The sequence below is a fragment of the Amborella trichopoda genome, chromosome 11 (assembly GCF_054954075.1).
Source record: "Amborella trichopoda isolate Santa Cruz 75 chromosome 11, AtrichopodaSantaCruz75HAP2 v2.0, whole genome shotgun sequence".
In the NCBI taxonomy this organism is placed as follows: Eukaryota; Viridiplantae; Streptophyta; class Magnoliopsida; order Amborellales; family Amborellaceae; genus Amborella; species Amborella trichopoda.
In genome coordinates, this window is record NC_142346.1 from 13,115,111 (window position 1) to 13,178,925 (window position 63,815).

Sequence of the window (63,815 nt, forward strand, 5' to 3'; positions counted from 1 at the left end):
AGTAAATATAGTCAAGTTTGAATTAACCCAATTAAAAAATAGAATTCAAATTCTTGAACTCTCCAATAACAGTTCAAAAATAGAAACTGACACAGATGTCATAGAATTTAATAACTTACTTAAATCATATCATCCTAATGATTATATAAATGTATACGAATCCACTAGAAATTCAGTAAATGTCTTAAATAGAGTAATTACGCAAAAATGGTTTATCCTAAAAACTCTTGTTATCAAATGATGAATACGAATTCCAATCTCTAGCTTTAGTTGATTCAGGTGCTGATCTTAATTTCTTTAATGAAGGTCTAGTCCCTACAAAATATTTTGATAAAACTACTCAAATTCTTAATACAGCGGATGGAAGTAGACTATTTATTAAATATAAATTATCTAATGCAAAAATTTGTAATGAGGGACATTGCTTTCCCACACCATTCATTATGGTCAAAGGACTCAGTCAAGCTGTAATCCTTGGCGTACCCTTCCTTACTTTGTTATATCCGATTACTATTTCTCACACAGGTATGGAAACAAATACTCATGGTACTCCTATTAGATTTGAATTTCTTGATAAACCAAAAATCAAAAAAATTAATACTGTCAAGCAAAATATTAAACAAAAGGAAAATTTTGTAGGATCATTACAACTTGAAATCAAACATAGAACTATCAGTGAAAAGCTTCAAAATAATGAGATAATACAAAAAATACAACAACTCAAAACTTTTATTGAAAAAGAAATATGTAATGATTTACTAAATGCATTTTGGCATAGAAAACAACATATAGATGGTTTACCATATGAACCAAATTTTTGTGAAACAAAAATACCAACAAAAGCTCGACCTATTCAGATGAATACAGAATTATTACAAACTTGTCATCATGAAATAAAAGATTTACTTAATAAAAAACTACTACGCCCTAGTTCATCTCCCTGGAGCTGCTCAGCTTTTTATGTCAATAAAAATGCTGAACAAGAACGAGGAGTCCCTAGATTAGTCATTAATTATAAACCTCTCAATAAAGTATTACAATGGATTAGATATCCCATTCCAAATAAAAAAGATCTATTAGATAGATTAGTCCTTGCAGTAATCTTCTCCAAATTCGATTTAAAATCTGGTTTTTGGCAAATACAAATAAAAGAAGAAGATAAATATAAAACAACATTTAACGTTCCGTTTGGACAGTATGAATGGATTGTTATGCCTTTCGGTCTTAAAAATGCTCCATTTGAATTTCAAAAAATATTGAATGATATTTTTAATCCTTTCTATAAATTCATGATAGTTTATATTGATGATGTCTTAATATTTTCTGACTCTATTGAACAACATTTTAAACATCTCCATACTTTTATTCATACAGTCAAGAATGCTGGCTTAGTCGTTTCTACAAAAAAGTTAAATCTTTTCCAAACCAAAATTAGATTCTTAGGCCATAATATACATCAGGGGACAATTATCCCAATTGATCGTTCCATTCTATTTGCTGACAAATTTCTCGATAAAACTTAGATAAAACGGAATTACAAAGATTTTTAGGATGTCTCAATTATATAAGTGACTTTTACCAAAATCTAGCTCTTGATGCTAAACCTTTATATGACCGATTAAAGAAGAATCCTCCCCCTTGGACTGATCCAACAGCTTCTAAAATCATTGAATGCGATGCTTCTGAATTAGGACTAGGTGGTATATTAAAACAATCTATTAATTCTAAAGAACAATTAATAAGATTTACTTCCAAAGCCTGGAATCTTACACAAAAAAATTATTCTATCGTCAAAAAAGAATTACTTGCCATTATTCACTGTGTTTGTAAATTTCAAACTGATATTTTAAATCAACACTTTCTTATCCGCACCGATTGTAAAGCCGCCAAGGACATTCTGCAAAAAGATGTTCAAAACCTTGTATCCAAACAAATATTTGCCAGATGGCAGGCTATTTTATTTGCTTTTGATTTCTCTATTGAGCATCTTCACGGTTCTACTAATTCTTTACCTGACTTTTTAACCCGTGAATTTTTGCAGGGGGGACCGTATATACCCAACACACCCTAAAGATGATACAATCTCATCCTACGGCTTTTCCTCCTACGGTTTGCAACTCTTTTTTGATAATAAGCATAGCAATATGAATAATCCTCAGTCTTCAAATACCAAAAAAGGAAAACAACCTATGGAAATAGTACCTAGCAATATGTTTGGGCCTCTTATGCCCATCCATTCTTCTTTAAACCTGACACCAATGTCACCTCTCAGATCTTCAAATGTACCTGAATACTTGTTACAAACTCCTCCTCAAAGTCCAATACAAACTCCAAGTCCGGCGTTTTCCCCTGCAACATATCCAAATAAACAACCATTTACCTCTACCAAATCAGTCTATGTAGACACGGCCTTCTTATCAGACATACCTATTTCTGATACTCATGCACAACTTGACCCAAATAAAATAGGTCCCCTTTACCTTATCAACCATCTCAATCCTTCATATGGAGTCAAAACTCGTGAATGGTATGAAGCCATTCTCATGGAAACCGGTTCCGTCTCAATAGTCCATTTCTACCAAGGTACAACTAAAGTATATGCCTACTCCAAATTTCAAATCAAAACACTACTTTCTTACGATGATTGGGGATGTAATCCCCTCCAAGGGAAAAAATTATTAAATCCTGACGTCCAATATAAATATTATAAATATGCTTAATATCTCGATGCATGGCACCAAGTATTCTTCTACCAGAATCCCAATAATACTCATTCCTGGTATTTGCAATTCAAACTTCCCATCCTTGAAAGATTCCCGAATTGGTTCCGCCATTGGTTTTTACTAGGGGGATCACAAACCCAAATCCTACCTGATAAATTCCAAGCTCTCCAGACTAAATTTGCACAATATAAAACTTGTATTGACCTAGAAGATTTCCATCTTTATTTTATGGCAATCTATCAGATACCCTGGATTCTCAAATGGGATTACTCTATTTCTGAAAATAATACAAATAATTAAGAGTATATTCCCAAACTCGGCAAAACCCTTAAAGTCAAATGGTGGGATATCTTCAGTACTAATCCTGCCTCTTTATCCCTGAAACGGATACCTCCTCAAACTAATGTATTAAACCCTCCAGCATATAATACAGTCAGTTTACCCACTTTCTCTGCCTATCTAAAGAAAATGAAGCAATCACATCCTAACGCTACAATAGAAGAATTAGAGCAAAACCTTTTCAAAATATTTGCCCCTGATACTACTGCACCAGCTACATCAGAAGAGACAGTACAATCTGGCAATCCTCTGCTAGACGATTTTAGCCAGAGACCCGATGAGTAGCCCAGGCTGATACTATCCTATCCAATGACAAGACGTTTCCCTGCAAAGATTCTTTTTGTTCCTTATCTTGTATATAGGACAAATAAGCTACAGCAAATATATTCCTTCTTCATCCCTCGGACAAGACCTCACCAACCGACCTCGACAAAAATATTCCTTTTATAAAAATGACAAGACATTTGCAACAGTAAAGATTCTCTTGAATGATGTGACTAATTTCGGGTCAAATCACCCGACTGACGTGTCGTCCTCCCCTTCGCTATTTGTTCACACGTACCGCTCACACAGACCACCGAAGATTCGCCAAGTCATCATCCGTCGCCATCACCGACATCCAAAGCCCTCCTGCACCTGACACGTACCTTCCGTTAGCGAAAACCTTATCTTCGCATCCCTTCTTCGACACGCAAATGAATATCAACCACAAGAGTTTCCTTCGTCACCAAGCAATGAATGTCAGCCACAAAAGTTTCCTTCATCACCAAGCAACCAAGGCTAGCCACATACTCTCCCCTGATGATTCTCTATAAATATGGACTCTCAGCTAGAAGAAAAGGGCATCTGGGAATTAGATCGGAGCCTGCATCAAGGAAGCATCAAGCCTTATAGTTCTTCATATTTCTCTCTCTGCTCAATAATATATCTCTCTCTCTCTTCTTCTCACCTTCTTCTCCCATTCTGTAGACAGTAGGTTAGGCTTGTACAAATCATCAACAACTGTACACCATTAAAGTCGGTAACTTTCATATACATGTGTGATTGTAATCTATCTTCTTTACCTTCTTATTATCCCTCTGAGTGGAGGAGATTTGCCAGTCTTTGTATTTGTAGACAGTAAGTTATGCAATTTAAGTTTGTTTTTACTTTCAAAATCTGTGATTATACTCATACTTCCTAGATCATATTTGATATATATTGGTTTCCTATTTTAATTCTTCTGTTTGTTTTTCTCTATTATGTTACTCTACTGCAATAATTAATAGTTTATAACTCTGTAATTTTTTTATGTTTAAGATAAATAGTGGTAACAACTTAGGGTAGATCTTGCGACAAAAATGGTATCGGAGCCAACCCTGTATTAGAGATCTAAAAGTGCTTACCAGTTGTTGTATCTGAGGAAACTTAATAAATTAATCCATTAGAGAAAGTTGGTCCGAGTAAAGAGGTTAGAGACGCTCAGACACCCAGTCAGTGACCGTTTAGGCCAGGAGAGCCGCTGAGGTCTAGAAGACGTAAGAGGTAGTCAAGGAAGACTGTCCAGGTAACACTCTTCCGCAACCTAACAATGGAAAAATTTATTAAGAATCTAACAGATAAAACAACTAGTACAACTAATAGAACTCTAAGGATAAAAAACAAAGCGGAAATTATTATCAATGATATTGAAAACCAAATACAAAATTGGAACATACCCAAAGTTCCAATATCTGATGTTTACAAGAAAGGCACATTTGATCTCAAAATCGGATATGCTATCAAGACAGTAGAAGAAACTCTTTCTGTCACAAGTAATCAAGAAGACTTTCAATCATTATCTCAAAAAATAATACAGGTCCATAAAAACAAAAATTATAAATATTTACATATAGGACTAATTCAAATAGCTGTTAAGCCTCTAACTCGTTTAGGGCTAAATAATTCTATTCTAGTCTGTTTACGCGATACTAGGCATAATAGATTTTATGATTCACTTTTAGGAATGGTTGAATCTAGTCTATGTAATGGTCCGATATATTTCAATTGTTTTCCAAATTATTCTGTATCCCTTACAGATCCTAATATACTAAAAGTTTTATCTTTAAATCTCAGAACTCAGGGATTTGATATGATGATAGGTTCTCAAAACATAGCTATTGTTTATCGGATTTATTATAAAGTAATGAATACGTTATGTCCAAATGTACTTCAAATAGATACAAAACGACAAACCATATTGGTCCAAACCAATATGGAAAAATCAAATACAATCATACCAATAAAGTATTACAATGGATTAGATATCCCATTCCAAATAAAAAAGATCTATTAGATAGATTAGTCCATGTAGTAATCTTCTCCAAATTCGATTTAAAATCTGGTTTTTGGCAAATACAAATAAAAGAAGAAGATAAATATAAAACAGCATTTAACGTTCCGTTTGGACAGTATGAATGGTATGTTACGCCTTTCGGTCTTAAAAATGCTCCATCTGAATTTCAAAAAATAATGAATGATATTTTTAATCCTTTCTATAAATTCATGATAGTTTAATAGATTGGAATATTGATGGAATTTCTGACCATCGAATACTAGATACTATGAAACATATGACTATGTATGCTTCTGCATGTAAGATGGTTGGTAGTCAGAACATGATAACATGACCCTTCAAGAAGAAATATTCCAAATCAATGAAAATATGGAACCACCAATTGCCAACACCATAACAAATATGCAAAAAGCATTTTCTGAAATCTATATTTCTCCAGATACTATAAATCGAATCAATTATAGTAAAAATTGGCAACCAATAAATGCCAGATCCTATTATAAGAGACCAACTCCAGTTGATATACAATTAGAAGAAGATCTTACAAGTCATATATATATATATATATATATATATATATATATATATATATATATATATATAGGGTTTGTCTAAAGTTACAACCCCTAAAAATAAAAAGGTTCAAATTAGAAGGGGTTATGATGGGTGCATTTATCAAAACAATCATTACTTTTTTATTAAAATTTTATTTAAATTAGTGTCATGGAATTTTCACAAAAGTACAAATTTTGGAATTTTCACAAAAGTACAATAGCATTTTAAAAATTAGTGTCCTGGAACTTTATTTGTAGAGTGCCCTTGTAGTTTAGTTAAACTTTCAATTTTACCCCTTATGAAGATGACAAAAGTATCATTTGTCTTGTAGTAATATTTACAAATTTACCTTATAAAAGTAACTCTTTTTAAACAATAGACTACAAAATTAATAATTCCATCCTTCACAACTCTCTCTATCTTGAACCTTTGTAATTTGAAAGGTTGTGAAGTTTAAAATATCCCCATATTATATAGATATATATATATATATATAGGATGCGGTTTCTATAAGGTTGCAACCTTAAACAATCCAATTACGGCGCACCTTAAAATTTTATCATAACTATTAATTTTGTTGTAAAAAACTCTTAGTATTATCTTAAAATCTATTTCCATACCTAATTAGAAAATTTAAATTTCCAAAAATGATTAAAATCAAGTAGATCTATAAATATATGAAAATTTCGAAAATGAACAGTCTAGAGAATGTGTTACAAGATGCACTATTTTGGGACTCAAAAACTTTTTTCTTTTTCTTTTCATATTCATACATCTTAATGTTGAGATGATCGATTAGAGCGTTTCTTAACATTAAAACAACATTTCCAAAAGATTTTTGAGGTGCTTGTGTGATTCTACATTTTAAGGTTGCAACCTTATATAAAATTTTCCTATATATATATATATATATATATATATATATATATATATATATATATATATATATATATATATATATATATATATATATATATATATATATATAGAGAGAGAGAGAGAGAGAGAGAGAGAGAGGAAAATTCTTTCCAACGTCTATAGGTGAAAACGAACAGTGATTTCGCCTACCTCATCACTGTCCAAAGTTTATCACACGGTCACGATTATCCGGTAGTATTTTATTTTTTCATTTTTGTTTTACAAATTGAAATGATCTAAAATTTGAAACGTGTGTATATCTTAGTGAGACGCACCTAATAAAAACATAAAAAAAATAATTTGCAAAAACAAATTGATCAAAATACCCTTGAAACTTTTCGGTGGTATTTTGATCAATTTATTTCATGTAAAATATTTTTTTGGTATTTTTATATATTCATCTATTTTTTATAAACACATTCATCTATATTTTATAAACACAAGCTCCAAATTTCAGATCATTCCTATTTGGTAAACAAAACATCACCAGACAATCGTGACCATGCGAAAACCTTTGGACGGTGATGAAGATAAACGAAATCATTGTTCATTTTGTAGTATCTTCCTCCACACACACATATATATATATATATATATATATATATATATATATATATATATATTTATGAATCCTGTACAACTTCAATTGATTTTCTAAGCCATTAAAAAACTTATCATTATCGGTTCCAATACTTTATACCATGGAATTTCTTATGATGGTGATGTTAGATATCAAAGAGAGAGAGAGAGAGAGGGGGAGGGGGGGGGAATAGACGGCCACCTCAGCCAACATGAATAAGAGGACGCAACGATTATCTAATTTAAAACTAAGCCGTTTTCATTTAACTGTTCTTAGAAATCCTACTTAATTAATGACCGTACTTTTAATTCATTTAACTGTTCTTTGAACTTCTTCTTAATTAATGATTGTACTTGAGGATTTAATCTGCCAAAACAAGGGTGGTAATCTATAATCGGCCTCATCCTATGGGCAAGGCCAGTTGTAGGGCCTAATTCGCCGACCACCAAAAAAAAAAAAAAATAGAAATTATAAAACAAAAGTTCAAAATAGAAGAATAATTAGGTATATGTTTTTAGATGATTTTGACGGATTTTAAGATGATTTAGGAACTTTTCTTATCACGTGGTCTGATGGTTTTCTTTTTTATTGATTTTCCAAAATATTAATTATATAAATCAAAATTTTTAATAATCCATCTTTTATATATTTTGAAAAAAAATTATAAAAAAATATTTTTTACTTTTGGAATTAAAAATTAATCCCATATGTTCCATATTTTCACTCACGCTCCACTTTTTAAGAACATGAACGATATTTCAATTTTACCTCTTTTTATAAGCTCAAATTTGGGATATCCATATTTCTTACTATAACAATCATATAAAAATATTTAAAAATAATTTAAAATAAATAAAAATACCAAAACACCCTAGAATACTTGGGGGCATTTTGTTTAATAGATATTTTTATTTTTTTTGTAATATTTTTTAAAGTGTATCATGGTGAGAACTATAGACGTACCAAATTTGATCTTAATCTAATTTATAAAGAAAAAAAAAAGATAAAATTGAAATACAATTTATGTCTTCAAAAAGAAGGATATGAGTGTAAAATAGGAATTATATAAAAGTATTTTTAAATGGGTGCGGTTTGTATAAGCTTGAGGCTCTAAACAATCAAAATAAAGCACACCTTCAAATAGTATCAAGAAATGTGATTTCAATACTGGAAATCTTTGTGATAGTCATAAAATATATTTTCATCTCTAATTATAAAATTTAAAGCTTCAAAAATAATGTAGATCGAGTATATCTATGGAAAACTTGAAAATCTTGAAAATTGACAGTCCAAAAATGCATTAATGTACTACTTCCAAAACTTGGAATCCGTTTTTTTCTCATGTCATGCATCTTGATGCCGAGATGATCAATTTGAGGATATTTGGGCATCAAAACAACCTTTTCTAATGAAATTTTTGAGGCATACTCTAATTTGATTGTTTAGAGCCTCGCACTTAGATAGCCCTTTTTCTTTTTAAATTCAAAAAATAAAACATGATTCTCTGTAAATTTCCCTGATTTTTTCATCTTCTATAGTACTTTAATGATTTCTATTAATTATTTTAAATTTCATTGATTATTAACTTTTAACAATTTTTTGCCTATTTTCATTGGGATTTTTCTATATGAATTGCTAAATTAGCAAATTTACCCTTTGGTACATAATTTAGTAATTTTATTGTGACATCCTACCTCTCCATTTTATTATTTTTCCAATTTTCCCCTCTAGTTTGATGTTTCAAATATCTAAGTAGTTTTTTAAAAAATTTTGACATTTGTGGGTTGATCTGATGTTGAATATATCAAACCACCTGCCATCGCTAGGTTTAAACGGACTTTATTCCGGAAATAGCTTACAATAAACCATTTGAGCCATATAGTCCATACTAGCCAGATACACCAGTGCCCCTAGTGATCCTAAGCTATAGTTCAAGCCGTAGTCCTAACCAAATATTCCATAAATCCTGAAATCCCTGTCTTAGGAAACAATCATAAAAAATTGACAGGTTGTATAGCAAAATAGAATGAAAATATCATGGAAAATGTTAAATAGTAGGCTTTTTCTCAAGAATGGCAAGGAAATATCATTAGAATCAAAATCCCATATGTCATACTGGATCTTATTAGTCGTAAGTGCCGCAGAGTGCGGCATGGTAAAGAGAAATTCAGCGTCGTAGGGTTCATCTCTTACATGTGTTGGATGAATATTTGTTCACATTAACTCCCTTCTCATTTTGGGTGCAGTTTTTCCAATAAAAAGACCTTTTCTCCGGTCTTTTTAATGGTCGGAGATTTTGAGGTTAGACATTTTAGCGCCGTTTAGATACGTGGAAATATATTGTCGGGGAAATATATTACTGGTGTAATACATTACTGTGTAATACATTACCTTAAATGGATTGTCATTGTTTTGGTAGTATTAAGATGCATCCTGATAAATACATTGTTACTGTTTGGCTATGTCTAGAAGAAATATGGGAAATGCATTATCAACATTTTTTTTTTTCTTTTTTGGCTTTATTCCCTAAGAAATATGGGAAACGTATTACCAACATTTTCTTCTTTTCTTTTTTGGCTTTATATCAAAACATGGTTGAGCATACAACCCCTATTAGTATGTAGTTTAAACTTTATCCCTATTAGCATGTAGCTTAAACTTTATAATTGCTTCAGGCACAAGAATTACCCACACCTTTTCTATCCCTTTGCGTCTTGACTTAGAATCACATGTTTTCAAGATGTTAACATTTTGGAATAACATACTTTTATTATGATAAGCCATTATATTTTTATTTTATTTTTCTTGTGCTAAAGCATTTCAATCATCTCTCTCTAGAAAACTTCCATGGAAAATTTAAAAGGAAATTTTTTTCTTGGAAAAATTTGGCTAGTAACCTAGAAGGCTTTATGACTAAATGAGATGTATTAGAGGAGAAATTATGTTGAGGCATTGCAGGAAATTGAAGAGGTAAATTAATTTTAAAAAGTTCTGGAAGGAAAAAAACAATTCAAGCACACTAATTTGACGATTCTCTGTAAGTGAACTCAAGTATTTCGAATTTATCAGCAAACAATAGCAGCAAAAAAGAAAAAATAAAGCTAAAAAAATAAACAAACTGATCTTAGTAGAGAATTCAAATCCGTTTATTTTTTTGAACAATAGCTGATTTATTAGGAGGTGAATCACAAGATTTTTGGGTAGAGATGGGCGCCTAGTTGAAGAACTTTTGTTTTTCCTAGTTTATTATTCTTATGGTTTAGTAGGAGTTGAATCACTGTATTTTTTAGGTAGAGAGAGATTTCCCCCAATTACTCATCAAGCGCATAATAGATTTTTCACACTTCACTGCGCATAATAGATTTTTCACACTTCACCGCGCACAATAGATTTTTCACACTTCACCGCGCGTAATAGATTTCTTTATTTTTGAGAAATCTCGGGTAATCTTTTTCAATTTCCTTACCATTAAAGTGTATGTCATTTTGCTATATAATCTATTTTCAAGATTTTTGAGGAAATCTCAGGTAATCTTTTTCCATTTCCTTACCATTAATGTGTACCAAACAATAGAAATGTCATATTTTCGTGTAATCTATTTACATGAAATAGATTTCCAGGTTCCCAAACGGCCCCTTAAAGTTTAGAAAAACCGAATCCCTCATAAACCCTAGTGTCATTCGGAGCCTCAGTGAAACCCTAATCTCATTCAACCCATGATCATCCATAGTCATAAAGACGGGTGACCTTTAAATCATTTCATTTTTTATGGCCTAAACCATCGTTCATTACAAGTATTCCTTCAAAGAGTAAAGTGAATTCAATCACTCATTTGCACTGATCGAGGCTCCTACTCCGGGTGTCGGGTTGGCAAGCGTGACATGGTTAGAAATTTTCTTTCATTTAAATTCATTGCATATTTTATTATTTCTTTGTTTATTTAGTTTAGTACGAATTAATTCATTTATTTCTCTTTGATTTCAATCTGATTCAGCCGACAACCCATAGAAAGTTTGATCCCTTTGTGAGAATGAATCGTCCTTTAGTAGGAATCCACCATGACCCCATAAACGCATAAGTTAACTATGTTTAGATTGATCAAGTTTGATCTAGTACCAAATCAACCCAAATTCAGTTGTAAATAGTTTGGTGCTTACCATGTGGTATGTCGAGTTGCTAAACACAACAAAGATGTCTCTAGAAAGTCCATGAAGTAACACCAAAAGGCCTTGAAGAGGGTAGGAAGTGGACTAAGAAGCATCACAAAGCACTCGAGATGCTCCCAGGGTCTAGAGATTAACTGCATCGCATAGTGCGGCATAAAGAGTCCTTTCTGCGTCTCCCTCTAGGGACCCCAGAAATACTTTTGTTTTGCTCCATGCTTCCTACTATTTGAGATTAATTCTTGCTTATTGCCTAGGGTAGCCGCTGGTCAGGAGGTGTACATTGCTAGAACCACCCTCGATAGCCATGGTATCAGGCATGAAGTCATCCTCCAACAACTAAGTTGTAATACCCAGTCTAGGTGTAGGAGTTGTGTAGAAAACGAGGTCCATGCCTTATCAAACAACCATTCAAACCTCCCTAACCATGATAACCAAGAGATCTAGGGATAAGTAGAACATGAACAACAAAAGTATAGGTTTAGGTCTAGAACCCCCAACCATATCCCTAGTCACCATTGTAGCACAGGAGGAAACCTCCTTCCCTAGTGTAATGCATAAGGAGAACAGGTCCAGGTGCAACCCATCCCCAAGACAACCTTATAGTATCGGCCCTCTTACATGCCTTAGCTAGTTAGGGATACAACCTATAGCCCACAGAATAGGGTCAGACCCATGTCCAGCCCAGATATCTAAGTCAACCTACATGTCGTGCTAATCCTGTAGTGAGTCAGCTGGCACTATCATGCAACAAGGTCGTTCACCTGGTTACATGCATCAGCCCGTAGAGGCATATGCCAACTTCAGCCCGTAACTCAGGCCCACCAATTACAAGTCAGGCCCACCAATCACAAGTCTGAACTCACCATATGGTGCCTCAGGTGGACGCTCACTTGCCAACCCCTTTTAATTAGTCAGCTGATGGCCTCATTGTGACTCATACAACTAAGATAGCAAGTGGAGGGCCACCTAAAGACCTCCCATTACACATAGCTACGGTGAGTTAGAAAGAGTATGTTGAAGAGAATTAATGTGACCTTAAAGATCTTTCACCAAGGTTAATCCTATGTGATTTCTGCAACAAAAGGAGACCCACAAACTGTAAGAAACTATTACGCTCGGATTTGCACTGATCTCTAGATGAGATAAACTCAAATCTCGTACAGAATGAGTTAAATCTATAAAATAGTAGAGAGAGTGGGATCTCTCAAATCATAGCTTCAAAAACATCATTGATCTATACAGATTTGGTCACCTTTTGAAACTATTGACAATGCTAGCTTCAGAATCTATATATAAGGTCTTTCAAAATTCTATTAAATCTAAGAATAAAGGGAATTACAGATAAATAAATCAAATAATAAAGAAAATAACTATTTTTAAATTAACAAATAAATTAATTACCTTAAGGACCTGAAACCCAGAGTTTTGGGCTCGGATCACACCGTTATCCTCATGCCACTCTCTCCTCTTTTGGAGGCCTTTGCTTGCTGGAATTTCCTTTATCAGATACTTATTTGCTTAGATCCAGGCTTCCTAAGGCTTTTAGAAGGGCAAATGATCATTAAGCAAGGTTTACCTAATTTTTCTCAAGGTTTCGAGATGGTTTTCCCTAGTTTTCTGAGGGTTTTGAGGTCTCCTAATTTCAAGTACGAATTTTGGGATTTTCTAATTTATTTCTGAAATTTTCTTGATTTTTCTTATTTATCTAGGATTTATCTAAGGGTTTTTCCTATTTTATGAAATTTATCCACTAATTTCTAGTGATTTTATCTATTTTAATCCGATTTTCTTATGTTTACCATATGTATTTTGTGGGATTTTTGGAGGGGGTATTCATAGGTTGAACTAGCGTTATGGTTGAAAATAGAGCAATTCGATTCGAGGGTCCATATTTAGTTAAAAAGTCTTAGAATTTAGTATTTTTCTAGAATATTTGGATAAACCAATTTTAATCATATTTATCTTCAGTTCTTGGGCAAGGAAACCACTCCCCTCGGCCAATCGGGTCACGTACAGCATGGCAATCGTGCATCCCGACATGCGGAACCCCGCATGTTCATGCACCACATAGGCCGCTTCGTGTGGCCCAACATGCCATTTGTCGCGTGACCCTATGCGCTGTGTCGCATGCCTTTTGTTAAGTTTTCTCCAGCCCCTTTCAAGGCTCCTAACTTTTGATATGTAAGTTTGATTTGAGTGATTCTTTGACAGATGGAATTCTTTTGGGGTCTGCTGCTGCTTGGGATAGGATTTGGATAATTTTGAGACAATTAAACTAGGTCTAAGTTTTCTATGGCTCACTAGGGATTGTGTGGTCCTTAGGGCTCAGAATTAGGGTTTTTAAGAATTTCCTTAGCCAGAATTTCGATGGGGATTTCTACATTTTCCCCTCTTTGGCATTTACCTAGGACACCGGGTGAATAGAAAAGAAGTAGACACCTGAGACTTGATGGAAAGAAAAGAAGGGATCAGTCTTTTGAATGATCAGTACCCTTTGGGAAGACAGTACACCGAGGGATACTTTTTATATGTAAGATATCAAACTAGCACTACACTAACTTTAAGGCAGTGGCATTAAGGGGTATCCGACAATCAAGATCCGAAGTGATAGTCAACACGAATCGTGCTATCTTTGAGCCGATGACTTCTCCTTACTGAGGTCACCACAATGCTACCCGGGGCACCAATTTAGTCATCTTCGGCTTTAGACCTTTTCTTGGGTTATGACTTTTAATTGAGTAGGAACTTTGAATAAAGAAAAATGACTGATAAATTCTAGCTAGTTGAACTTTTGTTCACATTTGATTCTCAATTCCTAGGGTCCAAAGGTTCAAGCTTGAGGTTTTGGGAACCTATGGGGTTATTTTATCCTAAAGGTTTGTAGCATGGCATTCAGGATCTAGTGGCGATAGAAACATCATGTCTGAGCCCATTTTGAAACTCGTTCATTTTTTAGAAAATAGTTTTAGAACAAAAAGAATAATTTTGAAATAGATGTAGGGTTTCGAGTACTATTTAATAAAGAAATTAACATTTTGAAAACTTCAGATGAACATATAGGGGCAATTTTGAAGATAAGAAATGAACTTTGAAAAAAAATTGTTTTTGATCGGCCTTTTAGACTCATACAATCATGGATCCTCCTAGGAGTTTTACGTCATGCACAGATGGATGGATCTTGTATCTACCCCAAGTATTTTTCATTGCACAGGCTTGATGTTGAACTGAGATATTGGGTACTTGGTCTCTTTTCCGTCATATAGTTTAGACGCCTTTCTATCTCGAATCTTTTACATACCATGAGTATGAAGTTTGATTGAGATAAATTTCTTGATTGTTTCATGTCGTACGAGTTGGATGTCTTTCGATCGAATATGATTCTGGATTTCTTGGAGAGCAATTTTAGCTCATGTAACCCTGAGGTTGTGGATTCTATGCCCCTAATCATCTTGTGCATCAATCGAAACTGATTTTACTTGCTCCATGCATTAGGTTATTTTTCCCTTGAATTTTGGAATTTTTCTGTGTTTCTATAGATAGGGCATTCCTTTTTATTCATTTTTAACTCATTATTCTTCTTGATTCTCTCATGTAGAGCTCTTTCCTCTTCCTTCTTACAATTTCTAACAACTTTTTTGGGTTTTGACTTTCAATTTGTAGCAGAGTTCTTGTCCCATGGATCTAAGGAGAAGTCTTCCATTGACTTCAACCGAGAAAGAGGAGGAGGAATCTTCATCTTCCTTTTGAGAGGTATGTCACTTTTATTGCTCCCTTCTTGGTTATATTTCTCATAGCATCCAGAGAAGGGTGCAAGTTAGAAAGGTCTGAGGACATCCTGTCCTTTCGATGTTGTTTCAGTCTTGGTACGATTCAGAGTGCAAGGAGATTCTTGAGGATCCACTCTCTTCAGGCTACCTTTCACATGGCTCAAACTCATATCAACTTTTCAATGATTGAGGCCTTGACTGAGAGATTTGATTATAATAAGATCCATTTTTCTACATGATAGGGGAGGCTATGTTAAGTTTAGAGGAAACTACTAGAATTTCTGGCTTGTCTCTGGCTGTTATACCCTACCAAGAGGTCACTAGCACTAATAACCATTCGATCATCGGTGGAAATTCTTAGGAGCTGTTTTTGCTCCTTTCAGGGATTTGATTGATAAGGAAATTTTGGTTGCTTGTAGAGATAAGTCTTCTCATGAAGAGCAGCATCATATTTTTGTAATCTGCTGAGTGGGTATTATTCTCCCTCTTACTAACACTAAGATGTATCGAAGCTCTCTAGTTCCTTTGGTTTCGGCTCTATGGAAAAATTTTGATACTTCTATCATTCACTCTGTATTGGTGGGCATATAGCGGGCTCTCTACAGTCTGGTGGTGTATGGCCACTAATATCTAAAAGAGAACATGATAATTCTATAGGTAACAGTTCCCTTGTTCGTTGTCTTACTTTATTTGATTCCCATAGTTTGCATCTTTTTATTTTTATTCTTCTTTGTTTTCTTGAAAGAATCTGTAATAATTGTTTATTATTAGAAATTATTTTCATGACTCTTTTCCTCGCTTTTGCTTTTTCATATTGGCAGACTTGGGATTTTTAGCACATTGTAGTGCTCTGTCCTCTAATTGGAAATCCTATTACTGTCTTAATGCCATAGCCCTCGCTTACATGAATTCAGATGGAGATAGTTGAAGCCTCATCTTACAGAGAAATATTGGATAATATTTTGGAATTCAAATAGGTGTTTTGTGGTTTAGAAGATGTCATTTTGACTTTGCCTCACCTAGGCCATTCTCACAAAGTTCTCGGGGGCTAGTTCTTCGTGGAATGTTATTTTTCTCAAAGGGTGTTGAGGCAATTTAGGTTCAATCACCCTCCTCTTGCTAATGTTGTTAATTGAATAATCATATATCCTCTAGTTCCACGTTCTTTTTGTCTTTTAAGTTCAGATACACTAACTTAGAAGGCAAAAACTACTTCAAGGAAATGGTTTGGCAAAGAAGAATGACTCAACCTGTTCTCATAGCTATTTATTATAATGGGAGAAGGCTAGCCCCTTAGATCTCACAAATACTCCTGATCTTCTAGCACCTAAGGACGTTGTTCCCCAACCATCTACCAAGAAACCTAGGCCAAAAAATTGGAGGGAACCTGCATCTAAGAAGATGCACAAGTTGTACTCTCACAACATCAAGTATGGATGTAGGCCAATGGAGTAGAAGAACAAACATATGAAGGTAATATGGGGGGAGATGGCATGGAGGAAGATATTTACCTTCCTGAGCAGAACTAGAATCTTTAGCTTTTCAATTTTGTCTTTTAGCTCTTATTTTTCTAATTTCACTTGAATTGGATTGGGCTTTTTAGTCTATCCCATGGAGTACCATACCCAACCTCCTGTGGATCCTAATTTTTTAACTAGATGTATGAGAAGTACCATGCTATGATATTTTGATGGAAAATCATTAAAAATTATTTATCATGATTTTAGATTATTTTTAGGAAGTTTATTTCAAGGAACTATGCTTTATTAAACTTGTTGTATGTTAATTTCAATTGAGGACAATCGCTTGTGCGGCGTGTGGCACACAAGTGGCCAATGTGTGCTTGTTGGGTTATTACATATAATATTGAAATGTGTTGTGCTTTGTGGGATTTGCAAGACTTTGAGGGAATCTTGCTGATAAGGAGTGAGGGAGTGAGGTGAACAAACATCGTCCTTTTCAATATGCAGGACCTTACGTATTTACAATACCTTGAGCTGGTTCGGGGCTTACTTGATCAGGGGAGCAATGGGAGTATCATTTTCCTCTTTGAAAGAGACTGAACTGTGCAAGACCTTTTGGTTGACTTTTTGTTCTATTTCAACTTGACGTGTTGTCTCAGCCTCTAGGAAGGGAACTGGGATATGTAACACATTCATGCCACCATGAGCATAAGTGACTGTGGGTGTTAATGGGCTTGAATCAGTGGTTTCTATTTTCACTTGCTCAATCTGAGCCATCACTGGAAGAGATTTTTGTAAGGATGGAGTGGAAGATGAAGCTTCTCCTTTATGTTTATGTTATGCTGCTTCTTTTGGGGATGTGGGGAGATTTCCATCAACAAGTGTCAAAGGGATCACTTTTCCATATCTCTTTTTCTTCTTGAAGCATGTGATTAAGTGACCCTGTTATATCTTCCACATCTTCATGAGAGGTCGGAGCAGTCTCTCTCAAGTTTGGATTTGTATTGGCTTCCATAGGCAGCATCAACTCTTGAGAGCGCGTTGAGTCCATGAAATGGTACTTTGCATCGGCATAATGTGACCCAGCAATGGGAAACATTCTTATCAGCATAGACTCTGTGTTGCCTTCCATCTCGGCTATATTTGAAGCATTGATGGAGTGTGGATGGAACCACCCCATCTAGCGAGGGATGACGTAGAAGAATATTGTAAGAAGCATATGTATCAATAATATGGAACAACGTGGCATTCAAATCCCCAATCTTGAGCTTCAGACGGATGAAACTAGCCTGTTTTTCTCCTGACTGATTGAATCCTTGAACTATCAAACTTGTAGGCTCAATTTCTCAACACTTAACCCGATGCGAGTAAGAATCCTTCTAGGCATAAGATTAACTGTTGGTCCCCCATCCAACATGATCCGATTGATTTGACAGGCGTGTAGCTCGCCAGTCACAAAGAGAGGTCAGTTATGAAACTTCTCTCCCAACTGAAGGTCACCATCAGATAATGTGATAGCCATGCAATGGTTAAGAATTGCAGGGTCTATCTCAACTCGTTCAACTTCAGTCTCATATACTTCAGGGCAAGAGAGCTTGCACCAGAGCCATACGAAAGTCCTTAGATAACATGATACGAAAGTCCTTAGATAACATGAGGGCGTCAAAGACACTTAACAGAGCTGGACGTCTCCTCAAGTGCCCGACCACATCATATTTAACTTTGTCGGCCTCCGGAAGGGTGACTCGTTGGTTTACCACAGGTTTTAAAGGGGCAAGTGGTGATGGAGCAATTTTTGAAGAGGAAGGGTTTGCTACAACCGCCAAGGAAGGGTTGGTTGTAGTCGTGGCATTATGAATAGAAGGCTGGCTAGATTGCACAGCCAAAGTAGGTGTAGGTAAGATAGGACGAGGTGAAGATTGTGATAGCTCGAAAATTTTAATGTAGGAAGGAACTGGTGGTAGTCCAATGTATTTCAAGAGAGGAGGTGGTTTCTGAATAGAGGTGGATGGGTCTGGATAGGGAACCAGTGGTGGCCCAGGATATTTTAGGAGCTTAGATGGAGTTTTTGATTGGTTTTAATCTCCTTCCTGACCAGCATGTGAAATGCCTCATAATTCGAAGAACTCTCTTCCCTTGATTCCCCCAAGTCAGGTTATGCAGGCTACTGGGGGTTTTCTCAAGCTTCAATTTTAGAAACCGATTGAATGTCTCTTCTGGAGTGGGACAAGGCATACCCTGTTTTGGCAGCAAAGGCGATAACTTCCCTAACATTTAAGAATTCGGCTCTTTGAGCGACCATTTTTCTTATCTGATTACTACATCGTTTACTGGTATTGCAATTTTTGAGCTCTTCATTAAGAGCCTCGAAATCTGAGCACTCTATGATGAATTCAGAGAGAGACTTTGAGAGGGAAGAAGGGTTTGAAGAATCAGGGATAAGAAGGGACAGAGCTTTTAGGGTTATCACTTAAATTGGACCGAATCAGGTTGCTTTGGGGTCATCACCTTAATTGGACTCAATGAGGCCTTTAACAACTTCACTCTCATTGGACGTAATCGAGGACCTTTTAATGTCATAACCCTTGTTGGATGATTGCAGGAGATCTTTAAGGCCTTTACCCTGATGGACCATTGAGGGGTGATTTGAGAGTCTTTACCTTTATCAGACTGTTGTGGCGCACTTTTAGTGTCCTCACCCATTTTGGACGAATTTTGAAGTGCTCTTATAGCCATGTATTGACCACCCTCAGCAAAAAGAACTTACCTTGGGACAAAATAGTACAAAGTAGGAAGAGGGGGAATAGGGGGAAGAAATACCACTTCACTTAGTAATTGGGAAAGTTTCATCTTGCAGTGTTGAACTTTCAAAGGTTGAACTTTTTCTTTTTATGACAGGTCCGGCCTTTCGATATTGTGGCATGGGTACCACATTAGCTTGTCGAATAGCCTCCCTCTTGAGGCTTTTCATCTTACCACAGCCATAATGTTCCCTCCATGATTCGTGTGCTTTAACAGAGGCTTGGAGAACAGGGGTTCGAGGTGTCCAAAATGGGAACTTGAATTTGTTAGAGCTTCTCATGTTGTGGAGCTTTGGCTTCTTGAACTTTCTTCGGCGGTGAAGGTTGTGTGTTATCTATAACCACCTTACCACTTTGTATAAATCCTTCCAAAATAGCTCAAATTCCCCAGCAGTGACATAAATCATGTCCCTTTAGTTGGTGATATTGTCACCACAAGTTCTTATTTCCTTCTTCTGAATGTTTCATGTTCTTAGGTACACAAGGTGCGATCATTTCTTGTTGCACCAACATATTAAAGAGAGTAGGGAACATGTTGAGAGACAGTTCATTTACGTGAACACCACATGACTGTTCATGTACGGCGACCATGTGTGAAGCCTCCGTAACTTCTTCCCCTTTTGATACTTGCTTGATTGGCCTCTCTCTTCTTCATTGATGCTGTGAGAAGCAAAGGGTGGTTTAGTATCATTATGGGAAATTGCTGGTTTAGGTGGTTCATGAGTTGTAACAGGTACATCCTCAATAATTCGTCCTTCAGCTTTGGAATCTTGTATGAATGTTTTGGAGCTCTTGCACTGACATATCTCATGACCCCATACTTGGTGAAATGGACACCAAAGATTTCCAGTGCCTCGAACCAGGTTCTTGGGTTGCCTTTGAGTAAGCGGAACAATTAACCCTTGGATGACCAGCATTGCGAAGAGGTCAAGAAGAAGATCAGATGGTACCTACTCAGGTTGTAAGGTTTTGTACTTGCTCTTCTTGGACTGTGATTACATGCGAAGCCTCTATAGTCTCAAAAGCTTTCTTGAGAGTATCCAATTTGATTTTCCCTTTTTGAATTAAGGCTTTGATGTGTTCTTAAGCCAGACACAATCCTACATGGGGTGGGCTAACATCCAATAAAAGGCACAGGGTGGCTTGTTCTGGCCTTTTTATTCTAGGAAGCATCACTATGTCTTGTTCGATTAGCATCTTCAAGAGAGTTGGTACTCACGCTTTATTGAAACCGTATTGCGGGTATAGTATTCACTCAAACTATTCAGTCTGGTACAGATTTTGTGGCGAGGTTACCCTATTGGAATTCTGAGGTCGAAGTTGTTATTGTTGGGTTCCCCTTGACTCCTGAGTGGTATCATTCCCCGAGAGGTATCTAATGTTTGGAGAGGAGTAACATTAGTTGGGATTTTAGAGTGAAGAGGTGTCCCAATGATCACTACACTGACCAAGTTTCTTTGTTGGCCAATACGAGGGTTTGACCTATTGTTGGTGAGGTTGCAATTTTGACCTCCCCCCGAGGCCTGAGTTTGACTTCCACCATGATGTTCTAGCAAACGCTCAATTTTTACTGCCTTTGTGATCATATCTGAGAAGGTGGTAAGATTAGAAGCCTCAACATGTAAGGAGATTTCCTTTTTCATATTCCTTATGCATGTTTGTACCGCATCAATCTCAGACATATGATTACTTTGGTACATCACAAGATCCCTCCATCTTTGAATATACTCAATCACTGACTCATTCATTCCCTGGATCATTGTGAGAAGTTCTATATCTTGAACATCCCGTTCTACCTCATAAAATCATTTATAGAACAAATTATCCCTTTCTTCCCAAGAGTAGACAGAGTTTGGAGGCAAACGTGCGTACCATTTAAAGGCAAGCCCAATTAAGGTTTCTACAAACTATCGAAGCAGCAGTATGGGATCTAAAGCTGATTCTTGGCATGCTAACATTAAATGTGCCACATATTGCTGAGGCGAGCCGGTGCCATCGAAGACAGGCAATCTTCCCTTATGTATTTGATGGAGAAGGGAATTTGATCAATGAAAAGTGGATAATGCTTCTTATAGTGAATGCTTTCTTATGGCTTGAAAATTTGTAAGCCTTGGATACTTTTATTGATCATATTTTGAATGTCTTCTTGAGTAACTGCTGATGACATAGCTTGAGAAGCTATATTGGGTTGGTCATCAAAAAGGACAAGGGGGTTTAGAGGTCTTGGAGTTTGGGCTATAAGAGGAGGTGGGGGTCTTCTTTCCTCTTCTTCGCATTGGAGTTCGAGGGGAGAATTTGCCTCTTGGTGTGAAGATACTTCGACAGGTCGAGCATTTTTTAGTCCTTTGAGCCTATCCAATATGTTGCTCAAAATGTCATTGAAGTGAGCCATTGGATTTTCAGGTTCTTCACCCTCTTGGCTTACTATCATTACGTCAACTCATTCGTCAGAACTGGGTGGTTCGGAAGTAGGGGTGATCCTGGTTCTTTTCACACCATGATCTGGCAATCCAAGTATCTAGGGCTTAGCTTGCCCAAATTGAACTTGGGAATGCCTTGAAGAACGGGTGAGTACTGGCTCTTGACGACCTTGGAGCCACATTGCTGGTAGGCATGGCACGTGAAGGCCTTAGGGTCGTTGCTCAATTCGGATGGGCTCGTGACGGCCTTGGGGCCATATTTCTCCTGGTTGCTCGTGACAGCCTTGGGGCCGCAGGTCGGATGAACTAGGTTCGTCTTCTTGCATCTCTATGATGCAGTAGTGAACAATGCCATTCTGCAAGGGATAGAATGCATTTTGCTTTAGTAGGTCTTCTTAGGTTGAAGACTCTATTCTCCTTTTTCAAAGTGGCACTTTCATCCCTTTCTTTTGTTTGATTCGTAAGTTCCAATAAATGTTCTCCCAGAATTGGAACCGGCTTTGACATCTTGATTGACTAGCTCATCACATAGAGATGGGGGCAAAGTTGATCAACTCGGACAATATATTATATCATGGGAGAAGGGAGCTCGGAGTTGATTTTAAAAGTTTGGGTTTGCTTGGGGAAGATATACTGCTTTATCGTCTTGGGGGACATCATGTTGCCCTGTGTCCATCCTTGATGGCTAGCTCGTGCATGCAAAGAAAAAGGAGTAGATATGATGATACTCGAATGAAAATTCTTCGAGTTCCATGTGGTCATGGACTTCGAGGTGAATAAGGGAACCTTCAATTTCCCTTTTCCATTGTACCCGGCAGCAACATTGGACCTGCATGTGTGTGCATAGTCCACAGAAGTGTTTGGGGTGGTTCGTGATCCAACCCTTAGTGAAGTGAAAGCTTGGTATTTAAAATACTCACATAATTTGGGTGGCCTTAGAGCCATTAGCATGCAGGTGCACATCTTTATGGGACCTTAGATTGATTTGAAGGTCTTGTGCTCGTTTTGGTGCAGCCTTTGGATAGCCCCAAGCTATGTGATTAACATGTGATGCATTAATAGTTTGAGGACCACTTGTTGTGGATTCGGGTCCCAAGAGACCTGAAGTAGGTGAGGTGATTGAGGTAAGCTATTGCTTGCCCCGTTTTATCACAGCAATCGTTGAACCATCTGCCATGATGTGGGCGTGTGAGAAGTGACTTTGGAGCCACTCGAGCAAGCATGAAGTGTGTGTGGCGACATACTAGTATTAATAGTGCCCATGTAGAGTCCCATGTAGAGTGAGAGTGGGGTAGTCTTACAGTTACCCACAAAAAGGGTGGTATTAGAAGAACTCACCAAGTAAAGAGAAGGAGTGGTATCATAACCACTTCTAGGCATAGGACTGACAGAGTGTCCGCCAATAACAGAGTGCATATGAAAGGAGGAGGTTTTAAGACCACCAATGCAATTGACATCAATGGGGTTGCCTTTGATGTTGGTAGAGAGGGGACAAGGGGTTTGGGTACCCTCTCACAAAGTTCCCCTAACCTGAGCTAGGGTAGTAGGGTCAGTCAAACCACTCAAGGAACACATAGGAGAAGCGGAATGGACCGTCTTGCTTCTCATGGGTGAAGTCGCAAATATGGGGATGATGAAATCCCCAATTTGGACGAAAGAGGAGTGATTGAAGTCCATTGCAATTTTAGATAAAGAAAGAAATGAAATGTTTGATCGACAACGGACTGTACAAACTATAGGGTGGCATATCCCCAGTGGAGTTGCCAGTTGGTTGGGGTCTGGTTTCGCAGGATGGGGAAACCCTCTCTCGAACAATCGCAAGGGCCTACACACTACTCTAGCATGCGTGTGTACTCTTTAACGCGGATAGGAACCAACAATGAGAGAGAATTTAATATATAAAGAAGCGTTTAGATGCCTACTTTACCGTTTAGGGTTCAGGGATATGCAGTGGTGGTCGCCCTCTAAAAACAATTACGAAGCACTCCGGCTGTCTAGCAGTGCAGTTTGGATGCGGACCCTCCTCGAGCACAACATGTCATCTTAATTCTTTATCTCAAAATTGCTATGGGAATTTAAATAAAAATACTCCTCTTTCATGGTATGGATTGAGTGGGGTCGTTGAAAAATAGAGGATGAAGATAGAAAGGTGACGAAAGCTCTTTACCATTCGAGTGTTACGAGACTTAGCGATCAGAGTAGTCAAAGAGTCAGAACTCTATGGAATGCTAACTCAGGATGACCACACCTGAGTGAGAGAGGGCAAAAAGATCTATATCTATCGCAATTCAACTCGACTGTACGGAGTGGAGGTTAGAGCAGCAAACTACGAGTTAACATTCTTAAAGCAGCCCCAAAATGACACGAAGTCAACACAAATGAATAGAATTAGGAAAGCGAGAGCTTAGGGTTATGGGTATGTGCAACTAAAGGTGAAGTTGATGATGCATGAGAATGTGGTGTGCATAGAGTGTGTGTATGCTTGGATGGTTTGGGTGACAAGACAAGGGGCAAGTGGGAGAAGGAGTCGTGTCCGCACAAGGATGCGGCTTCGGGTTCAAACACAAGCAAAAGAGGGGGTAGGAAGACAATAGAGCAAGAAAGGGGGTATTCTGCTCATAAGCGCAGCTCTGTGTGATAAAGGAGTGAGTAAGAGGGAGGTGAATAGAGCAAGATGTGAGGGGTGAGGTTGGTACGCTCTCAGGTACAACCCCGGGCTTGACAGCATGAGGAGGAAGAAGATGGAAGAGAAGAAAACAAGAAGCCGGGTCCACCTCTAGGGGCAGGTCCAAACTTAGCTATAAACAAGAAGGGGGAAATGGAGAAGAGGGCAAAAAGCATTGGGCACGCCCTCAGGCACAGCTCCGGGCCTTGGGTTTAGACAAAAGGGGATGAGAAGGAAGAAGAAGAACGAAGAATGAAGTGGGGGAAGGAGCCAGGTCCGCACTCAAGTGCGACTCTGAGCTTAGAAAAATAAGGAGGGAAGAAGAGATATAAAGGATGAGAGAGGGGAAGCCGAGCCCGGTGCTAGGCGCGACCGAGGGTTATGCTTGATGAGAGGAGAGAGGGAGATGCAAAGGGCAAAGAAGAGAAGGAAAGATGGGGCCACTGCTAGGTGCGGCCCTGGGTTTAGGTGTGGGAAAGAAAGGAGAAGAGAGAGAAAGAGGGAAGAGAGAGAAGGGGAAGGAGATGAGAGATAATGGGCTTGGGAGTTTTGTAGCCTAGGTGCCCATGAATCCTCTTGCATGCATATGAGAGAGAGAGGACCTAGGTTTGGGGTCAAGACGAGGGCATGTGGTGTATGGTCTAGGGATGTGGACTAGAAAGTACGATTTAGGCTATGGTGTATGGTCTAGAATATGGACTAGAGTGTAGGGTGTATGGTCTACGATGTGACGACCCAAACTTTTCCTGACCAGTTAGAAGACATGGCGGGATAGGGAGGCTGAGGTTGGAGCCAGCGCTGGGTGGATTTGTGTGGAGAAGCCAGTGCTGATTGGAGAAGAGACTAGTGCCAGGTGAGTTGGAGAAGAGGCCAGCATCAGCTGGACGAGCTAGCACCGGGTGAATTTGTGTGAAGAAGCTAGCGTCGGGTGGATTTGTGTGGAGATGCCAGCGCAGGTTGGAGAAAAGACCAGCCCCATGTGAGTTGGAAAAGAGGCCAGCGTCGGTTGGAAGAGTTAGCACCAGGTGAATTTGTGTGGAGAAGCCAGCGTCGGTTGGAGAAGAGACCAGTGTCGGGTGAGTTGGAGAAGAGGTCAGCACCGATAGGAAGAGCCAACGCAGGGTGAATTTGTGTGAAGAAGCCAGCACCGATTGGAAGAGCCAGCATAGGGCAAAGAGCCAACGGCTGGTGAGGAGGCCAGAGCCGGGTGAATTTGTGTGCAGCGCCGGCTGGGTCTCTGACATGCATGAGTTGTGTTGCCACTAGTTATATGCATGCTGATTGAGCGCCACATGTCCAGATTTTACAATCTTTTGGTGACACTTGACCGGCCACCGCAACTCAAGAGTACTTAAGCCCCCTTCCTCACCTGTACCACTCATTCTTACTTCATCTCTCTCTCTCTCTCTCTAAGACACAAGGTAGGCAGCCACTACTGGGCAGGTGAGAGCTGTGAGGAGAGGAGTGGAGAAGACACCATTGCTGTTTAGGTAAGTGGATCCATCACCATTATGTGATGTAAGAAAATCTTTATGCCTTTTTATTTAGAAATTGGGGCTCTTGTTTTATGATAATAGTGAATGTCAAAAATGAATTCATGACTCTTAGATTATGTAAGAAATGCATGCTATGCATGATTATGTGTGTGTTCACAATATGAGAGAATGGTTTTTATTAAGTGCCTCACCATGAAATGAAGATCATGAAATGTATGCTATATGTGAATGGATACCTACTGTGTGAATGATGGTATCATGATGTTAATGCTATATGTGAATGGATAACTACTGTGTGAATGATGGTATCATGATGCTTATGCTATATGTGAATGGATACTTACTGTGTGAATGATGGTATCATGATGCTTATGCTATATGTGAAAGGGTACCTACTGTGTGAAGGATGGTACCGGCAGCTGCGATGCTATTATGTTATGTGAAAGGGCAACTACTGTATGAATGATGGTGCTGATAGTTGTGATTTTTCCCTAACTCCCCATGATGGGACGGGACTCAGGATGTGAGTAGCTGGGAGGGTCGTGCCCCCCAGATATATGTGGGCACTACACATTGGGTCACCTAATGGTAGTGTAATGCCCTCTCGCCAAAGGGGTGCAAGGAGAGGGTAGTGTCTTGCAAGGCCTCTGCCTATCGAAAACCCAAAGCACACTGAGGATGTGTGCGTGTGTGAGAGCCTTACGAAGTGGGTCTTCCACTTGTCATGGTCCACCCTCCTGAGTGAGGGTAGAAGTCCTAAGTTCAGGATTGGCTTTGCCTGACCGATGTGGTTTCTACTTCAAGAGTAGATAGATCTGTTTTCTTAACTTATTTACGCTTTATGTATGAGATTTTAACTGTAATAGTGATCTGCTGTCTTTGTTACTCTACTTTAAGAAAAGTGATTGTGACTTATGCATTATATATTGAACTACCTTTCTCACATTTCTGTTAGAGTGTTGAGAAGCATGTTGAGGGACTTTATTTGATACATGTGTATATGTAAGTATATGAGTGTTGCGTATTTGTTATTAATATCATGCTAGTTGGAATGCAATGGTGTAGATTTGCTTACTGGGCTGTTAGCTCATTTCATCGTAATCTTATAACTGTAGAGTGAAGAGTGGTGGCATATGCGCTAAAGGTGGGTGGCAGTTTTAGGGCTTGAAGCCGAAATTAAGAAGTTGAGAAGCCGTCTTCCAAAGACTTTCATTGTATGTTTTGGTGGCTTTAGTAAGATGATGTATACTCCTCATTTTGTGTATTTTTTTGGCGAGTAGTGCCTTGAAGAAATTGTAAAGAATTTTAATATTGGATGAATGTGATGGCTATACTTTTGGAATTGTTACTTTTTTTGTTGAATGGTTTTATTCTAGTTTTCTTTCATGGTTTCCTCTTGATTTCGTGTTTTCATGCGTTGAGCCACTCCCACCTGAGTGACGTTCGCGATCTCCGGTCGCGATCCCGTGCTCTATCGCCCGTCGGTAGGGGTCAGGGGGTAGGGTCATGATCGTTATGGTATCAGAGTAGCCAAGATAGGATTCTTAGCCTAGGGGGTCTTACGAGTGTCTGTAGGGTAGTTTTGATAGGCTAGTAACTGGGTGTTTCTATTTTAGGTTAGAGATGCCAAGGACTCGTACGACCAACACGAGTTGAAGTAACGGGAACACCGAGGACTTCAATGAACTCGCCAAAACTTTGGAGGCCTTGACACAAGTGTTGAGAGAAGCTAGGCTGGCCCCTTCTACCCTCACCCCTGATATGAATGGTAATAATCTGATAGAAAGGTTCAGGAGGACGGCACCTCCAAGCTTTGTAGGGCAAGGGGGAGTAGAAAAATCTGAGAGATGGAGAAGGCTGAAAGAAAAGATCTTTGAGGTTCTAAATTACACCGACGAGCAAAAAGTCAGGCTGGGTACCTTTATGCTGGAAGTTGAAGCTGAGCACTGGTGGAGCTCAGTAAAACAGTCGCAGGAAGGATCAGGAAATTTGAGAGGGGCCTTCGGCCTGATATAAGACGAAGGATTATTGCAGCAAACCTTAAGACCTTTGCCCCGCTACTGGACCTGGCCCTAAAAATGGAAAGAGATGATGATGAATTTCAGGCAAGAAGAGATGGAAAGTTGGGTGTCACCCAGTCAGGGAGTTTTAAGAAGAAGACATGACCCCTTCCAAGGAGAGAGTGGAAGGGGAGGAACAATCAAGGTGGTGTCAAGATCCCGGGGGTTGTCCCAAATGATGTAAGGGGCAACAGACGCCCAGTTTGCCCTCACTGTGGATCGGGGAACCATAAGGCAGTGGAATGCTTCAGAAAGACCAAGGCCTACTTCCGGTACGGTAAACTGAGCCATTTAATTAAAGACTACCCCGTCAAAGGATCAGATGACAGACCAAGAGTTCAAGGGCTGGTGTTCGCCTTGAGCAAGCAAGAAGCCAAGGCGTCAACCTTTGTGATTCGAGGTACGCTTTCTGTGTGTAGAATTGAAGCAAGAGTTTTAATTGATCCTGGTTCCTCCCATTCATTTATTGCACCAGACTATGCATGTCTTTTTAATGTTAAACTTGTATGACTTGTTTCAACTTTGATAGTATGTATGCATATGGAGAATCAATAGAACTAATATGATGTATAAATAGTGAGGGATTGTGACTAAAGGGCATTTATTGCCTATAGATTTGATACTTTTGGATATTCAGGTTTTTGATATTATTTTGGGTATGGAATGGTTATTTACCCACCATGCTACAGTAAACTATTTTGATAAGACTGTAACTTTTAGGTGCCTGGGTCAACCTGAACTACATTTTAAGGGCATTAAGGATGTTTCTCCTTTACATTGAATCTCAGCTCTTCGGGCCTCTCATGTGTTAGCCAAAAGATGTGTGGGATATTTGGCATATGTAATAGAAAACTGGGGCGTTCAATCTAAATTAGAAGAGATACCGGTGGTGAGAGAATATCCAGAGGTTTTCCCTGAAGAGTTAACTTCTCTGTCCCCAGTTAGAGAGATTGAATTTGAAATAGAGGTGCCCCTAGTTCTACACCTATTTCTAAGGCACCTTATAGGATGGCCCCAGCTGAGTTAAAAGAACTGAAGGAACAATTACAGGAATTGTTGGATAAGGAATTCATCCGACCTAGCATATCATCGTTGGGCGCACCAATTCTATTTGTCAAAAAGAAAGACGGGTCCTTGAGGCTATGCATTGATTATAGACAGTTGAATAAGGTTACAGTAAAGAATAAATACTCGTTGCCCAAAATTGATGATCTATTTGATCAACTGCAAGGGGCCCAAGTATTTTCAAAGATTGACCTTCGGTCTGGGTACCACCAACTGTGTGTTAAGGAAGGAGATATCTCCAAGACCGTATTCAGGACTCGTTATGGCCACTACAAGTTCTTAGTCATGCCATTTGGATTAACGAACGCCCCAGCTGTCTTTATGAATTTGATGAATAGAGTTTTCAGACCCTATCTGGATGATTTTGTGGTGGTCTTTATTGATGATATTTTGGTGTATTCCAAGAATCAGACAGATCATAAGAAACATTTAAGAATGGTCCTCCAGATTCTAAGGGCGGAAAAGTGTTCTGCTAAGCTCAATAAGAGTGAGTTTTGGCTTCCAAGCGTGACTTTCCTTGGGCATATTGTTTCCAAAGACAGGGTAGCAGTTGATCCTTGCAAGATTAAGGTTGTTCTTAAATGAGAGAGACCAATGATTGTATCTGAAGTCCGCAGTTTCCTAGGACTGGCGGAGTCCGCAGTTTCCTAGGACTGGCTGGGTATTACAAGCATTTTGTAAAGGGATTATTGAAGATAGCACTTCCCCTAACCCTCCTAACCCAAAAGGAAGTCAAGTTTGTGTGGTCTGATAACTGCGAAAGAAAGTTTCAAGAATTGAAGAAAAGATTAACTACAGCCCCGATATTGACCTTGCTTGAGGGGAATGAAGATTACGTAGTTTATATTGATGCCTCACATAAAGAGCTTGGGTGTGTATTAATGCAAAGGGGAAAGGTTATAGCATACGTTAGGCAATTAAAGCCTTATGAACAAAACTATCCCACCCATGATTTGGAACTGGCAACGATGGTTTTTGCCCTAAAAATCTGGAGACATTATTTGTATGGAACTAAATTTAAAGTGTTCACCGATCATAAGAGCCTCAAGTACTTATTTTCTCATAAATAATTGAATATGAGACAAAGAAGATGGATGGGCTTGCTCAATGATTATGATTGTACCATCAACTACCATCCAGGTAAGACCAATGTTGTGGCAGATGCTTTAAGTAGGAAGCATGTGGTGTCAATGGCTTACATGATGGTCCGAGAGATGAAGGTACTAGAAGATGCAGTAGAGTGGCATCCAACTCTGCCCCTTGATGCTAGGGAAGGAATAATTTCATGTATGAGAATAGAGCCATAGCTTTTTCAACAAATCCGGGTAGTGTAAAAGGAGGATCCTCAATTCATGAAAATTTTCGAGGAAATAAGGTCGGATGGTAAGGAGGACTTTGTCTTGTGCAGCGATGAATGTTGAGATTCAAGGGACGGATCTGTGTTCCTAATAATGAGAAGGTAAAAATGGCTATTTTAGAAGAGGCACATCACACCCATTATTTAGTGCATCCAGGAAGTACAAAGATGTATCAGGATCTAAAAAGAGACTTTTGGTGGAGTAACATGAAGAGAGAGGTAGCATAATTTGTTTTCGAGTGCTTAACCTGTTAACAAGTGAAAGTTGAACATCATAAACCTGCGTGACAGCTACAGCCCTTAACCCATGCCAGAATCGAAGTGGGAGCACCTAACTATGGACTTCGTGTCCAGCTTGTCAAGGTCAAGTTTGCGGCATGAAAGTATTTGGGTCATTGTAGACTAGCTCACTAAAGCTACTCATTTCTTGTCGATCCGTATTACTTATACCATGGATAAGTTGGCCCAACTATACATCAAGGAGATTGTAAGACTACACAGTGTGCCTGTTAGTATTGTGTCCGACAGAGACTCCAAATTTACTTCAAGGTTTTGAAACAACTTGCACTCAGCTATGGGGACCAAACTTACTTTCAGTATAGCTTTCCATCCCCAAACTGATGGACAATCTAAAAGGACCATACAGACCCTGGAAGATATGTTGAGGGCCTGTGTTTCAAATTCCATCCCCAGTGTGATGAACAATTCGAAAGGACTATACAGACACTAAAGAAAACTCTATCAGGGGCATGATAGAGTTTGCTTATAACAACAGTTTTCAGGCTAGTATCCAAATGGCGCCTTTTGAGGCATTGTATGGGAAGAAGTGTAGATCACCCATATGTTGGGATGAGGTCGGTGAGAGAATAATGTTAGGACCAGAGATTGTTCAAATAACTTCAGAAAAGATCGCTTTGATTCAGGAATGACTTAGAACTGTTCAAATTCGGCAAAAGAGTTATGCCAACAATCGGAGAAGGGAATTTGAATTTGTGGTGGGTGATCAATTTTTCTAAAAGTATCACCAACTAAGGGAATAATGAGATTTGACAAGAAGGGAAAATTGAGTCCATGGTTTATTGGACCCTTTGAGATTTTAGAAAGGATTGGAGTCGTGGCATATCGATTGGCCCTACTAATGTTCATAACGTGTTTCATGTGTTATTAATAAGAAAGTATCAACCCGATCCATCCCACGTTCTAAAGTATGAGTCGATCCCGATCAGGGGGGATTTAACTTTTGTATAACAGCATGTTGAGATACTGGATAGAAGAGTCCAGATATTACATCATAAAGAGATTCCTCTGGTCTGAGTTTTATGGCAGTATCACTCAAAGGAAGAATCCATGTAGGAGTGAGAAGATGAAATCCAGGCCTTGTACCCCCATTTAGTCAACTAACGATTTTGAGAAAAAAATCTTTTGTTAGGGGGGGATGGTGTGACGACCCAAACTTTTCCCGGCCAGTTGGAAGGCATGGTGGGATAGGGAGGCTAAGGTTGGAGCCAGCGTCGGGTGGATTTGTGTGGAGAAGCCAGCGCCGATTGGAGAAGAGACCAGCGCTGAGTGAGTTGGAGAAGAGGCCAACACCAGTTGGACGAGCCAGCGCCGAGTAAATTTGTGTGAAGAAGCCAGTGCCGAGTAAATTTGTGTGAAAAAGCCAGTGCCGGTAGGAATAGCCAGTGCCAGGTGAATTTGTGTGAAGATGCCAGTGCCGGTTGGAAGAGCCAGCACCAAATGGATTTTTGTGGAGAAGTCAGTGCCAGTTGGAGAAGAGACCAGCACCGGGTGAGTTGGAGAAGAGGCCAACGCCGATTGGAAGAGCCAGTACCGGGTGGATTTGTGTGGAGAAGCCAGCGCTGATTGAAGAAGAGACTAGCGTCAGTTGAAGAAGAGACCAGCACTGGGTGAGTTGAAGAAGAGGCCAACGCCTGTTGGAAGAGCCAGCGCCGGGTGAATTTGTTTGAAGAAGCCAGCGCCGATTGGAAGAGTCAGCGTAGGGTGAAGAGCTAGTGCCTGGTGAGGAGGCCAGCGCCAGGTGAAGTGCCAGTGCCTGGTGAGGATGCAGCGCTGGGTGGATTTGTGTGCATCGTCGGCTGGGTCTCTGACATGCATGAGTTGTGTGTGCCATTTGTTATATGCATGTTGATTGAGTGTCACATGTCCAAATTTTACAGTCTTTTAGTGACACTTGGCCAGCCAGCTCAACCCAAGAGTACTTAAAACCCCTTCCTCACTCGTACCACTCATTTTTACTTCATCTCTCTCTCTCTCTAAGACACAAGGTGTGCAGCTACTGTTGGGCAGGTGAGAGCTGTGAGGAGAGAAGTAGAGAAGACACCATTGTTAGTTAGGTAAGTGGATCCATCACCATTGCATGATAGTCATAAGGATGCATGGAATTTATGCATGTAAAATGAGAATGAAAGTATATGTGATGTAAGAAAATCCTTACGCCTTTTTATGTAGAAATTGGGGCTCTCATTCTATGATAATAGTGAATGTCAATAATGAATGTATGATTCTTAGATTATGTAAGAAATGCATGCTATGCGTGACTATGTGTGTGCTCACATTGTGAGAGAATGGTTTTTATCAAGTGCCTCACCATGAAATGAAGATCATGAAATGTATGCTATATGTGAATGGATACCTACTGTGTGAATGATGGTATCATGATGCTTATGCTATATGTGAATGGATATCTACTATATGATTGACGGTATCATGATGCTTATGCTATATGTGAATGGATACCTATTGTGTGAATGATGGTATCATGATGCTTATGCTATATGTGAAAGGGTACCTACTGTGTGAATGATGGTACCGGTAGCTGCGATGCTATTATGTTATGTGAAAGGGCACCTACTGTGTGACTGATGGTGCTGACAGCTACGATATTTTCCTGACTCCCCATAATAGAATGGGACTCAGGATGTGAGTAGTTGGGAAGGTTGCACCCCCCAGATCTATGTGGGCACTACACATTGGGTCACCTAATGGTAGTGTAACGCCCTCTTACCAAAAGGGCGAAAGGAGATGGTAGTGTCTTACAAGACCTTTGCATATCGAAAACCCCAAAGCCCGTTGGGGATGTGTGCGTGTGTGAGGGCCTTTCGAAGTGCATCTTCCACTGGTCATGGTCCACCCTCCTGAGTGAGGGTAGAAGTCCCAAGTTCAGGATTTGCTTAGCCTGACCAATGTGGCTTCTACTTCAGAAGTAGATAGATCTATTTACTGGACTTATTTACCCTTTTTGTATGAGCTTTTAACTGTAATTGTGATCTGTTGTCTTTACTACTCTACTTTAAGAAAAGTGATTGTGACTTATGCATTATATATTGAACTACCTTTCTCACATTTCTGTTAGTGTGTTGAGAAGCATGTTGAGGGACTTTATTTGATACATGTGTATATGAACGTATATGTGTGTTGCGTATTTGTTATTACTATCATGCTGGTTGGAATGCAATGGTGTAGATCTGTTTACTATGCTTTTAGCTCATTCCATCTTAATCTTATAACTGTAGAGTGAAGGGTGGTGGCATCTGTGCTACAAGTGGGTGGCAGTTTGCGGGCTTGAAGCCAAAATTAAGAAGTTGAAAAGCCGTCTTCCAAAGACTTTCATAGTATGTTTTGGTGGTTTCATCAAGATGATGTATACTCCTCATTTTGTGTATTTTTTGGGCCAGTAGTGCCTTGAAGGAGTTGTAAAGACTTTTAGTATTGGATGAATGAGATGGCTATACTTTCTGAATTTTTATTTGTTTTGATGAATGGTTTTATTCTTGTTTTCTTTCTTGATTTTCTCTTGATTCCACATTTTCATGCATTGAGGCACTCCCACCTGAGTGACGTTCGTGACCTCCGGTCGCAATCCCTCGCTCTGTCGCCCGTCGGCAAGGGTCAGGGGGTGGGGTCGTGACATAAGGTTATTTTTTATCTCCACCAAAAGTTTCTCTCTCCTCTCAACTTGGTCTATAACTTAGAAGTAATGCAAACCAACAAGCTAATAATTGATCTAAAAATGCTCAAATTTCGTAAAAATGATCAAGCTTTTTCCTCCTCTACAACAAACAACTTAGGTTCACTTATATAGAGCAACCATAAAACATGAGTGGAATGCCCAAAAGTAACTAAAATTGTAAAAAAATACATATTAATGGAATTAAAATAAACTCTCATTTATGGAGTAAATGACCAAAATATCCCTTAGTACTTTTCAACAAATGATAAAACCATCCTCTATGAGGGGCCTCTTGCCATTGCTAGACTTTGGGTGCTTTTTTGAACATTTGTGATGGTAATTCGGGCGATCAACCGTCGTAGAATCGATGCTTGATCTATTACGAGTATTTTGATGCCCCTTAATCGTTATGAAAAGGATTTTTTTATGAAAAACCAAAAATCCGACCAACTCCATAAACTTCGACCACCAATCCGGAACGATAAATAACATTCTGAGTCTTCATTTCGATCTCGAATTGAAGAGGAAATTGTAACTATCATTTTGCAATAAACTTTGTAAAATTTGTTTTCGTTTAAGCATATTCCAAATTTGGGAAGTCGCAAGAAAATAGGATTCTGACGACCAAAAAATCTTGCCTCTTTTAACCTCAAAATTTGTGCTATCCAGCCTCCGATTCACATAAAAATTATATCAAACTGTATCCCTTCGCGATACAGTCGCAACAGATCCATTTTGGTGATGATACTAATTGGAGATCTCAAGTGATGACTTCACGAAGTATGGGATTTCTTCTTGTATAAAATCTTATTTTTAAGCTCACCTTCTCTCTAGAAATTCTCTCGTTTTGGGGAATGTCATGACATGTGCCATATGTCAAAACGACCAGGTTGTCGAGACCTAGCATGTGTCCAAATTTGACCTTGTTTCGACTCAAAACAAGGAAGTTATGAGTATTTGAAAATCATCCCGATTTGGAAAAACATAGTTTTCAAACTGGTTCATTGAGGCTATACCACAATAGAATAAAACCCACCGTTTTACGTTAGGTTGGGCTCAAAATAATCCTGAAAGGTCCGATTGAGCTTAAATTTGGACTCTGGGGGTTTTGTGACATTATGGAGCTAATGGTGGTGGTCTGGTACTAGTTTGAGACCCCGAAATAGGGCTGTAGTTATAAGGTCCTTTTCCAACAAGATAGGAACTGGATTTGAGAACCAAGTTTTGTCCTGATCATAAAAACTTATTAGCATATAACAAAACTTTGTGAGCATCCTTCAGACATTCCAAACTACACTTTTCATGCCTTTTGAAGTCGTTTCAGTACTCCTTCAGAGGTTGCCCAGTTTTAGGTTTATTTTTACAATGTTCCCATGGTCTAGCGACGTCTTGGGTACCGACAGGACTAGGTTGCTATTGGCTCTCTTATTATTTATACTGAAGATACAAGTACATTAAAAATGACGTATAACAATCACCAGAGATAGATGTAGTCTGATGCCCAACCTAAATATCACAATGTATCATGCTAAAAGTATGTAAAGTAAAAATAGAACTAGAATTAAACAACAGTCTTATCTATTTTGCTACAAGACAGACAATACAAATGCAATTATTTGAACAAGAAATAAAAGGAAAAGTGTTTGAAAGAAAATTTAAATGATTCTTAAAAATGTGGTCAAGCCAGTAATGCCACAAATCAAAAGAAGCCAAATGAGAATAAGGTTCCGAATAAGAACAGGGTGACTTTACATCTATGGGATCGGTGTCAAGGAAATAGAGTTTGTGCCGCACTTTACCCACTCCAATCATCCTCCGTTGCTAGGTTCTAGAAAAGACAAAAATTCAAAAAGCAAGTTATGAAGCAATTTAAGGATTTGGTTAGCCGACTGATGGATAAAAAATGTTGTTTAAAGGAAGGAGCAAGCAACACATTGGATAAAGATAAATTATCATTAAGTGTAACATCCTATGTTGGTTGTAGTGATAGTTGACCCATTACATAAAATAACATGCTGTAAAAAAAAACCATCGATAACATTATCAAGTGCAAAAATAGGACAAGACATGTGATGCCTAGCACCAGTATCAATGATTCATTTTGTAGGTGAAGAAGAAACTAAAAAGCTATGTATATTACCTGCTAAGTTGACCATGGAGGAAGTTGAGCCTACTATAATAAGATTGAGAAGACGCTAGTACTGCTTAGCCAAGAGTTGCGGAGTGGCCAAAGAGTTGGCCAATTGCAGAGAGTCTGCATTATTGTTTGAATGGTAGACAATGGCAGCATTTGATCGAGATATTGGGTGACGATTATTACCGTTTGGCTTGTGAGGTGCGTCACCATGGGCCTTCCAGTAGCGTTTATGATGATGGTTACCATGAATGCAATGTTTGCACTTTTATTTCTATGATTATCGTGAGAAGTTCGTATGGTCTCGATTATTCTTGGTGGCTAACAACGTAGAAATATCAGTGGAAGTAGGTTGAAGATGCAGCTCACAATGTTTTTCTGCCCCAAATAGCAGGACATAGGTCTTTTGGACCATAGGTCATGGGTCCATGAGCAAGATGTGTCTGCGAATGGCACCATAGGACTCATGGAGACCCATCAAAAATTCGATAACTTTTTCAAGTCCTTGCCTTTTCATAGCCACAATTGCATGTAAGGACAATATTATAGGACTATAATTTGTCCCAACAAGCCTTTAACTTCGTGAAGTAAGCAACAATAGATAAACAACCTTGTTGAAGGGTAAATGTCAAGGCAAATCTAAAAAATGTGTGGTGCATTTTTTTGAGAGAAAGGATCATGGAGGTCAGCACATACCTCACTAGCAGATTCAACATACATGACATTGTCGCCAATGTCAATATGAATGGAATTTATTATCCAAGAATAAATCATTGGGTTGTAATGCTACCATTGAGAAAAGATAGGATTAAAGACAACAGGTTTAGAGATGGACCTGTCAACAACACCATACTTAATTTTTTCCCTGAGGGCCATGCTCTTCTCACAAAACTAAGTAACATGGTTGTCTGCAATCAAAGGCTAACGTTTGAAGACAATTTGCAGTACAATGGTTCGCCGATAGGGAATTAAAGGGAGAAGCCGGTCATTAAAGCTTAACAAAATAAGAGGAAATTTCAACAGTCTCATAATTGCCCCAGAACAGGTCAAGATCTCCATAAGGACTCCTAAAAGTCTCTTGTAAAGTTTTGTCATGTTTCGACATGTCCAAGGCAGTGTAGACTGAGAAGCAACTTCAACAGAATTCGCCTCTAGCACCCTGAAACGGACCCTAAATTAGAACTATATTTTGGTGTGTCAAATTATTGTGGGACCACCGCCATTGGATCTGGCATAGTTGAAAATCTTTAAAGGTCAAATTTCAGCTTAAACAGACATTCCAGGAAGAAGTTATGGACAAAATACGGAAAAGTGGTAGGTCGCACATTATTCACTCGCAGCCACCCTGCAACTAAACTCCGTTACAGGGGCAGTCATGTACAGTGACTTTTGACACTCATATCTCACCCGTCTCGAGTCAGACTATGCTCAAATTTGGTGAACAGGTTCGTCTGGTCAAGACGAGCGTTTTGAAATGTGGGACGCCCCGCGATGACACCCGAGCGTGGAGAAAAGCTAGAGAGAGTTGTTGATCCGTGGAGAAAGTTGCTGCAAAATTAGTGGTGACATGCCTCTCTCAATCACGACATTCGTAAACTCGATCGGTGTGAAACTAGTTGCACTGGGTGTGTAAGGCCCATGGCTATCACCGGTCCGAACCTCACGCATGATGAACTGTCAGATTTTGCACATGAAGCCGACGAGGTCACTGCAAATTTTGGTGCTGGAATTCCAAATTCCGGCCAAAACTTCAATGTTACAAAATTCTCGTCCAGACACGAAATCGAACAGCATTTGTTGTCACGCGATCATAACAGCATGCTTAGTGTGATCTAGTGAAGAAATCACGCAAAAACCTCAAGGAAAAAGTATACTATTGATCTGATGTTTGCGAGCTTCATTCAAAATTCAAGTCACATGATCGTGGCCTAAAAACACTATAAATGGCTCGAAGTTGGTATCAAATCGATCGCCATGCCTAGCCCTACAAGAAAACAACCATCTTTCGATCAAATGGGCATCAGAACAACCCCAGATCATCCATGAAAGATCACACAAGTTCTAGGGCAACAGTAGGGAGTGTTTTGGAATTCTACGAATTGTTAGGAAGGGGCAAATCAGTCATTCTGCACCCTATTTTCCTATTTTATTTAATTCAATTAAATCTTAATTTTCAGCAATTAGGTTTAATTTTGATCAATCCACCTATGTTTGGGCACAACTCTATATATCACGTACTACCATTGTACGCAGGACCCTTCGCCAAAGAGAACTTTGCTTAATAAAATTTCTCTTTCTTCTTATTGTTGAGTCACGTTTAGATAGAGAGAAGGAGAGAAAAGCCTTTGGATCGGTACCCCTAGGCTCAAGGTAAATATTTCTCTTCCTTCTTTTCTTCTCTTCTTCTCTTTCCTCTTCTTCTTCTTCTTCTTCGTCTGAGCTTCTCTCAGAGGCCATGCACGACAGTGGCAGTGTCGTGAATGCCTCTTTCTTTCTTTCCCCCTCCTGTGGCTTCACAGGTCGTGCATGGCTATGGTAGCACCATGTGCAAGTTACTTGCTCTTCCTCTTCACTCATCTCTGTCTCTCTACAAGAAGCACAGATCGCGATGCCTATTACCGCCCGCAGGGTTCTTCCCTTATTGCGGGCCTATCGCAGATGGCAATGCCTATCGCCACCCACGACGGGTCGTGGCAACACCCATCACCATTTTCAAGCTTCTTTCGTGCGCTCAATGCCTATTGCCGTCCGCGAGCTTTTTTCGTTCGCTCGGTGCCTATTGTCGTGCGCAAACTTCCTTCGAGCACTCGATCTTCGCGTGCTCGGTTCCCATCGTCGTCCACAGGTTTTGCTTGCGTCCCACGCCTATCACTGTAGGCCTAAGAAGGAACTATCATCACACAGTTCACAAGTAGCTATCGTCGTGCATTTCACAATAGGCTATCGCCACCCGCGAAGTGGTGTGCTGCCTTCATGTGTTGCCAACGGTGATGCCTAGCACCGCTTGTAGTTCACTGCTCACCCTCCAGCTATGAGCAGTAGTGTCAAGCGCTGTCCAAAGGCCATGACACTACTACTCCACGGCTGTGAACGGTGATACCTAAATGCCGTCGAGACCTCGTCTCTGCACTATCTCTTGCTTCTACCTCATTCTCTTCTCTTCTCACTTGACTGAGGGTAGACTCGGCCTAACATTGCCATAGCAGTCTGGCTGTAGAGCAGTATTGTTGTCATGCTGGTTCTGAGTACCACGTCTGTCTTGCTACCACACCAGATTAGGATAGTCATATCTGCCTCGATTTCGAGTAGTGCTGCCATCGTGCCGGTCCTAAGTATCGTGCCCGTCTTGCTACCACTCTGAGTCGGTCATTGTAGTGGTCTAGCTATCATGCTAGTCTCGTCCCCTTATCAAGTTTTTTTCTCTTTTCTACCTCTATTCGAACCTTCCACTTCATCACCCTCACTTATGAAGGTGCATTGCCTTAAGACAAGGGTTGGTCCTTCGGCCCACTTGTCTTGCAAGTTAACTATGATAATGTTGTGCAGAAACAAGGAGATTGCAAGACAAGGGAGGAGATTTCGAACCAGCTAAAGTAGTTGGAGGATTTTTGTTGTGATCTAAGAGGGCGCCAGCGCGAGTCAGCACGAGTAAGTCACGGAATCAGGTGAGGTTGATCCCGTTAAAATTCCTCTCTCACTAGTTGGACACCTACCCTTATTCTGTGAACGAGGTTCTCAAGAGAGCGATATCAAGTCCCGAGTTTTTTTAACCCGAGACATGTGTCACCTGATCAACCAGATCCGGGGAGACGAGATCGAGGCACCTAACCACTTGGCGACTTATTACCCCTTCGTCGGTTTGCTCTTGTTTGATCAGTATCACTTTTTACTTTGTGCAATAAGCACTAGAGGTGGACCTTCCATCACCGAGGGTCACCTATACGTCAGACCAGCAAAAGGTCATACATGTCCCCATTGCTCTTCTAGAAGCAGAACTGGCATGCCAACCACCAAGGAAGGTACTCCAAATCTCATCCTACTTGAGCAACGAGATCACCAGTAGCCAAAAGGAGGTCTTACACCTCTCAAAGTCTCTCAGAGAAGTACAGGTAGACAAGCATCAGCCCTCCGGCTCTCAAGAACAAGACCTCATGGCAGATCTGAGAAGTGAGGTTCGCAGCCTCCAAAATCAATTGAAGGTAATGCGCTTCGCTTCAAAGCACTTGAAGGAGTTTGTCCCTAAGACTAAGACCTATGACAAGCTCAAAAGTAATGCACCTCGAATCGAAGCCAGAGCTCCCCCAGATTGGAGCATCTACAGCAAACAGGCTCACCAAATCATGAGACCATGAATTATGAGCCCCTGTCTAATCAAACGCTAAGAGGTGAGGAACCAACTACTCCCCCATTTAAGGTCATCAGAGCCACGACAAGCTGTCAAAAGACTAAGCAAGGAGTGGGCTATCCTTCTTCGTCTCACACTGTGAAAGGGTAAAAGCAATAAAGTAGAAAGAAAAGGAGGAATAAAAGAGTCACGCGCCACACTGGAGCAAAAGAAAGAATTTTATTCATAAAGTAAGAGAATATCACAAGTAATGACATACGAAGAAAGTAAAAGGAAAAGAGGGGCATTTTATTTATATTTCCAAACGTCTGTGTACAATGAATGAAGAAGATCGCTCAGTTCTCAAGACTAAGCCGATAGTAATTCTGTTGTGTTCATTTGATTCCATCCTTCATATCTGCTACCTGAAGAAGGGCAAACTTTCTAACCAAGGGAGGATATTCTCCACATATCAACTGAGGTGGAAATGGGTCTTTTTCTACGTCATGGGTGGTAGTAAGCAAGCCATCCAAATCATTGAGGTTTCGTTCAAAAGACGGAGCAAGGAGTGGGCTATCCTTCTTCGTCTCACACTGTGAAAGGGTAGAAGCAATAAAGCAGAAAGAAAAGGAGGAATAAAAGAGCCATGCACCACACTGGAGCAAAATAAAGAATTTTATTCATAGAGCAAGAGAATATCACAAGTAACGACATACAAAGAAAGTAAGAGGCAAAGAAGGGCATTTTATTTCTATTGCCAAACGTTTGTGTACAACGAAAAAAGACGATCGCTCAGTTCTCAAGACTAAGCCGATAGTAGTTCTGTTGTGTCCATTTGATTCCACCCTTCATACCTGCTACCTGAAGAAGGGAAAATTTTCTAACCAGGGAAGGATATTCTCCACGTACCAACTGAGGTGAAAATAGGTCTTTTTCTACCTCACGGGCGATAGTAACCAAGTCATCCAAATCATTGATGTTCCATTCAAGAATCGCCATGTCATCCTCATTTTCAAAACATGTGATCTCTTTAAATATCGAAGGAATCTATGAAGGAAAAATCTCGAAATCCAGATGAACAAACTAACACATGTGCAAGCTAGTTTTAAGGTTACCCAAGTGTGTCGTCGCAGAATCTGTGACAGTCAAAGACCAAGGGAAGAACTTAAGTAAAGGCCTGATAGAGGGATAGTTCTCAATAGAAGTTGATTCTTCTAAATCCAGAACTATCATAGCCTATAGAGCTATTTCAGTCACCTTCATTTTGAACAAGTCTACATAGGGAACATTGAAGTATAGGAGGTTGTCCATCAACCTCTTCACCAAAAAGGGAAACATGACTAACTCCAAGAAAGAAGCTCGGTCGAAAAGTTGATAAGCGGCTCTAACAAGATCACGTCCATTGTTCGCAGAAACATTACGAAGATTGAGCCTGGTAACTTGTGCAGGGAAAGGCATCATGGCCTGTGATACAATAAAGCCTCCACGAATGAGGATGAACAACTGTCCCGTAAAGGAGGTGACTACAAAAGCCAAACCTATGATGAATTCTCTTTGACCAGAAAGTGCAAGGCTCCCTCTCAAAGTCACTAGAGGAATCGCCCTATTGCAAATTACAAGAGGTTGAGGAGAGGGATGCAGTTCGTTCTCAATAATGAGAGGCTCTTCGTCCTCAACGATAATGAGACCCCTGTTGGAGGAAACATGCATTCTGGGACCTTTAGAGATCTTAGCTGGCCCCCGGGAAGACATCCAGTGAAGGGCTTTATCCAACCATTGTGTATGCACAAGCAAAAAACAAAGGCACTAGCTATTGTCGTATGCAGAAGAAGGTAAGACTATCATTGTCTCACGGCCGAAGATGTGTTATCGCCGTCTCATGACCAAGGGGTTATCGCCGTTTGCCAAAGTAAAGAAGAAACATCTGCACTCCAGTTGTTTGCACGTGTCACACATGAGGCACACCACATCCCTAGAAATCTGGGCACGCCGCCTGACACTCGCAGCGTGGCCTGTCACCGCGCGTGCAGAGGGTGACCATTCGCCGTCCCACGGCCCTTAACCTCCTCAACCGTTACAGCCTCACAACGCTTGAGTTCTCACTGGCATTTCCCCTCTTCCCCAAGAATTCACTCCTACTCACCGGGAAACCTTTCCACTGATGACCAAAGTTAGCGGAAAACTGCTCGAAGATCCTTCAAAAGCTCCCCTGTGACCCTGCGGGTTTCCCTTCTCCCTTCTTCGCACTTCTACAGTTCGCAACAACTCACCGAAATTTCACTATGTTTTCGGTGAGCCCACTACTGCTCCTCCTCCTTCTCTCCTGATACCCAGAGGGCCGTCACAACCCCCTAACTCTTCTGCAACCTGCCAGCAACTGCGAAAGTACCAAAAAAGCACTAGAATACTGGCAGAGCACCACTGCGACTCTTGCAGTTTCATCAAAAATTCTCGACGAAACTCTGGGTAGCCCCTATTCCCTGCTCAGAAAGCCTTGGTACTCTCCAACACATTGCAAAGGCCCACGACCAGTTCAAGCACGCTAGAAAATTCTTGAAGGCTTATATATTACGAGTATTGGCCGGGAAACTCTTTCCGGAAGTCTCTTGATGGAAGCTCCGGCTCTCCCTCTAAAATAAGAAAAAACTCACTTCAACTGTTTTACCTTTCGGCAAAACAGTAAAATGGTGCTTTTCCCCCTTTTTATACTCAATAGTGCCACAAATTGCCGCTCACAAGTTCGAAATGATGCTCCAGTCCGCATCTTCAGACGGCAATAAGACCAGGCCGGGGTGGGTCAAGCTTGAGAACCGAAGGGATTATCGCCACACGCTTCGTCAAGAGGCATCGTCGCGCGCTTCATCAGGAGACTATCGTCGCCCGCTTCACCAAGAAGCTAACGCCGTGCGCATTATTCACAAGGACCTAATGTCAAGCGCGCTTCATCAAGGCAGTAATGTTGCATGCGCCATCCAAGACCTAGTGTGGTGCGTATGCTATGACACTTCCATCTAGACCATCCTACTGCATCCTCAGAAAGTTCATTCCCTGCATCACAGTCTCACTCCTGAGGGAGTCGAGTCTCCAGTGACGGCTCTGTTCCCCACTGAGTCCCTAAAACACAACAGTCTATGCTGCATGACCTTAAACTGAACAGCCATGGCCTAAACGCACGACCCTAAACTGCATGGTCCAAACTATATGACCCTAAACTGTAGTGGAGGTCTAGCTGTACGACCTTAAACTGCGTGGTCCTCATTGCATGACTCAAAACTGCATAACCATGGTCCAGTTGTATGACCTCAAATCAAAGCGTACATCCTGGCCACATGATATTAAAAGGCTTAACACCATGGTCCAAACTACATGCACTTAGACTATAGCGAAGTTCTAGTTGCACGACCTTAAACTACATGGTCCTTGCTGCATGACTCTAAAATGCATAGCCACAGTCTGAGCTACAAGACCTTAAAACTGTATTGCACGGTGTGACAAATAGTCCATACGCATGACTTCAACTTTGAAATGGACCACCTCTTCGCCAGGTGTCCTTCATCAACTTCCCCCAGTGGATGTAGGTGTATCCAAAAGAAAAAGGGGGTCATTCTTACCCCTTCAATCCCCAATAGGTCTGTTTCGCACCAACATCCTCAGTAGGAGTCACATCCTATTGCGACCCACTATCCCCCGGGAGTTAGGATCATTCTTATCCCTTCAACCCCCATTGGGGTTGCATCTATGCTTTGGCCTATCATTCTCAACAGAGTTACATGCATACCATTGTTCATTATGCCTGGGCAGTCACACTTGCCCTCTTAATCCTCAGTAAAGTCTACTTCTCCATCTAAACCTCTTGCAAGTTTTAACCATTTTTATCCTCAGGGAGTCAGATTGTTATCCACAAACCTATCCCCCGTGCAGCTTCACCTACAGGGAAATCCACACAATGGTCTATGTTGCATGACCTTAAACTGCACAGCCATGGTCAAGATGCACGACTATAAACTACATGGTCCAAACTATATGACCTTAAATCGTAGCGGAGGTCTAGTTGCACGACCTTAAACTGCATGGTCCTCGTTGCATGACTTTAAACTGTATAACCTTGGTTCAAGCTATATGACCCTAAACCATAATGTGCGTCTTGACCGCATGACGTTAAACTGTTTAGCACAGGTCCCGAAGGCATGACCTTGAACACACCCTCACATATGCGCACACCCCTTTTACATGCATCTTCACACACACCTTTCCTAACCGACCCATTGTGTGCACACACAAACTTCAATGCTTCCCTAGTGAGTCCATTCACCTCATTACCATCATCCATCATTCCTCAGTGAGTTTCACTCATGCTCACAAAACGGTGAACCATTCCATTATCCATACTCGCCGTCAGGTAGTGGGTCGCCACTTTTCACCCATCATTCATACATCATCTATCTTTCAAAGGTAGCCTCGTGCCATCTCTCCAAAGTGAGTCAAAACCACCACCATACTCATTCCATGGCCTCTACAGACTATTATTCATCACTACTACGGTCCAGCTATATGACCCTAAACCATAGTATACGTTCTGATCGCATGACATTAAAAGGCTCCACACAGATCTCGAAGGCATGACCCTAAACACGCCTTCCCCAAAAAAAAAGAAAATAATGGGCATGGTGTATACCTGGTCAAGGGAATGGCATCAGTAAATATAACATACGGGAATGATCATGAAACAATGAGTAAAAAAGTTCTGTGAAAATAAAAACCTAGGCATGATTAAAACCCCAAAAGGGCACCGTAATAAAAAGGGCTGAAATGGGTAGACATGGCCACAAGGGCATGGGTAAAAGAGCCCAGAAATAAAGGAGGTTGGTGAAAACCTTCTTTACAGCACCACTTGTCCAGTCCAGGTAAAAACCCGCAAAGGGCGCTTGGACCAACAAAAAGCAGGTTGACGCAGCACCGCAGTCTCAGCCGGCACCCAATTGTCAAACAAAATATAATTCTAGCTAATGAGGTCCACAATCCTCAACTGCCAGCATCCAATCACAACACAAAATGGCTCACTCGGGAATGAGAGCCTCATAAAATCTCCCACACTTCACCTCCAAAAACAAGAGGAGTTCTTGAGGGCTCGTTTGGATAGGAGGAAATTAGGAATCTTAGATATTTGAAATCCTGAGGAAATTTATGGATTTTCAATATCAAGGATTTTTGTATGGATTCCTCAAATCTCTATACGAAATTCATGAATTCTTTGCAATCCTTTCCATGTCTATTGTTTGGTAACAAACTTGATACAATTTTTCTCTCTAAAAAATTTATATGCTTTCTCTCTCTAAAAATTTTATATGCTTTCTCTCTCTAAAACTCAAAATTTGGGATAGTGTATCTATAAAAAAATTTGAGATAGTTTCTTTCTTTAAAATTTGATATGGTTTCTCTCTCTAAAGTTTAATATACTTTGTATCCAAAATTTAAAATTTGAAATTGTCTATCTAAAAATTTTGAGATCATTTCTCTCTCTAAAATTTGTAGGCGCTTTACTCTCTCTAAAATTTAATATAGTTTATCTTTCTAAAATTTTAAGATACTCTCTCACTAAAACTTAAAACTTTAGATAGTTCCCCTCTTCAATAATTTGGAGATAGTTTCTCACTCTAAACATTTTTAAGTAGTTTTACTCTCTAAAATATGATATAGTTGTTCTCTCAAATTTTAAGATACTTTATGTTTCTAAAAGCTAAAATTTGAGATAATTTCTCTATAAAAATTTTGCGATAGTTTCTTTTTTCTAACAAAATTTAGAGATAGTTTCTTTTTTCTAAAAAAAATATTGTACATTCTCTCTCTAAAATTTGATATAGTTACTCTCTTAAATTTTAAGATGCTTTCTCTCTCTAAAACTTCAAGTTTAAGATAGTTTCTCTCTCTAAAATTTTGAAATAGTTTCTCTGTTTAAATTTTGATATACTTTCTCTCTCTAAAGTTTAAAATTTGAGATACTTTCTCTCTCAAAAAATTTCATGTATATTCTATATCTAAAATTTGATAAGTTTATCTTTCCAAAATTTTAAAATACGTTCTCTCTAAAACATTAATTTTACGATAGTTTCAATCTCCAAAAAATTTTAGATAGTTTCTATCTCTAAAAGTTTTAGGTAGTTTCTCTCTTTCAAATTTGATATAATTTTAATCTTTAAAATTTTAATATATTTTCTCTCTCTAAATTTCAAATTCGAATATATTCTCTCTAAAACTCAAAATTCAAGATAGTTTCTCTCTCTAAAAAACGAGATATCTCTCTATCTAAATATTTTTTTGCCAATTTCACTCTCTAGAATTTATAATAATTTATCTCTAAAAGTTTAAGAATACTTTATCTCACTATAATTTTAAGAAACTTCCTCCCTCTAAAACTTAAGACTTGATATAGTTTCTCTATCCAAAAATTAAAATAGGAGATTATTTCTCTCTCTAAAAGTTTTGAAATAGTTTCTCTCTCTAAAAAATTGAGATATTTTCTCTTTCTCTAAAAATTTGCATGTACTTTCTCTCTCTAAAATATGATACTTTCTCTCTAAAACTTAAAATTTAAGATAGTTTCTCTCTTTAAAATTTTGCGATAGTTTATCCCTCTAAAAAAATTTGGTATTTTGTCTCTTTAAAATTTTAACATACTTTTTCTCTCTAAATTTTTAACATACTTTCTCTCTCAAAGATACAATTTGAGATAGTTTCTCTTTCTAAAATTTTGAGATAGTTCATCTCTCTAAAAAAATTAGTACTTTCTCTCTTTAAAATTTTAACATATTTTCTCTCTCTAAAAGTTAAAATTTGAGATAGTTTCTCTCTCTAAAATTTTAACATACTTTCTCTGTCTAAAATTTTAACATACTTTCTCGCTCTAATATTTTGCGACAGTTTCTCTCTCTAAAAATTTTGAGATAGTTTATCTCTTTAAAAAATTTAGGTACTTTTTCTCTCTAAATTTTCATACCTATCAAATTCTCCCTATGTTTCGGGTCGAGGGAGTCAACGAGTGAAATCCAAGGGAATTGGAAATACAAAAAAACGGATTTTGGTATGGAAATGAAATCATGGAAAAGTAAGTCTTATTTTCATGATTCTGATTTGTCTAATTTTAAATATCTTAGTCATTAAGCAATCCAAACGGTGGATTTTGACAAAATCCAGGATATTAGAAACCCATGCTTTAAAATCCATGTACCCAAAGTGGCCCTAAAAGAAAATTTGAAATCATATAAAAATTCATGATATAGCTATGGATCTGACATCATACCCAAATTAATGAAATGCTAGATGTCTTCATAAAACCAAATAAATTAAAAGAAAAATAAGAAACATAATCCAATGTTCGCAAAACCGGCCGATTAGATCACTACCGGTGAAGTGGCGATTCCGGTTAGGGCCGGTTTTACGTTACGCATGGTAAGACGGAACTCTCCAACAAAAATTGGGATCAAAACCGGCTGGTTCAATGTCAAACAAGCAGTTTTTCTTCAAAACCGGTCTGGTTTACTGTAGTTTTTGTGTGTTATAACTCCGTTATAGCGCATCAAATAACGGCCATTATTTGACATATGCCCGTTATTTTCATAGATCAAGATTTTGCAGCTTTTTTTTCTTACATTTTGTAGTTTTTTTTGTTATTTTAGTCAAATATTGATGTTATATACCGTAAAGTTTCTATAGATTATCCATTATTGAATCAAAAGTCGAAAAACAAAGAGTTCGCGGCGGATTGAATTGGGGATTTTTGAAAATTAAAAATCTCCGCCATTCTATCAAATGCAACTTTAATACCTCATAGATTTTTATAAAAATGGAGGGCTTTGATTGATTGTTGAAGGATTCCATACTTACATATTTCAATTTTTCCAAAACGATGAAGATTTGAGGGTTTTATGGGCCCGAAGTACTACTGCTCGAAGAACTATTTTTATCCAAACAAATTGATTTCTGATCGATCAATTGATCGATTTTTATGGAATTAATTACTGAAGTTTGATCATAAAGTTCTTATCTATAAAATAAACTAGTTATTTTGATTTACTAGCGATTAAATTTTTTTTATATAGATTTTCTTTGCTGCGTTTTTTCCTGAAATTTTCATGAAGTAAAATATTCGCAATTTTTTGAATAAAGATCTCAATAGTAAATAAGTTTTCATGAAATTTGGAGCATTTGAATCTTAATTGAAATATCTATCATATTCCTATATCAATTTGTTCAAAAAATAAAAGATTTGGGGTTGATTTCGACTCTAAAGTTTTTGTATTCTTTGGCTCGATTTTAGAGTTCTTAAAACAATTTTTTTTTAATAAAATTACTTTTTTTTTTTATAAAAATATGAAATTTGTGATGAATATGAGAAAAAAAGAATATATTCTTTTTTAAAAAAATTATATATTTTTTGTGAGCTTGTTGGATTGTTTTTAATGTTATATATTTTTTTTACAAAAAATATGTTTATTTGTGATGAATATGAGGGAAAAAATTGTTTCTTTTTAATGTTATACATTTTTGGTGAGCTTGTTAGATTGTTTTTAATGTTTTATATATATTTATAAAAATATTATTTTGTGATGAATATGAGAAAAAAATTATTTCTTTTTAAGTTTATTTTTGGTGTATGTTACTAATGTCTGTGGTCTCAACTTATTGTTTAGTTGTGATATTTTCTTCTAATTTGTTTTTTTATTTGTTACAAGCTATCTATCATTTGTGGCAACTTCATACTACTTAAATCTGTTTATTAGCCTCTATGAAGAAAAGAGGTAGAAACTAAAAAGTGTTTTACTCATCTCTCGTGTTTCCACATGCTGAAATGGCCTTTTTTTTTTTTTTAATATGCAGCTTAATTCTACATTTTAAAGTTGCCATGTTATATAAAAAAAAAAAAAAATCATATTAAAACCCAACTCAAAAGATTACTAAGTGAGGTTTGGCCATTTCAAAATCGATTTGGTTATTTCAAAATCGATTTGGCCATTTGAAAATTAACTTGGCCATATTTTTTTTAAATATGCGATTTGGCCATTCGAAGCACCACTTAACACCTTGACCTACACTCTGCATTTGATAACTAAGTTACTAACTAAATGAGGTGCTCTCTCTTACTACCTTGATTCACAACACTACGAAAAGCTGGGAACATCATGCTACAAATAAATACGCTCTCAAAGCCAATCTTAAACCGTATTAAAGGGTTTTTCAACATTAAAACAACATTTTTCAACATGAACATTAAAACAATATAGAAGCATATATTGTTGCATCATCCATTGTTAGTTGGACTTTGTACCTTCACCCATTGAATTTATATGAAATTATAAATTGTCTTGCATATTTTCATAATATTCAAATATTAAATTATACAAAAATTTGTATCAAATGTTTTTATAAAATAAATGTATTGTAATATGATGGTGTATACTTAATCTAAGTTTTCTATTTGTTTTTTTTTTTTTTTGAGATTTTGACCCAGTTTTAAAAAAAAAATCTACTTGACTTGTTAGTCCGGTTAACTACTTCAGTTAGTCTGATTCCGGTTAGAACCGCTGCCAGCATCACAACCGGTTTAACCGTTCCGGTTCGACTTTGCAAACGTTGGCGTAATCAAATCTACAAAATCAAATATTGTTTAGACCAATGGTTTAAAAAGCGAATCGGTGACCCGGATCGGGCATCTCAAAAACCGATCCAGTTCGTTGAATCGACGATCCGGATCGGGAATCGGCTAAATCGGTCGGATTGAAGCTTCAAAAAAATCCGAAAAAATTATTAAAATTCATTATAAATATTTTTTGTTAGGAATCTAATAAGAAATGAAAGTACTACATTTTTTTAACTTTCATTTTTTTCTTCAATTTGTGAATATTGAGATGCTCTTTCCCTGTATAAACTTATGTTAACCATTAAATTTGCATCACATAAAAGAAAAATCATAGAATTATCATAGATAAAATATATAATTATACATGGATTATTGTAAAGAGTAGACTAATCAATGAAAAAATGGCCATTAAAATCTCGTTATGGCATAAAACCCTAATCCGCTAAAAAAATCCAAATTATTACAGCCTAACTAACTATAATCCAAATTATTAAAACCTAACTAATTATAATATTATATACTTAAATTATAATTATTAGTTTATATTTTATAATTATTTTATTAGACAAATAATAATAAATTAAAAATATTTTATAATATTATCTAATTTAAAATGTATTATTGACAACTGTAAGAAAAATAGTACATTACATGATTTATAATATAAAAATTAATAAATAAAATAAAAGATTTGGTTATCAATGTAAAAATTAACAAAATACGTACAAATTTTGGAAATAACACCTCAATTTTTCAAAAATTTATTTTTTTAGGTTTCTATAATAATTTAGTGAAAGAGATTGTTAGTAGAAAGATGGAGATTTCAAATAGAATAAAATTTTTATATTTTACTTTTTATGCCTTTCATATTATTTAAAAAAATAATTATACCACTATATACAACAAAAATTAACTGCTATACAAAAAATTAACTTTTTTATATTTCATTTTTTTATGCTTTTTATATTATTTACAAAAATATTTATACAATATATACAACAAAAACTATACAATACAAAAAAATAACGCCCATAAGGGGACTTGACCTTGAGAGATCAAGTGAAGTAACAAAGGTCTTAACCACCATGCCACCTCACCGTATGTAATTATAATTCGATAATTAATAGAATATATTTAAATTCTCTTTTCATTTAATGATGTTTGGGAATTATCCCACATCGAAAAGTAGGTATTCCACTTTGGTATATAAAAACCTATATAATATAAGTTAAAATGTTTGTGTAGAAATATTAGGATAACCTCACACGTGCCACGCGCGTATCTCGTTCAGGGAGAGAACCGAGCTGAATCGGATTGAAACCGGCGGTTCCCGATTTTATATTGACATCGGCATAAGTTGTGCCGGTTTCTGAGTCAAATCGAATCCGATTCAACTCGTCGATTCGATTTTTAAAACACTGCTTTAGACTTTAGAGTAAAAACGTATTGTGCATCGACCCCAAGAGTAAAAAAATTCAAGCCCTCGAAAACTTATTGGGATAGGTTTCAATCAGGGTAATCCAATGCTCATCCATTAGGTTTTCAACAAGAAAACCCCAATAAAAAAATTCAATCCCTCGAAAACTTATTGGGATAGGTTTCAATCAGAGTAATCCAATGCTCATCCATTAGGTTTTCAACAAGAAAACCCCAATCTTGAATTTTATTGTGCATCGACCCCAAGAGTAAAAAAATTCAATCCCTCGAAAACTTTTTGGGATAGGTTTCAATCAGAGTAATCCAATGGTCATCCATTAGGTTTTCAACAAGAAAACCCCAATCTTGAATTCTATCAATAAGTTGGTGATTCTAGAAATTGAAAGAAAGAGAGAGAGAATGAATCTTGCAATCCATGGAAACCCAATGAACCCATCTCCATTACGAACTCTCACTCTGCTAGAGATGTGTCAATCCATGAATGAATTGCATCAAATTCATGCCCAAACTATTATAACAGGCCTCATCAAGGACACATTTACAGAGAGCAAAATTGTATCTTTCTCTTTAAGTCCAAGACGTGGCAATCTTTGCTATGGTCGATCGATTTACGATCAAATTGAAAAACCGAATTCATTTATATGGTATGCCATGATAAGAGCTTACTTTAATGATTCCAATTCACATGAAGCCATATCCCTCTTCAATCAAATGCTTCATTTTGAAAATCTTGAGTACAAATTCTCAGTGCCTTTTGCTTTGAAAGCCTGTGGGGAACTGGCTGCCATAATAGAAGGCAAACAAATCCATGGGTGGGTCTTAAAGAACCACTATAATTCCGATGTGTTTGTATTGAATGCTTTACTAAAAATGTATGTTGACCTTGGAGAGATTAGAGTTGCGGGTCAAGTATTTGATAGGATGGATCAACAAGATCTAGTTTCTTGGACTACCATGATTCATGGGTACATGAAGTTTGGAGAATTGGAAATAGCAACCAATTTGTTCAACAGAATGCCAAACAGAGATAAAGATTCAGTCACTTGGAATGCGATGATTGATGGGTATGTAAAGTACGGAAACATTAAAGAAGCAAGCAAATTGTTTGAAGGGATGCCTGATAAGACATTGGTTTCTTGGAATTTAATAATAGATGGTTATGCAAAAGGTGGTGATATTGAAACGGCTAGAAAATTGTTCAATGAAATGCCCAAAAGAGATGTTATCTCATGGAATTCTATGGTAGATGGGTATGTCAAGTGCCGAAAGATTGAAGAGGCAAAAGAGTTTTTTGATCGAATGCCTCAAAAAGATGTTGTTTCTTGGACAATCATGATTGCAGGTTATGTACACAATGATCTGCCCAAAGAAGCATTAAAACTCTTTCAATGCATGCTTATAGAGAGAGAACGACCCGATGAAGCAACATTGGCTAGCATTCTTATGGCCATCTCCAGTTTAGGGCTCATCGAAGAAGGGAAGTGGGTCCATTCCTTTATGGGGAAACATGGGTTTAAAGTGAATGGTGTTCTTGGTTCTGCTCTCATAGATATGTATTCCAAATGTGGCTACATAGAACCTGCTCATAAATTGTTTACAGATATTGTACCCAAAACACTAGGCCATTGGAATGCCATGATTTCAGGCTTTGCAATGCATGGGCTAGGGAAAATTGCACTGGAACTATTCAAGGAAATGGAGAGGTTGGGAGTAAAACCAAATGCTATTACTTTCATAGCTATTCTAAGTGCATGTAGCCATAGTGGCATGGTTAGTGATGGTCTTATGTGTTTCCAAATCATGAGAGAGAGATACGCTTTAGAGCCCAAGATTCAGCACTATGGATGCATTGTTGATCTTTTGGCACGAGCTGGGATGATGAAAGAGGCACTTAGGGTTATTGAGGGAATGCCTATGAATCCCGATTCTATGATGTGGAAAGTCATACTTAGTGCTTGTAGAAAGCACGGTGAAGCAAATTATGGTGAAAGTGCGACAGAAAAGCTAATGGAGCTTGAGCCAAATGATGCTAGTATATATGTCCTTCTGTCCAATATATATGCAATGGCCGGTCGTTGGGAGGACGTTGCAAGGACAAGGATGTTAATGAGAGAGAGAGGATTGAGAAAGACTCCTGGTTGTAGTTCTATAGTGATTGGTGGTGTGCTTCATGAATTCTTGGCTGGTGGTGATTCACACCCTCAATACAAAGAGATAGTCTCCAAAGTGGGGGAGGTTATAGGGAAACTAAGATTAGAGGGGTATAGACCAGACTTGACCCAGGTTTTGCTTGATGTTGAGGTGGAGGAGAAGGAGAACTCTCTGGGTTTCCATAGTGAAAAGCTGGCCATTTCTTTTGGGCTTATAAACACAAAGAAAGGGATGCCAATCCATGTAATCAAGAATCTTAGAGTTTGTGGTGACTGCCATTCATTCATCAAACTTTTGTCTATGGTTTATGATCATGAAATAGTTGTGAGGGATCAAAACCGCTTTCATCATTTTAAGAATGGGTCTTGTTCTTGTATGGATTTTTGGTAGCATTACTATCCATTGCCTTGTGATTACACTGTTCACATTGGGAACTGTTAATTTTTCCATGGAACAAGAAAACTTGCGCGTATTTCCTTTGGCCTTTAAATGACAAGTTATATAAATATCCTTAATTTTTTACAAGACTTTGAGCCCCATTGCTTAACATGTGTAATGGCACACAAGCTAGCATTCATTTAGAACTTATTGGAGGCCGTTAATATGTGTTTTTGCATGCCGCTGTTGAAGGCCGGTGGAAGCGGGAGGATGGGGTTCGCATATTTGGACTTCAGAAATTCTCAATTTATTTGGATTCTCTTAATTTTATGCTTTTTAGTAATACGGATCATGACACTTTCTTACAGTAGTTAAATTTTTATTATGATGTTTTCATTGTTTAAAAATTAATTTAGATGTTCAAAAAATTTGAAAGATAATTTGTTATCTATGCCAAGTTTTTTACAATCAGGTGGTCCATTCCTAAAAACAAGGCCAATTTTTTTGAAAAATTTTAGATCATATTTCATGTGATACTGCTGTGGTGGGGAAGTTGTTCAAAGGAAAAAAGAAAAAGATCACAATTCTAAGGTCCATAGAATACTATTTTGCTTGCCCAACATTTAATCAAAATTATTCAAATATGAAAATATAATTCTCTATTATGAACTCAAATAAAAGTTCATATATTAAGACCATTTCCTCACTGCAAGATTTTTGGTAAAAGCAGTGGTTGGAAACCTAGAATTGGGGTGCCTGCTCGAGCGTGGCTGGGGATGAGTTGGCTTGTGATTTTCCTAGTCCGCTTGCCGATTTTGACTGAACTTGCCTTAAAAAATGACAAGGAAAATTTATGAAAAATCCTTAAAATTAAAATTATATTGGTTTTGAAAAAAGTCCAGTACGGAATTATGTATTTTAATGGAATTTTTGAAAATTTGTAAATACTAAGGGTTTTTTACTAATGCCACACATTCATTCCTCAATATAAAACGAAGTACATAACATGAATCTCATAGGAGCATAAATATCAAAATCATAGGTAAGGAAAAAGTTTATATGCGGGCATTGCCCACCTATAAACTTGAGTCAGTGGCTAGTAACTGTCTCTTATAGATAAATATCTCAAATTAAGAACTTGTTTACCTATTATCTATGCCAAGTGTTTTACAATCAGGTGGTCCATTCCTAAAAAGAAGGCCAACTTTTTTGAAAAAATTTTGATCATATTTCATGTGATACTGAGGACATCATCCATCATCATCTCCTTGTAAATCTCCTCCAGCTCCTCAAATTGTTGTATTCATTTACTTGTTTACCTCCTCCAACTTCTATCCGTTGATTCCGACTTTCTTCTTCTTCCTTCCTCATGCAGCCTAGTGCTTCTTCCAATGCCCTCCTATTAAGAATTGATTCAACTTTCACCAGCTACTCCTCCATGATTCAAGTTCAAATAATGGCCCATAACTTCTCTTTTCGGCTAACACTTTCAAAGATACAAATTGCAGTGGATATATGTGAACTTCTAAAGCATGATCTCACTCAACTTCATCCTCATTGGGGTATACATTCAGTGTCACTAATAACCCCATAGCAAAACAGGTTCGACTTTGGACCTTGATTTTTTTGGCCCTTTGGTGGGATATTCTAGTGCCGTGTAGTTCGCACCCCTTTGTAAAAAGATTGAGAAAGAACTTCTAAGAATATCCAAAATGGTATAGAAACTAAAATAGTGATAAATAACTGTTAAGATAGTACATGAGACCTAACTTGGATCTAGTGGCTTGCAAGATTTTTGTATATTGGTTAGTTGCAAATTTCTGCTTTTCTCAAATCTGTGTGTAACATTTCACCTACTCCATGACCATGAGTTGAAGAGATTGTCTCAGTGCATGCTCCGGGTTTGAAGAATCTAGATCATGCAAACATTAAGAAAGAAATCACAATAATCGGTCTTAAATCCTAATCAAACTAAACCAGTAAACACTTTGAGCCCTTTTCAAATTGCACTTTCACACTAAAGTAGCAGGCACTTTGAGCCCTTTTCAAACTTCAATTGTTATTTTAATAAGCCCTTATTATGCCAAATTGAGCTCTATAAACATAAGGACAATTACCCTACCTTTTTTGCCGAAGTCTCATACCACACACCACTACATTTGAGCATTATTTATCTGAATTGAGTATCATAATTTTTTTACAAAGAGAAATTAGGAACCTAGAGTTGGTTGTGTTGCTCAAATTGCTTCAATCTAGAGTTCAAATTGAGCCTTGGTCTTGTGCTATCGATGTCGAGAATACACACAGTGTAAACATAAGAGCTGGGCCATAAATTAGACAAAATTGATCCATATTTTTGGTCTCCCATGCTAAAAGACTTGATGCACTAATTTGTTGAGGCTTTGTTGTATTAGATTGGCTAGTTGTTAACTGTATTGTTCTTGCAAATTCATATGTTTAAAGGCCTAATGTGTATGGGTTGTTTTCATTGTTATGTAATGTAATTTGATTGTTGTATTAGCTGATCTGAATTGTGGTTAAGTGGTGGAACAATGCCTAGAACCAATTTGGGGTGTTGTTTATGTTCTATGGGGTGTATGTAAGTGCTTAATTTGGATTTATGTAACAATTAACCTTGCTTTAATTTAGTGCTTAATTTTCATTTATGTAACAATTAACCTTTCTGTAATTTGTGTTTTTGGTGGTATAATTATGTTTGTAATTAATTTTTTTTTATTTTGTACACGTTGAGGGTGGCTCTGATACACTCGTTTAGTTTTAACATTAGAACAAAAAGTTACCCCTATTCAAAGTTGGGATATCAAGGGAAAAAATGTTAAATTCTATTTGTATTTTGATTATGAATATTAATTAGGAAAAATTTTATATAAGGGTGAGGCCCTAATAATCAAATTAAGGCACATCTCAAAAAATCACTAGAAAAGGTTGTTTAGATGCCCAAAAATTTTCAAATTGATCATTTCGACCTCAAGATGTATAAACATGAGAAAAATTGGTTTCAAATCTTAGAAATAGTGCGTTTTGTAATGCATTTTCGGACCATCAATTTTTAAGATTTTCAAGTGTTCATAGATTTCCTCGATCTATTCTAATTTTTGAAGCTTTAAATTTTATAGTTAGATGAAAATAAATTTTCAGGCCATCATAAAGATTTTCAATATTGAAGCAATATCTTTCAACATTATTTGAAGGTGTACCTTAATTTGACTGTTTAGGACCTCTTCTTTTTACACTTCTAATTATAATAGAATTAGGTTAGCGTTCTAATAAACTCTATAAATAGCAATTGAGTTAGGGCTTTAGATTCAAAGTTGATTGGTCCTTAGGAATTTTAGTGAATTCAAATAGTAATTTTTTTTTGGGTAAGTCAGTGGAGGAGAAGCTCCCTACCTATTTTTTATTAATATTTTAAAATGAAAAGGTTACAGCTCAATTTTTTACAACCCTGGAACAGGGTACCTGTGACAAATCATGAAGTAAAATAAGAGAAATAAAGTCTGGCGGACGAGAACACCAAATGTTGACTTGTAAACTAGATATGACCCTCTTACAAGAATATCAGCCACCATATTGGCCTCACGAAAAATATGGGTAATGGAACACCTATGATTAGAAAGATGTCATCTACAATTCGTTGCAACTGTATGTAACTTCCAAGCAGGTTGACAATGCTCATGAATAGGACTAACGAGCAAGGTTGAATAGCTTTCAATTTGAAAGGGGCAATACTTTAATAGAACAGCTAGAGTTAGACCTTCTTCAAGAGCAAATAATTCCACATAATTATTGAAAGTGATTCCAAAAGGCTTTGAAAACGCTGCAACAAAGGCGTTGTCACTTTCTGTAATAACACCACCCCCACCTGCTCAATTTGGTTTATTCAAGGAAGCCCCATCAATGTTTAGCTTGAAAGTGATTAGGGCTAAGAAATGACCATGTCACCAAGAGAGCGAACTAATCCCTCTGTTGATGCTAATTGAATTGTAAATTTTCAATGAGTATTTTTTCTGAAACATAGAATGCCCATGATTTAGCATCAGCTAACTCCCGTTTTTAATCAAGATTAATCAAGAGTGAAGGGCCAACCAAGAGAACTATTTTGCATGAGGATGGCATTTTGATGATCACAAGGTTCTGAAAACTAGCTGAGAAGTACCCTTATGTCAAATAAACTCCCAAACCTCTTTAGTCGAGAATAATCCACTTGCAAAATGAATCAAAACTAAACAAATCCCTATGTAGCTATAATGGGATAGTAAAATCTCGCAACCTCCTGTCATACCTGATGGAAGTAGGAGTAAAACCAGGACTGAAGAACACCACCAATATAATCAGAAACTTTTGGCATAGCAACCTCAAGGTCCTCATGAACCTCATGTTCTCTGATGCAACTATGTTCTTCTCAACGACGATAGTTGCCAAGTAAGAGATGGACAAGTTGAAGCTCCCTTTTATCTCCTTCTCATCAAAATCTTGATACCCTGATCCCAATTTTATCATCTCCTTCTCATCAAAATCTTGATCCTCTTATCCCAATTTTATCATCTCCTTCTCATAGGCCAATTCAAATCTTATTTGAAGATTATCCTTTGGAGATGATTTGAAACCTTGGCCTCGCTCACCGCCTCAAAAAACATACGTTTTAAGGAATAGAGTATTAAATTCAATGCTCCCAGGAATGCCCCATATTTTCCCACTTAAGTTGTAAGCAAGTTTCCAAAATTGTTTTAGCCTCAATCTTAAGAAAATATTGTCTTAGCTTTGAGGCTTTCTTCTCCATTGACAAGGGGTCCTTCCAAAGAAACAACTTGAAACCATTTACTCCCTTTTATGATTCTATTTTTATATATTTCTAAGTTGGAGTTTGTGATTTGCATTTACCTGTGAAATATGGACACACTTGTTCGAGGATCTGACCACGTAACGACATTTAGTGCACACAAGCCGAGTGTCATCACTTCTAGAAACACGACACTTCTATGGAGTGTCTTTCTAATGGCGTCTCTGTTTTAGATGTGCTTCTTTTTGGAATTTGGCATTTCTTGGTTTAGATTCATAAAGGCCATTCTTTAACAAATAATATATATATTCTGAAAATAAAGAATATTTAATACAGTTTAGGAAAAAGTTAAAAAATATTTTTATTTTATATTGAGAGTGCGAGTGGTGTGATCGTATGATTTTGGATCAATAAATTAGGATCATATTCAATAGCGATGCTATAAGGGTGTTAAATTTTGAATTCATAATCAGCTAATAGTTTTTAGATTTTTTCAATGATGTAATGACATAACATTGTATTGGACTATAAGAAAGTTTGATGAACAGCATTCTAATTCATAGACGAATATTTTTTTAACTATTAATTTAATTTATTTATTTATTGTGATGCTTAACTTTTGTTATGGTGAATTGTTGAATGGGTGTGGTTTCCATAAGGTTGCAACTTTAAACAATCCAATTAAGGTGTACCTTCAAATGTGATCATAGCATATAATTTTGATCCAAAATATTCTTAGGATTGTCTCAAAATCTATTTTCATATCTAATTATAAATCTTTAAAGTCCAAAAATGGTTAAAATCAAGTACATCTATAAACATATGAAAATTTTAAAAATAGATGGTTTAGATACTGTGTTGTAAGATGCATTATTTGTGGGACTCAAAATCATTTTTTCTTTCATAATCATACATCTCAATGTCAAGATGCTCAATTAGAGGGTTTTTCAACATTAAAATAACATTGTTCGATGGATGTTTGAGGTGCATCAATAGTTCTACATTTTATGGTTGCAACCTTATATAAACTTTTTCCTTGTTGAATATGTAAATGCAGATGTAAGCTATGTAGACATGCACATATACACGTAAACAATCATATATTGCATGTATGTTGCATGTCAAGATGTCATTTTTATGGTTCACATTTCTAACACTTGCATCTGTTGCATCTGTGTAACAAATAGTCGTGTGTCCGCTTCTACGTAACCTAGGCACTTATATAAGGACATGGTTTCTATGAGTCCCCTGTTAAAAATCTATTTTTAAAATGGATTTTTTGACCCAATTTTTAAGGACATATAATCTCTAATATGGAGATCATGAATATAAAAAATAAATAAATTTTAAAAATTAAGAATAATAGTTTTATAAAAAAGACTATTTAGATTGATCACCCATTTACATCCATCTTTAAAATGGATTCTTTATACCTCGAGGGACACAAATGTATAAATGATTTCCCTAACTCATCAAATAATTTTCTTTTATATAATTAGAGTAATGATCCTGTATTAACACAGAGAATTGGGACAATATCGCCAATTGGACACTTTGGACTTGAAGATGGCTCCATTTTGACAGTTCTCCACAAAATTATGCTTGCCGTGTTGGACACTTGAACTTATATCATGCATGACAACGTCATTTCAAGTTTATAATTTCTATCAAAATATGTAAATAAGAAGATTCTCAAAAATGAATATGGATCTAACACAATATAAAGATGTGTTTTTAAAACGAAATCTTTCTGTAAAATTGATTTTTTAAAGGGCACCACAATTGTTATTTTAAGTTAGCCAACTCACATGCTTCCAACAAATTTCGAGGCTTGATCGCCAAAACATACTGTTTCTTTGAGGCTAATTAGTTTTAACAATTTTTCCAGATTTGAATTGGGAATCGGTCAGCAATCCAGATATTTGAATACATCTTTAATCATTATTTTCTTTAAAAAATTTCACTATTTATAACAAACGGGGCAGGCCCCACCCCTACCCCTCTCTTTTGGAACGCAAATAATCCATGTTTTGCTGTGGGCAGTAAGCATATTTTATAATCTTCCTCACATATTGAATTTCCAAAACTATCCAATGCAGGGCATATGGAGCGACATATATTAATCTCATTCGTAGGAAAATGACCGTCCTCCCCTTGTTCTTAGGCTTCTTTATCTCATTTGAAAGATAAATTGATACTCTCTCTCCTCTTTACGTCATAATCCCTCTCTTCTCCTTCTTATCACCTCTCTCGCTAAAAAAATAATAAAAACAAACCAAGTAACCTATTATTTTTTAAAATAATAGAAACAAACCAAGTAACCCACTATTTCTTGATAGGAAGGACCCTCAAAGGCGTCTATCTCTCTCCATTAACAACCTATTCTATTAAATTTGTTGTAGATTGGTTTTTTCAAAAATTAAACTCCTAAATTAATAAAAAAAATATAAAAAAAAATTGAGTCGGACATAAGGCACGTTCTTAGCATTTCTATATTTTTGACATAATATTGACGAACCATAATGTAATTACCACTATTTTTTTTAGATATCTAAAAACTAGATTTCAAGAAATTATAGTGATTTTTTGAAATTTTTTAAGGCCTAGATTATTCCATCCGGCAGATTCTTCGATCCGGATCATCAGTCCACCGATCTAACATGGTTTTTTAGTGACCTCACGGTTTTTTCAACCTTAATGCCAACAAGTAGGTTTTTGGCTCCAACGATTTTGGCTCCAGCGACAATGACCACACTTTTATGCTTCCAAATAAGGTTCAGGCCAACCTATGCAAGCATGACTGCTAAGTTGCATAGTATTGTGTTTTATTTTAGGAAATGTATACAAAAAGACCATTTATTTTTTATATAAGGAGCTTACAGTCATTAATGACTATTGGATGTAAAATCGAGTGTTTGAAGATGGGTCATTGATTGTATACAAAGTCCAAAATAAAATTTCTTAAATACTGTGACACTTCAATCTATTGAATTTCATATCTAATGGGTAAAATGCGTTGTGACCTCTTTGTACAAATAATGAATAGTATCATAGTATAAAATCCCTTTACTTTATCCTGACAATGGTAAAAGGTTAAAAACAGTCTAGGCAAGAAAAAGCACAGCTTCATCTCAAAACTTACTGAAAGTTGTAGTTCAGCCTTGGACAACTTTCAAATCTATCATCCAGACCTTGATCGTTATGACTGTGATGAAAAATTAAGATTTCAAGCATTCAAAGTAGTGTGTATTATAATACAATATCTAGACTTTACATTTTCAAGTGTTTATAGATCCATAAGATCTGTACTATTTTTTTAGTTTCAAATTTCATAATCAGTGATAGAAATTGATTTTAGAGCGATCATTATGACTTATGATGTCCAAAGAATTTTCCAAATGAGGTTTCAAAGTGAAGCTTTACTTTGTCTTCGTAAAGCCTAGGCTGTATGGGAAAAAGTAAAGCTTCATCTCAAACTTGCTAGAAATTGCAGTTTCGGCATTGAACAACCTTCAAATCAATTATCTCGATCTTGGCCATTATGGTTGTGAAAAAAATTAAGATTTTAAATTCTGAAATTAGTGTATATTATAACACAATACCTAGACCATCCATTTGCAGTGTTCATAGATTCTCGAGATCTGTACAAAATTTTTAGCTTCAAATTTCATAGCCGGTCATGAAATTTGATTTGAAATCACTGATTTCTAATGGCCTAGTGATTTTTGGATGAGGTGTCGAGATGAAGCTTTACTTTTTCTTCATACGTAGGCCTTATACAAACTGCATCACTAAACAATACATCTTAACACTCTCTATATCTCTCTCTTAACGATTCATCTTATTTCTTTTTTTTCTTTAAACAAACAGAGAAAACCTGCAGCAGCGATATAGTTTACAATAGTTATTTAAAAATGGAAAAATTTTATATAGAGCCGAGGCTCTAAAAAATCAAATTGGAGCGCATCTCAAAATTTTTCCAGAATAGGTTGTTTTGATGCCTAAATATCATCAAATTGATCATCTCGACATCAAGATGCATGGATATGAGAAAAAATTGGATTTCAAGTTTTGAAAATAGTGCATCTTGTAATATATTTTGGACCGTCAATTTTCTATATTTTCAAGTTTTCATAGATACGCTCGATCTACACTATTTTTGAAGCTTTAAATTTTATAATTAGAGATAAAAATATATTGTAAGGCTATCACAAAGATTACCAATATTGAAGCCGCATCTCTTCGATACTATTTGAAGGTGTACTCTACTTTGATTGTTTAGAGCATCGGCTCTATA

General features: G+C 37.5%; 1 long non-coding RNA gene and 1 pseudogene across 3 annotated transcripts; both read left to right on the forward strand.

Annotated features, from left to right (window-relative positions):
* Window positions 1-3,918: 3,918 nt before the first annotated feature.
* On the forward strand, window positions 3,919-34,418 carry LOC148779752 (uncharacterized). Of its 2 annotated transcripts, none has more exons than XR_016045055.1 (3): window positions 3,919-4,079; window positions 15,259-15,345; window positions 34,223-34,418. It is a non-coding gene; the product is annotated as an uncharacterized LOC148779752 (long non-coding RNA). The 2 variants fall into 2 exon arrangements; XR_016045054.1 differs by lacking the exon at window positions 34,223-34,418 and adding an exon at window positions 15,454-16,151.
* Window positions 34,419-52,088: 17,670 nt separating this feature from the next.
* On the forward strand, window positions 52,089-54,801 carry LOC105420098 (pentatricopeptide repeat-containing protein At2g29760, chloroplastic pseudogene; annotated as a pseudogene). The gene has a single exon (XR_016044967.1). The product of XR_016044967.1 is annotated as a pentatricopeptide repeat-containing protein At2g29760, chloroplastic pseudogene (transcript).
* Window positions 54,802-63,815: the final 9,014 nt, after the last annotated feature.